The sequence below is a fragment of the Canis lupus genome, chromosome 14 (assembly GCF_003254725.2).
Source record: "Canis lupus dingo isolate Sandy chromosome 14, ASM325472v2, whole genome shotgun sequence".
Taxonomy (NCBI): domain Eukaryota; kingdom Metazoa; phylum Chordata; class Mammalia; order Carnivora; family Canidae; genus Canis; species Canis lupus.
This window is the reverse complement of record NC_064256.1, coordinates 38,612,182-38,684,270: the sequence shown is the minus strand read 5'-3', so window position 1 is coordinate 38,684,270 and position 72,089 is coordinate 38,612,182. Positions and strand designations below refer to the sequence as shown.

Here is a 72,089-nt window from a genome sequence, read left to right as displayed (position 1 = left end):
TTTTATACTTGGTCTGAGGGGGGTAACTTTCCCCGTTTACTCTATAAAATATTTGTTTGGTATTGTCGCTTATGCTCCAACATTATAATCTTGTTGTATATGACACTCCATTTCCAATAAGAGAGAATTCACCCCAAACTGTGGTGGGGTTTAAATTTGTAACAATTGCTTCAGAGCAGTTCTGAAACATTAGCTGAATGTTGTTGAAAACAGTTTAATTTTTTTAAGTTCTTGATTTATTCTGATCTGTATGACTTCATAAAATCTAGTCGTGAAAAATCATGGATCCTGATAAAATCATAGATCAGAAAATATGTGCATATTATGCTTTTCTGAACTTGCATTTCACCCAAGCCCATCAAACCCTGGGAAAGGGTGTGGAATCACTGATGAAGTAGTGCCACTAACTGGAAACTTTCAGAATGGCAGCTATAAGTTCCTTTCCCTCAGAAAGATGTGAGCTCTACACACAAACGTCATTCTTAGGGAAAAAGAAAAAGAAAAAAAAAAAAAAAAACCTGTTAGGTCTACCTAAGTGTCCTAATACTGTCCTAAATACTCAGTGTAACATTTAACCCTTTTCCTGTACTATTGTCTCTACCTAGAAAAGAGAGATTCACTCCACATTGGAGAGGATGCTTTCCTAGACCTCTGAAGAATGAATGACCCCTCGTAAATACAGAGGGGTATGGCATGAAGAAAAGCTGAACTCCAACATTGTAGACTTGCAACTTAGGCATATATATGGTTAGTGCACATGTGTGCATTCCAGGACGTTAAAATTCCTCATCTGTAAAATGAGGGTAATATGGGTATCTGCTTCGCAGAAAAATTGGAGAATAAAAGGAGATAATGCCTATAAAGTGCTGAGCACAGTGCCTGGCACATACTATCAATGAATAACGGGAGGCATTATTAAAAACAGCTACTTAACTTCTTTTAAAACATCTGAATTCACATGCATAGTGTTGGCAAAGACTGCAAGACAACGTCAGATCCAGCTCCTGTCCCACAAAGAAAGCTTCCCCACTTTTCCTTAAAATCATGAGAAAATAGGGATCTTAGTAAGGTAAACCCCTGGCCAGGTTCTCCACCTGCTGCAGTCTGGCCTCAGTCTCCCCATCCAGCACCACGGACCTCCACCTAACCTGCCACCTCAAGCTGCTAGCTTTCCTTCCAGCCTCCCAGCAGGCCATCTGCCCCCACCTGTGTCGGGTTTCCTCTTCATTCCATCTTGCTCTGTTTATTGAAGGCCCACTTTTCTTGGAGACTTAGGTTTCACCCTTTCTGTGACTCCATCACCCCCTCCCTTGCCCACCACCCATTCATCCCACACCAGGGAAGTGTTAGTACTGGTGGTTTTTCCTCCCCACCCCCCCAGCCCCGTTTTAACTTGCTTTTGCAGAGCTGCAAATTCCTGACCAGCAAGCACAAGATGCTAACCATCACAGCACCCCCCCAAAAGTCGCTGGCTTGCTTCTTTTCATGATTATTCATCACAGCGATGAAAATGCAGTTTCATACCTGCAGCTGTACAACTAAGATGATCTGCCAAAACTTTGACCCAAATTGACCATGGAGATGAAACCAAAATCCCTGACCAAAATGAATAAAGAACAACTGTTCACATTAGCAAACATGGGGGCTTAGCTCCTTGGGCCACAGCACCAGGAAGACAAGAGCAGATTTTTTGTTTTGTTTTATTATGGAGATAATAAGAGGAAAGTAACATCTCTTCTCTATGTAGAACCTTTCCTTCCCCAAGCAGCCCCTTGTGTGAGGACCTATTGGTGCGTCCTTATTCAGCCTGCCAGCATCTCTCTGAGCAGGGAGAGAAGGCACCTGGAGGCAGGTGGGGACTCTCAGCACAGGGGAAGGTTGTGCTGGTGCCAGGAGGCTCCGAGTTGGAGTCTTGCTTCTACTACTTCCTAGCTGTGTGACCCAGTGAGTTTACCTCTGTTTACCTCTCAGACAGTCACTTTCCTCCTCTCTGAGATGGTCCCAATAATCCTGCACAGGGTCGTGCCAGGAGTAGTTGATTTTCATGGTGCCATAGCACACATGCTAAGAGCCAAACAAGTGTGCCAGAAGAGAACACGGGTGTGCGGAGGTTCCTCCCACTGCATCTTTGGCCATCATTTCAGAATTCCCTAGCATTCTTTTTAAATCCGAAGGTTTAAATGCAACTTTATCCCAACATCACCAGCAGAGGTCACTCAATGACAGACTGAATCCTCCCTGACCCCGGGCCTGGAGTCTTAAAGTGAAGGGCTGCAATGGTAGCATTAAAATAGTGTTTACATTTTATGGGAATGCGTGGTGTTCATGTCATTATTCCGTATTGTTCATTAAGAGCTACACTGCAGCAATTTGATCAACGTTCTGTTTACAGAGTTTTCTTCACTTAAATTCGATGTGCAGAGGCCCAGCTGAACACCCTCTGGCTAGAGAAATAGAAGGATGCGGTGTGTAGAAGAGGGACCCGGTAATGACATCACGTTTTCAGTGACGTAGAAGAAAGAGCCTACACCGATGATCACAGCAGGCAGAGAGAGAGCTGCACCTGCATCTGCTTAAGCAGCGAAGGGTGACTAATGCGAGAGAAGTGATGGTCTCAGAGAGACTCAGGTGCGTTTCAATGCTTCTGTGGTCTGGAGATATTAGGAAAGGAAACCAGGAAGCCTCAGTCCCTCAACAAGCCCAATGTGGTCGCAGTACTAACAATAATTCTGTGTGAGTAGACTTAAGGCCCCTTAAAATGAAACACAGAAATGGTACAAATGCCACACTTTGTGGTTTGGGTTTCCTACTGATAAATAAGAGACACATCTTATAAATGCTTCACAGTTTAAAAAAAAAAAAAGCTTTCATATCCATTATGGTATGGCACCTCCAAAGTAATTCCAGGAGTGCCCATATCACAAACCCTTCTTCAGGGCATGTGCCATGTCTTATGATGTTTTTAATCTGCCCCGGGTCTTTAAACGTGACAGGAATTCTGTACATATTTGTTGAATGAGTGATCAAAACAGATCAAAGCAGAACATCAATCGCTTATTGATTATTATTTATGCATTAAATTTATTATACGTATTTATCAGCTCATTTGGCCTACATTCTAAGTGGGCTTAAGTCCAATATCTGAATGGGCTATGGTCTTAGGTACTCATCAAAATTGGTGAAATCCAGCATTCATGTTGCAACCTCCCTCAGTGAAATCTTTGAAACACTAAAAATCTTGTGATGGCTTTGATGGCTAGGAGGCTGACGATTCTGTATCAGCTGGATGTCAGGGTTTCTACAGAATGAGCCACAGGCCACAGCTCATGGATGGCCCTCTCTGTGTAGAGGTGGGGACAGGCAGGAGATGTCCTCTCCACTGTGGCACTCCAAATAAATAGAGCCGACCAATCAAATCAATGATGTGGCAGCTCTGAACAGAGTGGCTACGGAGGTAGCTGAAATTGAGCAAGTAAAAAGATCACTGGGGTTAAAGCAAGGTTTTAAAACAGATTCTAAAAGTCATACCCAAAAAGGGCAAGGCATTCCTGGTGAAGTATAGAGGAATGAATAGGAACAGTGTTGAGAACGGTCACATTGCCTGAAGGGTAACCCAACAAATTTGCTCGAGGAGCAGAGATGGAGATTACTTGTTCGATAGGTGGTGATTTAAATATAATCATTGGGAGGTTTGGACTTAACACAGGAAATCACTGAGTTAGGAAGCATAGTCCTCAAGGTTTTATTCATTTTTGTATGATCAGCGTTCAGTTGATCATATTCATTTGAATTGTATTGGACAATCGGGCAATTCTAATGGTTAGAAATATCTTCCTTTAGGTAGTTTCAAATTTTGGCTCCTTTTAGCTTCTACCTGCTGAGGATTACTCAGAACAACTATAATCTGTCTTCTAAGTGGCAGTCTTTCAAAAGCTCAAACACTGGTCCCTGCCTCACTCTCATCTTCTGTAGAATAAATCCCCCAAATTCTTTAATATATCCATGTGCCATGCTGCCAACCCTTCGCCATGCTAGCTCTTGCCATTTGGCCAATGGCCCCCTTTAAATACAAAAACATCCAAAACCAGGGCCCCTAATGAAGCCAAGCCTCATCTCATGAGCATTTCATGACTAACCAGCAAATTCGTCACCTCTCAGCAGCAGAATTTACCTGTCTCTCTGGTCTCCCTGTGATGAGATCTGGATTTGCAGCCCATTTCCTTTGCGGAATTCCAAATGCACCAACCACATAATCCATTTTCACCACATTCTCATAAGGAAGTGTTTGCTGCCATTTTCACAGATGAGCGGGGATGGAATAGAGCAGAAACTGGAGAAAAATGAAACAAAAATGTGGAAAATAATTTACCTGGCTGACACTGCTAGCCAGTGGCCAAGGAATTAATGACATACAGTCCTCCCAATTTCTTCCTCAGAAGGATTTCTTTCTCCCTTACAGGAGACCACACTGCTTGTGAAGATAGTCTAGCAACTGGGAATCAGAGGGAGAGAGCCTGACCTCCTGGGGCGGACTTGGCCTTCCTCTCAGTGCAGGGATCTCTCCACTCACCCAGCAACCACCTAGTACCCGCCTCCCAGCTGGGTCAGAGAGAGAACACCACAGCAAGGGAGATCTGGCCACCAGGTGTTTGTTTTATTTGCCAATTCCCTTTCAGCAGCAGCCAGGATGTGAGCTATGCCCTTGATGGGCATAAATGGATACGGTACATGCTATCATTCATTAGAGTAGGAAGAGGCAGCTTGTGCCTTGGGCATGGTGGGGGTTTGTCCAATGAGGGAGGATAAGGACTGTGAGCAATGAGAGGGGGCCTGAAGCTCAGACCAGACAGAGGCCAAACACCTGGCAGCGTTAGTCCACCGCCAATAATTTGATTCCAGTGTAGTCTATATAGTTCGCATCAAACTTAGGGGGCTGGGAAATGGTTCGGTTAAGAATCATGGCAGCTCACACACCAACATTATCACCAATCTCTCTCTCTCTCTCTTCTCTTTTTCTCTGTCTCTCTCACACACCCCTACATCACACACACTTTCTCTTCTCTCTCTTCTTTTTCTCTCTCTCTCCTTTTCACACACCTCTACACCACACACACACAAACACACACACACACACACACACACACACACTACACTCAATGAACCTTCCTCCTAGGAAGAAAATTGCAGTTGTCAATCTCATAGCAGCCTCCCATCCCAGAGGAACAGCACCACCCAGGAAGAATAGATGCCTTAGCAGCGGCACCATCACCACTATGGCGCCTGGATGAGTGGCCACTGTCCTCATGGCTTCTGGTGTCTGAGTGCCTCGCCTGAACCCTGAGCCTGTCAGCCACCTTTCCTAGATAATGAAGTACAGACTGCAAAGTGGGGATTTTCTAACAGAGAAGCTGAGAAAGTGGAGCTGGCTCTCAGCTGGAACTTATCCCTTGGCCTCCCCAGCCTGGCCCTCCCCGCTCCCCCAGTCACTCCCCGCTCTCTCTCAGGACAGCTTGCATTTTAGCTGAAGGTAATGAAAGAAAGTTGGCCCCAAAGGTGTCTCTGGGTGTCTCTGCCCAGAACTAGAGAGAAGTTTTGGCAGAACTTCCAAAGTACGAGCAAACTCCTAACGGGGTTCGGCAGATCACAAACAATTAGGCGACTGCGCTCCATAATCAGCCCATGGGGACGGGGAGGCCATGAGCCTGCCAGATTTCTGGTAAAATGTTGCTTTAGTTGGAACTAGGGTGCTTTTCCTTCAGCGTCCCCGGGCCTGAAGGAGGTTGGAAGGAACGCCAGGACCGCTTATTCTGGGTAAATGTGACATGTCAGTGTTTGCAGAGGAACTTCAAGCTGGCAGCCAGATAAGTCTAGAAGGTCTCATAAACCCGCATGGGCTGTCTTTTGGAAGAGAGGTTCACTCACGCTTGTAGAAAGAGAAGCCCTTTTCTGTTTGTTCCAAATGTATAGAAGCTGTGAGGCCTGATGGTTGAGCAGCTCTCCTACCATGAGGGAGAAGTGAGTGTGATGCTTTGTGGGCCTGTTGCCTGCCTCCAAATCACTGGGAATCAAGTCACAAATGGAGTGGTTTCTTCTGACTTAAGGCCATGGGAATGATCCATGGCTTCCAAGAGGGCTCGTTCCCAGCAGGGTGGAGTTGGGGGGAGGCTGTCAGCCATCTGTGAGGCAGGGTGTGCCTCAGCTGGGCTTCTCCGAGGGGCAGCCCCGCACAGGGCCCCAGAGACAAGAGCATGAAGGCCCACCTGGGTACCCTGGAATGGGGCTTGCCCTCAGCCGCCTGAGCTGTGTGCACGCACCCAGGTCTGCTGCGCAGATGTGAAAGCAACTGGATTTGCCCAGCAAGCCACAGTCGCTCCCCACACTCCCCAGACAGTGAGGAATACGGGGCTCTGGTGCTTCTCCATCCCTCATCCCCAAGTCAGACAGCAGGCAGGCTGCCCCCTTGTGGAATACAAACACTGACAAAGATGGAAGCAGTGATTCAGCTAATGGGGAGATGCTTCCAAAATGGGCTACAAGTCAGTTTACAAAAATGGAAAAGGAAAAAAAAAATCTATTAGGTTGCAATCTCTTTTTTGGGGAATGTGTTTCTAAAGGGAGTTTACATGCCATGGAAACAAATCCCTGAAGCCCAGTTTCAGCTTATTAGTGCTAAATTGGCCACAGCAAATGAGCACTACAATTGTCAGTGACCTGAGGTTTTATAAGCACACTGGGACTGTTTGCAGAGATTTTACATGCGCCCTGCAGAGCAGCAGAGGGGAAGCGATGCAACCCACTATTCCATTTCCAGAGCCCAGAATAGCAGTGAAGCCTCCCTGTTGTGCGGCTTCCTGCAGGGATCTCCTGGAGCTAGGACCATCCTTGAGATCTTTGCCCTCCAGCTTAGCTTTACTAAAAAGGGCAAGAACAGGAAGTAAAAGGCACAGTTAAAAAGTTCTCCTAGGGGAAGGAGCCTTCATCTCTAATGGATTAAGATGGATTTGAAAGGGTCCTCTCCTGGCAGAGAAGTAGTGAGGGTGGCCTATGAAAATCAGTAAGAAGCTAAAATAGATAGTGCCCACCTCCTGGCCCTGCAGGGAAACTGGCGAGGGCGCGGGGACACTGGTGAAGTGGACACAGAAATCTCCTCTTGCCATAAGTACACAGCTCTGATAGGGAGCTAGATCCAGATCTGCCTTATTTTATTTTATTTTATTTTATTTTATTTTATTTTATTTTCTGCCTTATTTTATTATTTTCTATCTTCTCTCACTAAGCTTCATCCTTCATGGAGGTCACATGCTGGGGACAGATAAAAAATATACGTAGACATGAACAAAATAATTAAAATTCTGATCAGTTCACTGAAGGAAATAAGTAGGCAGCTGAAAAGGAGAGGAAAATGGGAGCTCATGTCAGAAGGAAGAGTGGTGAGAAGAGCCTGGGTGGAGGGTGTCTCAGTGAAGCTCTCAGAATGAGAATGGGATCTCTGAGAGAAGTAGGGCCACGGGGGCTTTGCAGGCAGAGAAGCCCTGAGCACCAAATCTGTGAGCCAGGAGGGAGCTGGGATGCCGCTAGCAGTGAAAGAAAGCCAATGAGTGAAGAAGAGAGGCAGGATATTCAATTGTATGGGTGGACAGGGGCTCGAACATGCAGAGCCCTATTCCAGGGTTTACATTTTATTTTTAAAATTTTCCTTTCTTGAAATTCTTTTTCTCCACATCTGTAAAATAATAATCCCATCAGAGCAGTGCTTTTCCAAGCACTTCGGCAAAGCCTGGCTTCCTTTGCCGGCTCATCTTCTTACATGCATGCACACATACCACACAGAGCTCATCTTCCCACATGCATACACACACACATACACACAAAAGTCATCTTCCTACATACATACACACATACATATACATACATGCACACACACATACACACACTCTCAGGCTTCCTCTGGGCTGGATTCTTGGCCACTTGCTCTTTTCCCCCTCTCTCTCTGACCCACTTTTGTGGTATCCTGCAGTATAACATACCCCTATGTTAGTGACTTTCAATTCTGTCCAAACTCCTGTATTTCATTAATTGATTAATTAGTTCGGTGAACATTTATAAACACTTACTACGTGCCAAAGATTCTGTAAACTTCTGGGAATATAAAAAAAATTAAATAAAGCCCTTTCGTTGCCCTCTTAGACCTCCACTTGGGGATTAAACATTAAGGGCATCTGCAAGCATAGAAAGTAGAGAGGAGTATGTCATCCATCATAGAGGTTTAATGAGATGACGTTTGAGCTGGGTCCCCGGGGAAGAGTAGGAGATTTCCATTGAGAAGAAGGGATTGTGGGTGAAATACCAAGACAAAGAAACTGCATGTACAAGGCATAGAAGAACAAGGCATAGAAGAGGAAATGGTTATTAAGGGACCAGGAGTAACTCTTCGCATCCTCCCTGCTGGCCCCCAACCTGTCAGACAGGTGTGTCAGGGTCTCAAGAGGAACCATGAAACACCGCTGCCATGATGGCGAGCACCCAGTTTGTAAAGAAGATGTTCGGGCAGCTGGAAAGCAGTGTCTACATGAGAAAAGTGAAAAGGCTGTGAGTTTGAGCCTGGAGGAGTACCAGTGATCCCATGAGAGTTTATCAGGACAGATAAAGCACAAATGAGCAAAACTGATATATTAGAGTCATGAATTGGATGGACATCCTGCTTTTGGTAGTTAGCACTTTCCTAGAATCTCCTGGATCCGGTATGAGACTTTTGATATGAAGGGGACTGAAATATGGGGAGAATCCATCTAACACGTGATTATACAATTGGGAAATAGCACTTGTGGGGAAATAATAACAAAACTGGCAGTGTACAGTTTGGAGAAGATGGGAGAATGATTATATGACCACACTATACAAAAGCCTTTACTATGAAAAAAGAAGGCCTTTTTAAAAACATGCCTATGCTTGTATCCCTGACATAATTTATGGGTGGATTTGCCTGAAGCATGTTGAAAAGGACCAAGTGACCCTTTCTCAAGGAAGAATTTTTATTCCTTGGTTGGAGAGGTCAAACTGTCAATGAACATCCAGAATTGGTCATTTTTGCCCATGGTAGACACTTCAGATTCTCTTGCGACAAATATTTTTTACCTAAATCCTGTTTACACCTGCTCACACCCTCTTCCTTAATTCCCAATTAAAGAGAAGATGGAATTGCCAAATGGACTCCGTTCCCTCTTGCTTTCCCACTCTATTTCAGACTGAGTCAACCAAATAGCTCATTATCTTCATCTGCTGTTTGCTAGTAGCATCAAAGTCTTTTTTCCTGTTACTCCTAATAAAGCTCTGTTTATTTGTGCCTTAATTGCTAAGCCCTTATTGCCACAAGAGACAGAATTCTTGTGCAAATTATATTGTATAAATTTGTTCAATAAATAAAATTCAAGTGTTACCATGCCTTTCTGATGGAGGTTTGAGGAAGTCCAGAAGCTGAGGGCAAATGAATTATTTGCCCAGGGAGTCACTAAGAAAGAGTTCATTGTTGGATAGAAGATAGAACGCATCTATCCCTAGAACATGGAGAAATTTGAGGCCCTGTCCGAGGGGATCCAAATAACATTAAGAATCTGGGCTACAGACTAAGAGGAGTTCTTTGTATCTTTCTTTGCATACAACCACACCCCTCCCCTTTCATTCTACCCCCCCTTCACATTTCCCTGGAGGCTGCCCTCTAACAGCTTGTGTATTGGCAGAGGGCCGGCTGCCCGCCTCCCTCAACCAGAGGGCAGCCCTGACCATGATCACACCACATGCTTAGTGAATCTGAATCGGGACTCTTGCCTGAGCCAAGACTGTCAGAGTGCCAAGCACTGCAGGAAACACCAGATTCCAAGTACCATCTTGTAGGACCCACTAAATAGACCTGCCACCTTGACTATCAATCAAGCTGCAAAGCTGTCCGATGCTCTGTCGCTCTTTGTGGGAAAGCTATGGTGCCTCAGAAGCTTCCTTGTCACCAGGCTGAATAAAGCTACTAATTTGTATCTAACTTATTTTTCAAAACTCCTCCAAGCTCTCCAACTTCGATGTCAAACTATGTTAACAACGGCTGGCTTGGAAAGTCCCTGTAGGATTTGTAAGAAATTAATGTTAGCTTCCTCTCAACAGAAAGCGAGGGCTTTGCAAAACACACCATATGCTTGTCACTTTGCCAATGAATCAAGATGTTTTTGCAGTCTTCTGAGTCTAAATAATTAATGGTAATGTCTAAAGATTACCCCAAGGTTCAGGGAGTAAGGATAGGGTCTTTGCACTGTCCAAAGTTACCCAGCCTCAGTACAGTCCAATATTTCATGTGATAAATGGTCGGGCTTCATGACCACCCTCCACACACACACACCCACTCATCACTAGTGTTCATTCTTTCATACTTTCTTCTTCTTTCTTCCATAATGAGGTTCTCTGGGTTGCTTTAAGTGAGGGCTGCTGCTTCTCCTCAATCCTCAAATAATAGGCTTCCACCCAGGTTCCTCCAGTTTCCCTTAATGGATAAGAGTGTGTGTCTAATATTTTATCTGTTAACATTAGCACTGTTCTTATCAAGAGATTAATCTCCTTTCAATACACAATCACCAACTAATTAATCCAAACCAATAAATCAAACTAAATAAATCAATAGCCCCACGAATTTAGATGATTGTAGGGATTATAGGTTTTGCTAAGATTTTTTAAAAGAGTAGATTCTGAGCTCTTGCTTTATAAAATATAAATAGAGGGGCAGCCAGGGTGGCTCAGTGGTTTAGCGCTCCCTTCAGCCCAGGGCGTGATCCTGGGGACCCAGGATCAAGTCCCATGTCGGGCTCTCTGCATGGAACCTGCTTCTCCCTCTGCCTGTGTCTCTGACCGCCTCCCCCCGCCCCCGTCTCTCATGAAAAAATAAATAAATCTTTGGAAAAAGATATGCCTTCATGAGCTTCTAAAATATTTCCTCTTAATCAGCAGAACCCTTCTTTAATTCTGTGATACTTCAGGGGGTGAGAGGGAATGAACTTAGTACTTATTTTTGATGCATCTCATCTCTCATGTCAGCTTGTCAAAATGAAGTGCTGTTCAGCCCTCCCCAGAATGGGCCATCATGGTATTTTAATTGAATAAGCAGAAAAGTCTCATTCATTGTAGGAGACGATAGTAATAAGAGTTCATTGTAATAGACTATTTCCTGTGTGCCAGATGTTATGCTGAGAGTTTTACAATCATTATTTCATTTGATTCTCAAAAAAACTCATTTCTAGATGAGGAGACTGAAGCTTGAAATAGTTTCAAAACTTTTGTCCCAAGTCATACAATCATTAAATAAAAGAGCTAGAGTTTGGACTGGAATGTTCTGTAGAACATCCTTCTCCTTGGATTCACTTCTCACTGAAGGCTGAACCTAGCACAGCCTTCCAGGACAGAATGTCATAGATGGTGGGGGTAAAGAGATCCTTGCTACTAATAAGGAAGCCTTGATATAGCCTCCAGACTAGGATTCAGCTGAAGCTGCCTTCCAAAGGACCCATTTGTTAATTTACTTCAAATAAATTAGCAAGAAGTTTGCTGACAAAGGCTTTAAGATGTACCATCAATTCCTATAAGAGAAAATACCTTTACTCTAAGTCCAGGCTATTTTATTCATGAAATCATCATTATCATTACTTATGCATGTTTCATGGTAGTTCATATTCCTATTTTTCTCTCTTAAATTGTATGGATCTTCAGAAATATTAACTGGAAATGATGAAAGTCAGCATGGTAGAATGACTGAGTTCATTATCTATATTTTGAAATAATTATGAAAAGAACAGTGTATTGCCCAAAGCAAGAGTCAGTCTTCCAAGAATTCAGCAACCTTTCAGATACATTTTAGTATTAGTTCAGCATAACTGTGAATTAAACCCAGAATTATGCTTAATGTCTTATTTCATACAGAATGGCACTGGGCAGAAGAAAGACAGAGTCATCCTGGCTTCAGAAGTGTTGCCACCTAGACCAAGTAAGTCTGTAACCAGTGGGTGAGTACAGTGGCCATTAGAATGGGCATAGGACTGGGTAATCAGGAGTCTAGGATTCTGGGCCCAGAGCCCTTAACCTGCTGGGTGATGTTAATGTGCTTTCAGTTGGCTCTCTGAGCCCACATTTATTCACCTGTAAAGTAAAAGTGTTAGAATAGTTGACCTCCAGGAACCATTGCTAAGTCTAGGATTCTAAGATTCTGGTGACAACAACAAAAATCATATTATTTGTGATTTAAAAAATATTGGTTCTCTAAAATATGAGCAGAAAGATTATTGAAAAATTATAAATGCATAGCTGTCAAGATTGAGCTAAAATTTCCTATTACTTTCCAGTAATAGGAAAATATAGATTTCATCACTGAATTACTAAGTACAGCTTTTACTAAGTATGACTGACTACTAATCCCCAAAGGAATAGGGTGTACAGAATCTTCGTCAAGTAAAAATAAAGGTCATCCGATAATATTTTAAAGAAGTTTTCTTTTGTATTCCATCTTATTTTGAAGGACAGACAATAGGACAACTGCACACATATTCAGAATCTAGACATTCTTTGGGACAAATGACTGTTTCTTGAACAAACAATAGCATTTGAAAGAGAAAAGGGGTTGACACAGATTAAGAGAAATCTGAGACATACTAAATGCAAGGTATGGACCTTGTTTAGATCCAAACTGTAAGACAAGCAAGCATGATCTTGTTATTCATTATTGTTAAATCTGTTAGGTGTCATAATGGCCTTGCAGTTTTTTCGTAAGTACCTGCTTATTAGATTCGAGAGTCATACGGAATTGTTTGTGGGTTATTTGATTGTGTCCTTTGTTCATGGTCCTGCATTACCATCTTACATATTTGTTTTTCTAGGAGGGAACTTCCCTGGGATGCCTGGGTGGCTCAGTGGTTGAGTGTCTGACTTTGGCTCAGGGTGGGATCCTACAATCTGGGATGGAGTCCTGCATTGGGCTCCCTGCATGGAGCCTGCTTCTTCCTCTGCCTGTGTCTCTGCCTGTCTCTCTCTGTGTCTCTCATGAATACATAAATACATCTTTTTTTTTAAAAAAAGGAAGCACTTCCCTTAGTGTGAATATGGTCATCCATAGATTATCTAAATGTGAATTAGCCACTCTGATAACATTCTGGGACAAAATTCTAATCCAAAGTGTTGTTTGTTTGTTTGTTTCTTTGTTTGTTTGTTTTTGTCACCAAGTACATATGGCTAGGTAATATCAGTGTATTTTTATATTGGCCTAGGAAAAATATCACCAATTCCAGAACCAAGATCAAATGGACTTTGTTTCAATTTATCTCCCCACCACTCCTCTCAACTTTCATATCCTTGCTTAGGCTCCTCAGAAAGTAAAGCCTGGAACTAAGGCATACGTGTGAGCATTTGATTGATACAATCTTTGGGAACAAAAATGAAGGGCAAGAGGAGAGATGAAGGAAAGAAGAAATACCAGTACAAGAACGTATCATAGGAGTAAATGGTGACTTGGTCCTCCAGAACCAAATAACCAGCCACAGGATTATAGATGGTGTATCTGAACCACCCATTCAAGGGGAACATAGGGAAGAATTGATGCTTCAGCTCCCACCCTCCATGAGGCAGGAGTTTGTCCCAGGGGACGTTAATTACTCTGCACTGCTAGTTAAGCATGTGTAAGCCCTGAGTAGTTCCATAGTGACTCCATTGAGAAAGAGAGTGCAAGGGTACAAAGGAAGTAGGTTGAAACCCATGCAGATACATCTAAGAGGCTGTCTGATATGCATAAATGTTGAGAATTGACTATTAAATGATAAACTTTTGGATGTGTTAATGCAGAAAAGAAAATTGAGGCCAAAAAAATAAAATAAAGAACACCTTTCACTTAAGATCCCTATATTTGGAGCTAAAGAAAAGTTTTGGAAGCATGAGTTACCTAATTTCCTCAGTTCTCAATTTCACCTTGGGTATATAGTATTAGTAGTAATATACCATATTGTTCTATATATTATTATTATTGCATTAGGAAAAGTGGAGAAAAGGGACTCTTGAAGCATAATAAAAATTGAGAAGTGATTCATTATTACCATTTTTTTCATAATGAAAGGGTAGATATAATCCAGTTAAGTTTCTGTAAGGAGTTATTTCTAAAATTCATTTTCATTTTGAAACTCTACTCTTGGTAAAAAACAACAACAACAACAACAAAACACTTCCATTCTTTGTTATTTGTGACTATTAACCAGAGAAAAATGTTAATTTTAAAGTACAAAAACATCAAACTACTGTGAATTATATTCACCGGAGTTCTTGAGGTTGAATGAGTAGAAACTATGTAATTTAACTCAGTCAATAGTGATACATTACCTGCTAGGTCATCACCCATCAGGTACTTTCTATAGTTGATACAAATTAAAAAGATATCTTCCATCCCTGTGGTATCTATAATCTGGTTAGACAAACACACATACAAAGCCCTTATATAAAGCAGAAAGTAAGTGCTTTAACGGAAGTAATAAGATCCAAGGGAGAATGAGGTTTGGGGGCACTGTGGGGAGTAGTAGCAGTGGTTTCTGTGGGGGTGATCTCCACAAAAAAAAAATAGTTTAGGGGGATTTAGATTCCCACAAGAGGAAAACTGAGCCCTCTGTTGAAACCAAATGAATATTATCAGATACTTGGGCTGTAAGCAAGATAATTTCTCCAGGGAATTCTACTTGTAATGTTGTTTGATCACTTTTTAAAAAAATATTTATTTATTTTAGAGAGAGTGATGGGGGGTGTGGCGCAGAGGGAGAGAGAGAATCCTCAAGCAGACCTCTCTCTGAGTGCAGATCCCGACCTTGATGCAGGGCTCCATCATAGGACCCTGAGATCATGACCTGAGCTGAAACCGAGTTAGACACTCAACCGACTGAGCCACCCAGGTGGCCCTCTGTCTATTTGCTTTTATGTCACTAAATTATATATATACACGAGTGGCATAATAGTTTTGAGGCTTACTCTAGGACTATAAAACAGTCTTCAGCAGACATACGAGATGTTTCTCTTCCTCAAAAGTTTGTTCCCAAACTAGGAGACCTCCATATTATCCTTAAGGAAATGACAACTTTATTCACTGAGAGCAGGTTCCATGATGCTGGGTGAGATTAATGAGAAGGGAGCATGTTCATGGAATTCCATCATAAGTGGATCTTCTGAATCCTGGGAGCCCAATCTCTCAAGCAGGTTTTCTCCAAGTGAGTCCATAGTTGAACCACCTCTATGTTAAAAATGCAGACAATCGGGCTTCAACTCAGACTCACTGAATTAAACCATCTACAATTGAGGCCAGGAATCTATACATATATACATTTTTAAAATTTCTCCAGATTATTTTTGTGCATGCAGAAGGTTGCAACCTGTACTCCAGAAAGGAGTTGATCTGAAGGGGTAGAGAGGCAGCTGTTTCACATTATCTAATCTGACTCTTTTGCTGATGTCATTCTCCCCAAATTTCCTTGAAAAGGTAACTACAAAGGATATTGAGCTCCTCTCAGGGAGTTGGGTTGTGAAGGGAGCCAAGGGTCTGTACAAGCTCTAAGAACTTTGGGGACCAAAAAAGGAGCCTCCTGACATATGGCTGGATTTGTATTTAACTTTGGTTTTTCCCTCTTTGTTCCATTCACGTTAGCTATTTAAGAGTTGAAAGAAAAAAATATGGCTCATGACTCCAGACAGAAAAAATGTATTTATTTTTTAAATGGCAGTAAAACAAACAACTCCAAACCCATAGATTTTTCCTTTTCACCCTTGTGAACTTCTGTTCAGGATGTGAACATTTCTAGCTGTTCCTAGCTGTCCTTCTGGGGATATCCCTTCACTGTCATCCTTGCAATTATCTTTCCGTCTCCTGTATGTAACCCCTTTTTCTTGGATTGTGTGTTGTCTTCTTTCTTAGTTTACCTCCTCAACATGGTAGAGCACATCATACAATAGTCTTCTCAGAAATGGTGCATGTGAAGCAAACTCCTTGAGCTTTTCTAAGAGGAAAAGGATAATTTGTCTAAGACTGATATCCTACAAACTGACCTCCCAGGAAGTGCTGACTTCCTTCAAAGCTCAGTTAAAACAGAGTAAGCCTAGTGCTTCGGGCAATCAATGCTGATCCTCAATAATATTTAGAGAAGGGCTGGTACTTTACTACCATGAACACTGATGACATAAGGCCCACCACTACTTGCCTCTTCATACAGCTGCAACCTCAAGGCTTGATCCTAGCACCCTGATCATTCCAACAGAGGGGTTGATGCTATCTCCACTTAAAAATAGTGTCTTGGCAGAAGAGGGCTGGAAATAAGTTTCTGCCAAGTACTATTACCATTATATCCTGACCTCTAATTACACAAAGGATGTACTGATGCTTCCTTAATCATGCAGTTTAAAAGCCCCGAAGCCCAAGCCACTGAGTACCTTCTCCAGTCTGACATTTAGCTCAGAATGTGCTCTTTCTCCAAGTGTGGTGGGCAGAGGGAGAACTTTACACCTGCTACTGATGCTGTTACCATGAATTTCCCCAGCAAACGTCTCTTCAGCAGCCCTGGAGTATATGCTCTCTAGACATTAGTCACTGTTGGGACAGTATCTTTAATATATGAAAAATCTCCACTTTCCTGCCCTCACCTCACCCCTACCACCTTTAGCACTCACATCACCCCTACCACTATCTAAGTGATAGTTTGGCTGGGCAAAAAATCCTGGGGTGAAATAAGTTTCCTCTTATAATGAATAAACACATTAATCCATGGTTTACTCATTTATATTGTTCAAGAGTTCAATTCCACTCTGATTTCCAGTGTTTTGTATATGATTTCCAGTTTGTTTGGATTTTTTAATTTTTTAAATTTTTTTATTTTGTTTTTTTATTTTTTTGGATTTTTTTTTTTTTGGCTCTATCTTCCTTTCCTCCTCTCCCTCCCCTCCCTTCTCCTCTCCTTTCCTCTCCTCTCCTCTCCTCTCCTCTCCTCTCCTCTCCTCTCCTCTCCTCTCCTCTCCTCTCTTTTCCTTTCCTTTTTATTGAAACTTAGGATCTTCCCTCTGACCCAGTAGTCTGAAATTTTATACTTATAAACCTTGGCATTGGTATTGTTTTAATCTATTAAAAAAAAAAAAAACATATCAAAGGCCAGAGTTGTCGAGCCCATTCTACCTGGAAATTCACATTCTTTGGGTCTGGAAATTTTTCCTTGAATTCTTTCTTTGATAATGTCCTCTATTTAATCCAGGTCTCTTTTATTCAAATGTTGACTCTCCTGGACTAATCCTCACTATTTTTTGGTTCCCTGTTTTCCATTTCTTTGTCCTTTTTCAACTTTCTCAAGATTTCCTTGTCTTGAAAGTCTTGTGAATTTTTCATGTCTGCTCAGAATTTTAATGCCCAAGAGCTCCTTTTTGTCTTTTAAACATTCCTTTTATACAGTCGCCAGTTCCTTGTTTCATGAAATATCTTCTTAGTTCTCTGCGTATACTAATGAGTTATGTATTGTTGTTGTTTCTTTTTTTTTCTTTTTACTTTTCCCTGCATTATTGTCTCTATTCTTTATTTTTATTTCTTTCATTTTTTTATTTTTATTTATTTTATTTTATTTTATTTTATTTTATTTTATTTTATTTTATTTTATTTTATTTTATTTATTTATGATAGGCACACAGTGAGAGAGAGAGAGGCAGAGACATAGGCAGAGGGAGAAGCAGGCTCCATGCACCGGGAGCCCGACGTGGGATTCGATACCGGGTCTCCAGGATCGCGCCCTAGGCCAAAGGCAGGCACGAAACTGCTGCGCCACCCAGGGATCCCTATTTCTGTCTTTCATGTTAGGATTTATCCTCAATTGTCTGTTGATCCCTAATGGAACAGTCATGTTTAAAGGTGGAGCCATAAAGACCTGACAGCTTAAGAGAAGTTAACTCTTCACATGGAGAGTTAATTAATTGGTTTGTAATATGAAAGAGATTATAATAAAAAAACTCCTCTAAAAATGTGCACCTAAAAATAATTCTATATGCATGTTTGTGAGGTTCACAGATTAAGAACTCCTTAGTTCAAGTAAAATGTTCATTGCTGTTTTTACACCTTAAAACTAGTTAATGTACAAATACTCTTCTAGCCTTTGCTTGAACACCTTGAATGAGGTGAGCCCACCATTAGCCAAATTAGTCCATTATCTTGGAACAGTTCCATCATCAAAAACTATTCTTTGTTTGATACAAAATATGTCTCTCGGTAACTCCTATCCTTTTGTCTTACTTATACTAATTGGATATATTAAAATCCAATCAATGGCTTTTTCCCCCATACTTGGAGCTTTTTAACATAATCAATATTAATCCTACATTAATTCAACCTTTCTAGACTATTGCTATAAAACTAATACCTCTCTTTTCCTGAAAACAACTATAAAAAAATAGAAAATAGTGTATCTCCCACTCAGCTTTTCAAGAACAATCTTGGATTACTGAGTACTTAGGTTTGGGTTCTGCTTAAGATGCAGAGTTGCCAACTGGAGTAGTCAGAGAGAATAGATTCATTTATATTGGGAAGAGTTAACTATTGGGAGTCAGTGGCAGGTCAAGACAAGATCTGGTTAACCTGGTAGCCAGGGAAGAGCCTGAATCAGCAACATTTTAGGAGTCTTGAGAGAGAGAGAGAGAGAGGGAGAGAGAGAGAGAAATCCAAACTGGTTAGACCCTTATTCTCAAATCTCCAGTGACACCAGTAAACTCTTTGGCTTCTGACGTTTTATAATAGCTTAGTACATGACTTTATTCCCTATCTCCCCTACACTAACAGTGTTAATGAGATCAAGCCTATTTCTCAACTACACAAATCCTGGAGTACAGTCCTTATGCAACAGGGTGGCCAAGAAACTTGAAAAATCTTTCTCAGGCAACAAAAGCCGTTTATTTCTCCTACACACAGCCAAAGAAGAGCAAATAGCAAACATCCACCAATACACAGGGGCATGTTGCCTTGGCAGAGACCAAAATTGCAACTTTCAAAAAACTATTCTTGAAGTTACCATCTTATTCCTTTAAAAGCCAGTCATTCCAGAGCTTACTTCAGAATGGAATCAAGACTCCTTTAGGTTTTCCATCTCACATTCTCTCCCTTAGCTTTAATATCACAAAGGTGGACAAACTTCCAGTCTCTAACATGGCTCCACCCCAGCACCTGGCTCTCTTGCCTTTAAATGAGGACCAGCCAAGAATGAACTCAGCTGGAGAAAATGTGCAGAAAGGGTGGGAGCCAGAAAGCCAGGGGCAGAGCAAACCCTCCCTCCCGAGGTGATGGGCTCCACAGCTGTCCCAGGCCTCAGAACCCTACAGTGCCAGTCAGGGGGCTGGCTCTGCCTGTCTCCTCCTCTACATTCCTGGCAAGGGGTCTTTTTGTTGTTATTCCCCCTCCTACTCTCCTGATTCCAGGCCCAGTGTTTGCTTGTCTTGCAGCCAAAGATAAACTCCAGGCATTCAGAAGGCTACTCTTTAGATAACCAAATAGAGCACTGCCTAAGGGAAAGGAACAATTTGTCTTAGGTACTGCTCTCCCGTTTGTTTTTTCCTTTGTAGCTCATTTTGACAAGGCAACACAGTGTACATAGATTCAGAAAAACTCAGGATTGAATAGTAACATAAAATGCATTGAGGCTAACCCTATGTAATCCTTAAAGCCCATGTTCACACAATTCCAGATCTATCTTCCATCGACACCAAATTTACTGCCTCCCTAAAAAGTGCCCATATTTGCAGACAGTGCTATTCGAATTCTCTTCTTTCACTGCATTTACTGAAGGCAGGACATTTGAAAAGAAAAAAGTCAAATTTGTGGATATGTACTATGGACAGAAACTCTGTCCCTGTTTTTGGAGTTTGTGTTCAAATCAAGAAATCACACAGCTTGGGAAGTCTTTCTTTGGCTGCTGGTATATTAAAAAATTTAAAGCATATTAAAACTCTTTAGAGGACTAGGACTAAAAACTAAGTGCTAAAGGACATTGTTGTGTTTTAGACCTGTGTTCAGTTTTGGAGAGTCCAGCAGAGACAGTGGGAGACAAGAAGGCTAATCATTGCCTTCTGGAGAGGGCAGCTGATCTATAGTCCACTCCTGCTCAGTAAGAAGCCTTGTGTGTTCTGTGGCTTATTAAATGCAAAACGTGTACACTCTTTACTGAATAATAAATAGATGAAGCAAACAGCCCCTGAGGCCAACTAGGAAGAAAGACAACAGGGACAGTGGACACGGACACAGGCTAAAAAGAAAACATGGTGCAAAGCCAGAGGTGCCTGTTGGCTGTCCAAATCTAGGGCTCCACACAAAGGTGACCTCCTGACAAGTTGAGCAAAGGAGGCTCATGGGGGCACACCAGGGGTGTACTTGGAAGTCAAACCACACTTGCAAGATAAGGAAAAGCATGATTTGTTATTGTCTGCAAATAAGTGGATCTCTACTACACTGAAAATGAATGTAAAATAGGGATAGTCTCTGCTGCCCAGGCATTCAGCATGCCAATTAGAAAACCAGGGGCAGGGGCAACATGAGGAGGTGCCATGTAGTTTTATGAATGTTCCCCTGTCTCTGGGCAGACACTTGTGGGCCCTAGTGAGGACATAATGGATGGTGAGTGAGCTTCATGCCCTCCTCCGCACAGGAGGTGATGCCCATGAAGCCAAGGGCCAGAAGCGCTTGGAGGATTAGAAAATGGACATTTTCCTTCTGTTCTTAAACCATTCCGTGAACAGCTGGGTACCGAGAAAATGAGCAGGTGATTTCAGATTTACGAAGCTGCATCCTGACCCCCTAGGCAGAGCCTTTGAGAAGAGAAGGTGGGAGGCTGACAGAGATAGGTAGATGTGGGCATCTGAACCCAAAACAGTAGCTCTGATTACATATGGACCCTTGAACCAGCTGCTAGAAAGGGCTGCCATGGTGCCAGGAAACTGTCCCTCTCTCAGCGTGGAGAAGCCAGGTAAGGATCATCATTTATTGAAGATTTCTGTTGAATAGGTTAATTCTTGAATTGAGAATATAATTGAAATTTTCTTCTGGTCATATTTCTATGCTTTGGGTTTACTTCTAAAAACTTCTAAAATTTTCCCGTAGATCCTGTTGTCATTTATTGGTAACAAATTCATCTTCACTGGTGGAAGTATCTCCAACCCATCCCCCACCATTCCCTTCCTATGGCAATGAGAACAAAGATGGGAAGAATCAAAGGCAGGAGATGTGTAAAAATTCTCACATCAAGAAAGCAACATCACGTTAATTTTATAACAATTCTAATACTTGCAAAGGAGTGTAGAACATTAAACTAGCTCAGTGGCATAAGTAGTATTGTTCACAGATATTTGCCTGTGAGGATTATGTTTCTTGCCCATTGATATTAAACTTTGCCATTCATTTGTTTTCCAAAATGAAATGAAGGTCCTGTGTCACTTCCATGCAGAAGCTTAAGGGCCAGTGCATGATCTGTCATTTTCTCTTTTCTCTCTGCTAGCTGATTGTTCTAAACAGAGGCTGCTCCTTCACCTTGGTCCTTGGAATGAAGATAATATGAAGCAAAGCTGGAGCTGATAGGCAAGGGATGTGTAGCATGAATGAGAAATACACTTTTGATATTATAAGCCACTGAGACTTGAGGATCTTTTGTTATAGTAGCAGAACCTGGCCTATACTAATTAATACAAAGTATCCTTAAAGTACTTCAATTTTGTTTTTAAGTGTAATACTTGTATATTAATTTAAAAGATTGGTAAGAACCAGAGCAAAATAATAGCGATTATTTTCTGGGTAGGGGATTATGATTTTTTTCTACTCTGTGTTCTTCTATAATTCCTTAGTCTTCTACAGTCAAAAAAATACTACATTCATTATTAAAGAAAACATACATGTTATGTTCTGTAAAAGGCAAAATATGCCTAGGCTGCAAGTTCCATTGTGAGTTTCACAACATTTTCACAACATTTTTAAATGTCCCTAAGATCTGCATCACTAACTCCAGCTAGCCTCCTGTGTCACTTCTTCCTTGCTTCCCCTCAACCCATAGTCTTGCATTTACTCTCTCAAGCTGGGACTTAACTGTAGTGTCCTGGAGTCCGCATCAGCAGTGTGGTGGTCCACAAAACTAACATTCGCTTAGCACAGAAGAACCTCAATCATTCTTGGGAGCTCTGTGAACATGTCCTTCTTTTGTTTCTCCATCTGATCTCTGACCATCATAATCAGAGGAATTCTTTTCTAAAGCCTGTTCTTTCACCATCAAAATTCAAAAAAGGTATCTATTTGAGGGATTGGGAGTAGAGGAAATACCTCCTTCTTCCAGATTTCTCAGGAAATTAACAGTATATCCAAAAATTAAAACATCTTGGAACCCCTACTTGAAAAAAACAAGAATGAAGCCATGGCCTTCTGACCGTGGTGGGTATTCTGATTCATCCTGATTCCATTTTAAAATCCTTAAAAGTTGTGCTATGTTATTATGTTAAGTTATTAAGTTCCTTCAGGAATCAGGACAAGAAACACTATGCGCTATAACAATCCAAAAACCTTGGTAACTTATCCCCATGAAGGTTTTCTTCTCATTTATGTCAGACTGATGTGGGTTAAGAGGTAGCTCTCCTTAAAACAATGTCCCAAAATCCAGATTCTTTTTGTCTCAAGAGAGGAACATTTTCAACAGCAACACAATGGTTGCCATAAGAAGGGGAAAGAACAAATGATTGATTATTTAGGGATTTTTATGCAATAGATGGAATTGATATCATTTCACATCATTTCAACCCACATTCCAGGAACATTTTCAACAGCAACACAATGGTTGCCATAAGAAGGGGAAAGAACGAATGATTGATTATTTAGGGATTTTTATGCAATAGATGGAATTGATATCATTTCACATCATTTCAACCCACATTCCACTATCTAGAAACCAATCAGATGTACCAACCAAACTGAATAGGAAACCAGAAACTAGAATTTCTCTTAACTGAAAATATAAAACAAAATGAAATAAAATCACTAAGCATATGGCAGACTCCTCCCTTAGTTCTAGCTTCTAGTCACCAAATAGCCATTTCATTCTTTCTCCAATACATACAACTCACACTCACTTCTCCCAAGAGGGGCAATTCAAGTCCTATCCACTCACGGAGTCCAAAGTTGGGGTACTGAACCTCTGAGAGATGTGCAGACTTCTCTATCAGATCTAAACAAGACCACTCTAGACCTAAAAGGCTATGAACTAAAAGGAAAAGCTGCCTGCTTCACCCGCTGGCCCATCACCACCACATACATCCCACAGTGGGTAGTAAACACATTGAGAACAGCACTAATGAACCTTCTCATTTGGAAGAGGAAGAAGGAAAGTCTCATGTCAATCACTGAACTGTAAGGATTCTGAGGTCCCATGGAGCGAATATTCTAAAGGACCCCCAACACTAGAGTGGGCAAAGTGCCTTGACTAGTAGTCTAGGTTCTGCTCTCTGGAATGAAGTCCTCAGCCCACTGTTCTCCAGGGCCTTTGGCCCCACCCGTGAGTGCTCTTCCTGGTTCATTGTTGCCCTTGACCACATCTGAGGATGGCCTCCTGGAAATGAAACAACATTTGGAAGCTGTCTCTTTCCAGCTCCTGGTATCAACTTCCTTGCTACCCACTTACAATACCCCCCAACCATGCCACTTCCCTTAAAGAAATCAATTTCTGAAACTACAAGGCTTCAATCCAGAAAACAGAAACTGCTTTTGACATTCTGAGTAGGATGATGTTTAACACAGGGAATCAGAGGATATGCAGCTATTAGACAGTGAAGAGAAGACTAGTTCAGGAAGGCCACTTTTAGAAAATCCAGAAATATGGTATTGCTGGGAAGCCATCACCAGTGGTCTCCACTTCTACAGCACGAACATAATTGATTCTCAGAAAGACGTGCAATGCAGTTAGAAGTCCTTGCCAATTACCTTAGCTGCCTACAGTGTAGAAGAGAATGATTCTTAGGAAGATTTTCTAAACCAAGCCATGGCCACCAGCAAAATCCCACATCAGCTGTCTGCTCATGCTTATAAGAGGATAATAGCTTCTCCTTTCCTTCTGCCTTCCAAATCTCTGAGGAATGTGCCCTTGGGTGGGATGTAACTGAAACCCCCCCACCCACCCCAGAAGGGGAGTCTGGGAAATACAGTTGCCATGATTTGTCACCCTGCAGTTCAGAGAAGACTGTTTAGGAGTGTGGTGATGATATTTAAAAAATCAGAAATAATATTTTTCACACTGAAGTTCATAGAAATTGTTAGAAGTCGCAGCCATTTACCATTTTCCTTTTCCTGCCCATCTTAGCCTACTCTGTGTATCTTGCTTAGTATGTTCACAGTGCATGTGAGCACAAGACAAATTATTCTGGGACAATACCATGAGAAAAATAGTTTCCTTTAGGGTCTAAAATTGTGTGACTCTGATCCAAGAACATCCAATAAATCTGGCCTTTGATAAACATCATTGCAAAGCAGTAAAATGATACAATGGGGAATGAGCCCAGTGGGGTCCAGTCTAGAGTTCGCTACTAGTATTCCACTTGAAAGAAAGTTATATGCCTTCTCTAGGCCTCATTTTTTTTTCCTCACTTGGGATAAAGGGTTAGACTAGATATTAGACTAAATGCGTCATTTCCAGGCTTTCATGTAGCTATGGAGTCATTCTTCAAAAGAAATCTTACAAGGAGTTATAATAACTAAAATTGGTTAGGTAGGAGTTGCTTCTCTGTAGTAGCATGGAGTTCTCCAAGGCAGCTCCAGATAATTCATCTGGTTTCATGGGGCACAGTTTAAAAACTCCCTGGATGAGACTGCCTGAAAAATGCCCATCAACTTCCAAAGTAGTATGATGTAATCAACATTTCCAAGCCTTGACTCTGTTGGAAGTAATGCCAAATGCTCATCAAAAAATATATATTCAGAAAAACTCTAAGGCTAATTTGTATTTGCACTCAATAAAGAAGGGAGGGGATTAGAAGTCTGTTAAAGTGGAAAAATTTTAACATTTTGAAAGTACAATATTTGTGCCCCCAAACTCAGATTCCAAATGCTTTGAGACTTACTTAAAGATTTTATACATTATTCATATGGTACTCTGATAGCTGGAATAGTGTCACGGAAGAGTAACCATAAGCACTGTAAAAGAAAAATCAACAGGTACCACATAGGGGACAGGGGAGACAGCAATTAGATTTAACCAGAATCTATTGATTTTGTTCATATGGAAATAAAGCTAACATTGTTTCCAAGGGGGGGGGAAGGATTCCATAGCATTCACCAGAACTTCTCAGCTATATTAAGTGTAAGACCAGCCATGGTTAGGGTCCATTTGGAGTAATTTAAACTGTAGTAGATGCAAGAAGGGACAAAAATGTATGATTACTAGAGTTTTCTTGACAATTCTTTCTTTTTGCCCATTTTCCAATTGAGTTTCCATGTCTTTATTTTTCACCGTATGACCTTATTATTTGAGACACTCCATAGCCAGATCATGAACTCTGCCACAGAGAGCTCAAGTAGAAGTAGCCTGTTGTGACAACAACAGAGAGCCCAAGGATATCTATAATTTTATTATTGTCTTAGTCTGTTTAAGCTACTACAGCAAAAACACTAATAGGCTAGATGGCTTATAAAAAACAGGAATTTATTTCTCACAGTTCTAAGGCTGGGAAGCCCAAGATCAAGGCTCCAGGAGATTCTGTGTGTAGTGAGAGTCTGTATCCTGGTTCAAGATAGCCATTTTTTCTTTTTTTTTTTTTTTTTTTTTTTTTTTTTTTGCTGTGTCCTCACATGGAAGAAGTGACAAGGGAGCTCTCTGTGTCTTTTTGTAAGGGTACTGATCCCATGACCTAATCACCTCCCAAAGGCCTCACCTCCAAATACCAGCACATTAAGGATTAGGTTTCAACACTGGGATTTGGTGGGGACAAAGAGAGGAATAAACATTCAGTCTATAGCAGCCGCATCCTGAGAACCATGAATTTGTACTGGCTATGACGTGTCCCCTGAATGTCTGGACTTAGCCCTTCTACTTACCTCTCTGATCTCTCTCAGAGATCACTGTGTGGCCAGAGATCTGCAAAGCACCAGAAGTAGTGTGGCTCTTTTGTTTAATCATAATTCCAAAAGCACCTCTAGATCATCTATTTCTTCAAAAATCAGCTCAAACCCCACATCTTGTTTGATTCTGCCCCTGACCATCAAACCATGATGACCTTATCATCTCTGTGACTTCATTAGGACCTGTTAAGGATTGTTAGTTATAACTCTCTCAGGTTACACCTTTCCTCTCAGCAGAACAAAATGGAGAGCTCACAGACTTTGATATCATAGCATACCAGGGTTTGAATCTAGACTCTGCCCCTCACTATCTAATGACCCTCATGTCATCACGAACCTCAGCTTTCTCATGTGTAAAAGGAATAGGATGATACCTCACAGCGCAGTTGCAAAATGCTCAGAATAATGCTTAGCATGTAGAAGTTACTCAATACTAGTTACCTTCCTCTCCCTCCCCTCTTCCCTGACAAATTCCATGTATTTGTCTGGGAAGATAAATAAATACACTACTCTTAATCTTTTTCCTCCTCCTTTAATATTGAAGATCCCATGGGCCTCCTCTGATAGGATCCTGACTAAACGATCATAGATGTTGTAGAAATCACCTATTATCCAAAGCCTCTGTTTGACTTGGCCTACACTTACAGTGAATTGGTGACCTGACCATTATCAGTGAACAATCTAAATATAGACAAACTACAAGTGACTAGTGCAGGGCTTTTGTTAATGATTACCTACAATATTGCCTCAAATTTCTAAGTCTCTGCCCTATTTCTATTGTGTTGGTGAAATATGAGTTTTTTTAAATCTAAGTAACACCTTGACAAAATTAGAGCATGAATCAGAATTCCCATCAACTAAACTCATTTTCCTCTGGGGAAAGAACCACACTAGTCATCCAGGACCCCAGTGCCCCATGGATGTCTAAAGATGTCTCTAAGCAAACTGTTTTAGTTATCAAATAAGGCTGAAAAAAATCATTTTTTGCCCATGGCCTCCCTCTAAGAAGATTCCTGATCGAACAATCATAGAAGTCACATATCTTTAAAGACCTCTCAGACTTGGTCTACACTTACTCATGGGGCTCTCGGTATTCTTCTTTAATTTAGCTCTACAGAGTTGTTTGTTCCATTGGGTTTTGGTTGCTCCAGAAGAGCTATTAACATATTGTAGACATTGGTGTCTACTGTAACACAATCTGGGAAAAGTTCATCTGGTCAAAACCCCTCATTTTAGAGGTGAGGTCATGAGACCCAGAGATGTTGTCTATCTCATGACAGAAAACCCAAATTTCTAGATCTTTCTCCTTGTCTCCCACAATCTCCTTGGCTGGATGTCGATCTCATCAGACTCTGCTCCTTTCCCTTGCTATCTTTCTGTTGGATTATTCTGTATGTGCGTGCACGCACATGTCACAAAACAGAAAAACGTCCTCTTGAGAAATGTTGGCTCTCAAATGTTGGACAATAATTCATGCATTCATTCCCCAGAACGAGAAACAGATGATAACGGGAGGGGTGCTGTGATGGCAGTTTGATCAGTGGACAGGATGCCTGACTCCACTCAGGAGCCGGGTTGTGATGATTCACTCACTCACTACTCATTTGTTCCCCAAAAGTTTCCTGGGCCCCAAACTGTGCTAGCTGCTGTGGATACAAAAATCCAGTAGGACGCAGCCAGGGCCTTCAAGCCGCTTACAGTCTAGTGTGAGATGCAGGTCTGCAACAGCCAAGTGTAAGCAAGTGATGAAGCTTCTATGAGAGAAGCTAGTTTCTACCCGAGACCTAGGAAATCAGGGAATGGGGTTTCAGGCAATAAAATCTTGAGCGCTCCTAAGAGTTGCATATTGACTTGGTTCCCTAAAGCTTTTGGGAGATCTCTTGGGAGCGGGAAGCGCAGCGCGTGTCAATTGCTCAAATCAATCAGAGGGCAGCACAGATAACACACAACGGGGACCAAGAAGAAGCCAATGCTCTGCTGTCGCATGTGTCATAGGACTCCCCCCCACCCCACCCCGCTGCCCGCAGCAGCAGCTTGCCTTGCTAATTGTGTTTTCTTAAAGCAAATGCTAACACTGGTTTATATCCCTCGAGCACACACCAGCTGGATAGTAGGAGGAAGCCGGTTCAGCATTAAAAATTGACCGCCCATAATTTACGGGGCCGACAAGCCACAGGCAGGTAAGAGGGACCGTGTCTTGCGTAACTGGCACCCCGCGAGGTACCGCGGCCAAGGGGGGTGCTGGTCCCCTTACCAGTCTTCCCGACCCTTGGCAGGCACCTATCAGTCAACAGGCTCATGGGCAATGTCGGGAACGTTGATGAGACCTATGTGAATTTAGACAGCTCGGAATGCGGTTGTTAGATCGTTTTCAAGTGAATAAAACCTGAAATGTGCTTTTCACTTTGCAAATCATCTCACCAGCTACTGTCCACTGCGAAGTACTCTCCCAAGCCCTGAAGGCAACGGGCCTATAAAGGATGTTGCATGGCATAACTGAATCAAATTAAACGGCTGTTTACTTGTGCCTTGGAAGCTCTGACAAATAAAATGGAAGATGCCGTTGCCGTTTTCATCGACTAAAACAAATCTTTACAGGGGAGAAAAAGAAGAGAAAGAAACTAAAATGTCAGTTGCTGACACTGTCATTCCCTGCCAGTCAGTAAATAAACATAACATCTATTAGTTGTCATGGAAACGTTCCGCCCGATGCCGAGCATCAAAGCTCAACAATAAAGAAACCCTGATATTTGTGGCTGGGCACAAACAACTCTTTTGGCATTTCTCATGAGCTCACTAGCGTTAAGAGCTAACATTTTCCCTGTTTGTTTTCTTTCTCAGGCATGAATGCATTTGCTTTGGAAAAAGACACATGTATCTTAGAAACCTATCAAAAATATGTGAATCCAGCTACCTTGCCAATCTCAGCTTTCCACACTCCCCCTGGCCCACCTCTCTTTTAACCTTTGCCTGAGAAGAATTTAAATGGCATATTTAGTCACTACATATTGTGCTTCCTGTACCCGATGCTGCACAAAAGGGATTGATTTAAATCATTTACAGTAACCGTGTGGAGGAGGAGGGTCCGGTTTTCTGCACCAAATGCTCTTGGATCCTTAATGAGCAGCCAAAATTACAGACAACAAATGAATACACTTGTATTTGTCTCTTCTTGGGTAAAGAATTATTCTTTAGTGAAAACTTATTGCATATTTACAGCATTCAACAAAAATGCAGCTCAGATATGTGAGCAGAGATAAAGGATGCTTAACCCTCCATCTCCCAGGAAACGAGTCTCTGGCTTTAAAAAGTCAGAGAATGTTCCTATTATAATTTTTTTTTAATCATGGAATTTATAACACCTCACAAAGCAGGAATGGACCAAGTCTAAAGGTTACAGCTGAGAGCCACTAAAGCTTTAGGAGCAACCATTGTTAATAATAATCAGCTGAAAGCAGAACACAGCTCACCCTTCAGAGCTTCACTCAAACATTTAGCATTTCTAAAGCTCTAGAGCCTTTGACAAGGTAGGCATAAATCAGGGGGGGATTTAAATTCCTGATTTTCTGGCATTTTCAAGCTATAAATCCCACACGTTCCTAAAACCACATCATCCCATAATCAGAGCTGAGGCCCAGAGTGAGGTCTGACTGCAACTCAAGTCAAATTGGAATAAGGGGCTCCTGCTTCGGCTCTGGGCCTTAAAACAATTCTCGCTGAAGGACAGTTAAAGATTTTTTTTTTAAGCCTTCTGAAGTGAAGCCAAGAGGGGATTACATTTATCCCAACACTCTACCAGACCTTTCTCATCTTTGAATATAGCCACCTCTGGATTTTTCTAGAAGATCCTTTTAATCCATGTCTACATACTCCAAATGGTTTGCATAGTCAGAGGTAAGGGAACAATTGAAAAGGGCCTGTAATTGAATGAAGTCAATTCATAGTTTCTCAAAGTGGGCTCAAGGACCACTGGCATTGGAAATTCAGAATCACCTGTGATGTTGAGATTCAGATTTTCCAGCCCAACTGAGACATACATACTAAGTCAGAGCTCCCAGGGGACAGAGGACTTAATCAATTTAGCAAATGTCACCAGCTGATCCTTTTTGTCTGGAAAACTGTGCATTAAACCTTAATCTGGAAAAGCAGAGCCCAGAAATCTGCATTTTTAACCAGAGGGCCAGGCCCAAGTATAGATCCGTGAATGCTTGCTGTGTTAAATTGAATGTACCCATTACCTGTTATATTCATTTCTCCAGAGAAAAAGTCATGGTCCACACTTCCATTTTCTTTTTTCTTTTCTTTTTTTTTTTTTAATATTTTTCAGAAAAGCTCTTCCCTCATGTGACAGTGTTGTCTCTCCCTGCCTGGGAGCCTTTGCCCCAGGATCTCTGTTCACCCTGGTGGCAGCTAACATCACAGCAGGAGCACAGGGATGGGACCCAGAAGACCTCTGGGGCCTTGATTAACTCCTGCTGCTCTGAGCACCAGTCTCCTCATAACTTGAGCTTGTCAAACTCCAATTTTCCTGGCTCATGGTCTAGCTTCTCTAACACTGGCTAGTAAGGAAGTAAGGAAGCAGAAGAGGGAGAAAGGGGAAAGTCTGTATAGTATTCTTGGCCAGTTAACACTTTTTTTTTTTTTTTAATAGTTGGGGAAAATGGAACCAGGGCTTCCAACTCTAGTAGTGCCTTGTCTCCCTTAAGGTAAAGTTCCCTGCTCTTTAAAACATGGGAGTCATTACCATGAAAACCCCTGTGTGGGCTCACTATAGGCAATGTGATTCCAGAAGAGCCTTTGGTATGAGAAAGGTAAGGACAGGTCCCAAGTGTACTAAGAATAATTGAACTGTTGATGGACTGACTTTTTTTATCCACTTCTTTCTCTTGAAAGGACCAGGGCAAATATATTTGTATGGTTTCTTGCCTTTTTGTCCATTTTGAAGAGACTACAGAAAGGAGGTAATCAAAGGGCTTAACAACACATTATGTTTTCACTCAATAGTTATAAATCTATCCCATAAAACTAGAAATAGAGGAAGTAGAGAGCTGGGGGCAGGGGAAGTATGCATCACTGGAGCAAAGGAGAGGAAGAAAATAGTTGACCCGCGTTGTAGGTATGTGGCGGGTATGTCAACAGCAACACCAGCCCAGGAGGATCCATCTCAAAGCCCCCAATTCCTCTTCAGCTTTGCTTGCCTTAGGACCTGCCTTTCGATGCCTCTAGCATGCAGGCCTCTATAGATTCCCCAAGATTCGTCTCTAGCCTGCCAAGGTATGGGGATACTCTGTTTCCTCTCAGTGCTGGGAAGGCAGTGTTTGACTTTTCCAAAGGGAGTTTTCCTAGCAAACTAAGGAAAAAAACAAAATCAATTTTCTATAAACACATAGAAGCATGATAAATCCATAATTCTAGATCTGCTCAGCTAACGTTAACTTACTTTCAACCAGGTTTGGTTTCCCTGGCACATATCCTGGAGAACCAGCTCCAGGATCTTCTCTTCATCCTCTTCTGGCTGAACTGGGTGCTAAACAAACATCCTCCAACTCTTAGCCAGAATTCAACTTGGATTTGTCTCACTTTTAGGCCTGGCAGGAATCCTAATGCTTTCCTGAACATCATTCCCCATGCCTTCTTGGAGGGAATTGTGAATGGAAGAGGGCTTTTGAGATAAGTAGTCAGGGTCCAAGTTCCCAGCTGTCAGTGGCAGGCTGTGTGACCTTACATGAGCTGTTTGGCATGTCTCACCTTACCATTTCCTCCTGTTAAAATGAGGTAACAATGCTGACCCCATGAATTGCTGACACATGAAATGCAAAAACATAGGACATCCTTTTCCCTTAAATCATATGGTACAAGTCCCCAGATCCGCCTATCCTCATGGTTCCTCAGCATGTATCTCCTCCATATTCTCCCTTCTGGGTATCCAGCCCTGATCCATGACTTTAGCACAGAGGAGGTATCCAGGGTGAAGGGAAGAGAGAACAGAGCAGAGTCAGGATGCCTTGCTAGGAAGCAGTAAGTCCAAATCAGGGGAAATGAGGACACAAACTGAAGGACAACACTGAAAATGGAGGATGAACATGAACAATTTAATGAAGGCAGGATCTCACTGGATGTGCATGATGAAAGCAGAAGAGTAGATCAGGCATGGCAGGGAGGGAAGAGCACTGCACTTAGAACCAGGAGACCTGGTTTCAAGGTCTTCATTCTACCATTTACCAGTTTCATAAACCCTGTGAAGCCATTCATCTCTGAGTCTCATTTTCATCTTTTGTAAAACAAAGCTGAAAATAGCTACAGATTCAATAGAAACTGCATAAAATGCCTGAAACATGATGGAATGGAACCATCATTCCATAATGGTCATTTTTAATCTTCTTATGACCTTGAAGTCACTTAGCTCTCCTGTGCCTCAGTTTCTCCATTTGTAAAGGGTGGACCTAAGTGAACCCTATAGGCCCTTACAACTGTAACATGTTTGCATCTATCAAGAAATGATGAGTTTGGTTTGTACATGTCAGATGCAGGCTGGTATTCCCATGGAAAGTTTCCTGGTCTACTGGCTAACCCAGATCAAGACTCTAGAGAAGTAGTTCTTAAAGGGTCACTCCAGCCCCTAGGGGGTATTGAAAAAATTTCTAGGCATTTATGGTTGTCACAATGATGGCAAGGCACTACTGACATTAGAGGACAGGAACCAGAGATACCATGATGTGTACAATGCGTACAGTACAAACACAATAGTGAATTGTCCTGTGTGACTTTCACATGTTTTCCTGGATATCCATGTAGGACAATAGTTCTCAGAGTACAGTCTGGGGACCCCAGGAGATCCCCTAGACCATTATAGGGATAATCAAGGTCTAAACCATTTTCATAGTCATACATCATATTATTTGCCTGTTTTTCTGAGTTGACATGTGCAATGATGAGACAAAAAGGAATGATGGATAAAAATGTTGGTGTCTTGCACACATCAAGGCAATAGCATCAACCTGTATTGCACTAATGATCACTGCATTCTTTATCACCATGCACTTGCAGTTAAACAAACAAAAACAATAACACCCTCTATTTTCACTTTAGAATGTTCTTGAAGCAATAAAATTGATCAACTTCATTAAATCTCAATTCTTGAGTATATACCTTTTAACTACTTTGACAAAATGCTACATATCAAAATACAATTTGAGTTGCCGTGTCTTTCATGGAATGTCAGTTTTACTTGAAAAAACAACAGGCAGACAAATTATGATTATTCGGATAAGTATCTTGCAGACCATTTTCTCAAAAATAAACAATTTTTTCATTTTCAAGGAAACAACTAAAAAGTACAGTTGTTATCTGTGATAACAGATAACAGTTGAGCATTCAAGCAAGAATTAGAATTGTGGGAAATTTGCACCTGCCACCATGAGCTTGCTAACTTTTCAAACTTAAAGCCCTTCCTGATGAGATTGGTGGCAATATTAATGAATGTGATTTTTTGATTTTGTATGATAAAATGTGTCAACATTTGGATATCTGTGTAACTCGGTGAACCAATACTTTACAAATGATCAATGTACAATGTTACAAAATCAAAAAAATTCATTCAAAATGCAAGATAGATCAATGGGGTTTAATATAACAGAGTTTAAAAGAATCATTGATAGGATTTCAGGTCTCATTTTGAATAGCCCTTAAGAAACCATCATTTGGGAGTACTTGGGTGGCTCAGTTGGTTATGCATCTGCCTTTGATTCAGGCCAGGATCCCAGGGTCCTAAGACCTAGCCTGAGTCCGCTCCCAGCTCAGCAGGGACTCAGCTTCTCCCTCTCCCTCTGCCTCTCCTTCTGTTCTTGCTTTCTCTCCCTTGCTTGCTCACTCTCTCAGATAATAAATCTTATTTTAAAAAAAAGAAACCACAGCTTGCTAAATAAATAAAAGAAACTATAGCTTGTTGAGCTTTGTGTCTTATCAAAGAAAAATATCCACAAATACCTGAAAAGTCTACTACCAAACTTCTGCCTTTTCCAACTACATATCTGAATAAGGCTTGGTTTTCTTCAAAAACTTCAAGCAAAATATCATATTGTAATAGATTGAATACAGAAGCAGATAAGGGAGTCTAGCTGTGTTTGATAAGCCAGATATTACAGAGATTTGCAAAATTGTCAAACACACCATTCTTCACACCAAATTGTCTTTTGTCTGGGGAGATATAGTTACTTCTAATAAAATGTTATTTATCTTAACATGTAATTGTCTTATTGCTATTTTAGAATAAATAATAAATACTGTTAAAATTTATGTTTTAATTTCTAATAGAGTAAATATCAATAGATATAACCCACATGAGCAAATGCTCCTGGGGTCCTCAATAATGATTAAGAATGTAAAGAGATTCTGAGACCAAAAAGTTTGAGAACCACTGACATAGGACAAAATTCAATTATCTAAGCCTAGAATCTAATTCTGTTTTATATATAAATTAAAAGTACTTTTATATCTCCTAATGTACACCAACTTCCTGGCATGCAGCTGTCATGTGAATCAGTGGTAGACTGTACATTGCTTGGCTTAAAACTTGACCAAGATCTATGGACCATTTCATAAAGTCATACCACCAATGGCAACACTAGTCATGATATTAGAGTTGCTGATAATAGTACACCCATATATTCTGGCTTCGTAATTGTGTCATCCCTGATTTTTTGGTAAGGCACAGACTTCTGGCACTTTATTTTGTCTTCTGGTATAATTTCATGCAAGGATTTGCATGCAGAAATACATACTGTATTATTAATTTTCCTTTACTTTTTATACTAGAGTTATGTATTTTAAAATTATGTATATAGGTAATTTATGTTATTTGTGAATTTCATAATAATAAAAAGGACATTATAAAATATTTGTTATGAAAGGGGCATTGGGGGGCACCTGGGTGGCTCAGTGGTTGAGCATCTGCCTTTGGCTCAAGTCATGATCCCAGGGTCCTGGGATCGAGTTCTGCATCAGGTTCCCCATGAGAAGCCTGCTTCTCTCTCTCCCTATGTCTCTGTCTCTGTCTGTGTCTCTCATGAATAAATAAATAAAATATTTTTAAAAGGGGGGGGGAAGGTATTGGGTCTGATATGGTTAAGAATCACTGCTCTAGGAGGTAGAGGCTGATATGAGAAATTTGAGAATTATCTACACAGAGGTAATAGCTGAAGCCACAGGAAAGAGTCATCTTATGAGAGGTCTCATTCAGAGTGTCAAGCCTTTTAAAAGTGATGGAGGAATAACCACTGGGTAGAGGATGTCCCAAAAGAATGCTGCTTGTGAAAGTTGGCTCAGAGTTCCCCAGCAACATGCTACCTCATTGTCAATCTCTTGACTCTAATTTCCCATTTGCCTACCAACTCTCGTTCATATGCTTTTCCTCCTTGGACTTACCTTGTCTCCTTACTTGAATCAATAGATGTCAGACCCTACCTCTAAACCCGTTCTATGAGCCACACCTTGGACAATTGACCTGAGCTCACCTCACCCTGGGATAGCTACTGTTGCTGGACTTTAACCCCAGAAAACTACCACAGAAAGGACAGTGATGAAACGGGCAAGTATAAAAAAAGGAAATGTGAAAAAATGAAATTCTTTGATAAGATGAGAGGTTAAGTTCTTGCTACAAAGAGCCTCTCAGTCTCAGCTATGCCTGTTCTCTCTCTCCCGTGAATTCTGAAATTCATTCAATTTCACATTTTTATAAAATGGCAAAATGTCTCAGTCTCTTAGCTCATGATTAAAACCCAGTTGTTTATTTATAGGGCCATTTGTTGCTGAAACCTCTCCTTAAAAAAAAATAATAATTGCTTCTTAAGATGGTTTTCCTCTATCTGCCAGAAGATGTCATTTTGGGATGAGGCCATTCAAACTTGCTCAAATCTGAGCGATAACTCAGCTAAAATGAGGTCAATGTAAATGACTACCCACAACGGGGGGAAAAATCTGTTAAATTAAATCCAGAGTAAGTACCAACATATCATGTGGTGAGAGTTACATGTGTCAAATGAAGGAGTGTTATGAGGATTAATGAGTCCGTTATTAAAAAACGCTTTGGGATTCTTGGATGAATGGCATTATTGAAAGTGGGGGTAGGACTGGCATTTACAGATTGTAGTTATATCAAGGCCTTGTAACGGACTCTGGGGAAACATGGAGAAAGTAATGGAAGAACTTAAAACAGATTTTTTTTTTATTGATTGTTGTATTTTATATTACATTTAGCAGTCCAAATACTTCATTTGACAAAATATGTGGATAGATGCAGGTGTCTACTTTGCAAAGTTCTACAAAAAGTAATGTAAGCTCATCTGAGAATCTCAACATTGTGTTGTAGCGTATGAAAGAAACACTGGGACAATAGTAAGAATCAACTCAGAACAAACTTACCTTACCTCCCCATAGTGGTGTGTGCAATAGGCAAATGTCAAAGTTGGAGAATGTTAAGGAATTCTCTGTTGGGTAAAGTACAGACTAAACCAGAGCCAACCCTAACATGATTCCCGGCTGTTTCCCTACAAGTTTGATGTTGTCATGGATAGTGGAAAATGCAGTCAATCTCCTGGTTGTTTCTAAATGCCTGAAAGTCTCAGGCTTCCAGATGACTGTTTTTTTTTTTTTTTTCTTTTTCACTTGAAGTTTTCACATCATAAAATGTGTGACTGAGATTGTATCCTTTGAAAACTATAAAATTGTCCCAAGTCTCCTATCGCCCTTCCTGCAGAGCCTGACACCCTACGTAGCTCTCTGTGACTTCCCAGGGACTGAATCTTCATGGTCTCTTTTGGCTGTGAGCTCCTGTTGTACCCTGATCCTCCCTCAGTCTCCTGCTACTGTGTTGCCCACCCATACTCCCCAATCTAGTCATGGAGTCCAGGCCTTTGCCCAGATTTCACCAAAGCCTGCTGACATAAAGCACTTGGTGTGTAGCAGCACACTTTACCAGACAACTGGAAAAGCAAATGGCATTTAACTGACAGAAACAAAGACAATTTGAAGTTACAGTAATAAATATTCCTGTTCTCAGGGGTCCTCCAATCAACCCAGCATCAAGAATTGCCCATTGGCCCGTTTTCTCCTTAAGTTTCAGTCTCCTGTAGTGCCAGTGCCACTTGGCTCCAGGATCCCTCTCTGCCTTCCTCTGCCTCCCTTTTCCCCTACTCTTTCCTACTTCTGAGCTCCTATTCATTTTCTAGACAGAGCTGATTAGATACTTCTTTGTGATCTCCTTCTAATCCATGCCCTCAGAACATCATCGTCCATCCCTGATGCGGTTATCAAGGTATTTTCCTGATTAATACTATCTGTTCAGGAAAGGAATGAAAACAATTCTTCTCCCTAAGAAGGTTCTGTTGCCTTCCATGCAGAAGCTTTGGTCACACTGCAACCACTTAGGGCCTTTGGGAGGAGACTTAGGCATCAACTGCATTGCAGAATCCTTCATTTCCCTCCCACTTCCAGGTGAGAATCTTCCCCTTCCATGAACCAGTGCCTGCTTGTCATTTATGGTGTCCAGCAGAAATGCCATCATCCATGCTGAACTCAATCCAAATTATACTGTATGCAGTCCTGTTTAACATTGATACACTTTTAAATGTTCCAACAGTAAAAGAGGTCTCTCACAGCAGAAAATAACAGATTCCAATATGAAATACCACTTTGCCTGCTTGAAGAGGAAGGAAGAAATTTCTAGGTTGAAGAGATCAAAAGGATTGTTTATTTATGGATTTTTTTTTAAGTCAGAACTTTTACAGCTGAATTGAATGTATTATTTTGAACAGATAATATATGCACGAAGTGTAAATTTCAGAAGGTAAAAAGAGTGTAGAATGAAAAGTAACATTTCTCTGTCTTGTCCCATAATTGCCCAGCCTCCCTTCCCAGAGACAGCTACAGGTAACAGCTTCTTCTGCAACCTCCCAAAGATTTTCTGTACATTTACAAACGTACATATTATTTATTTTTCCTTAGACAGCTTGTGACCACTCTACATATTCTTCTGCCCTTTACTTTTCCATTTCACAATAGATCTTAGAGATCATTCCTCATTAGTAGATACAGAGATTTTCATTATTTCTATTGACTCTGTCATTTTGTGTTGTATGTATACACCATAATTTAGTCAATCACTGATGGACATTTAGATGGTTTTTCAGTATCTTCCTAGTACAAACACTCCTGCAATGAATTCCCTTGTGGATAGGTATTTGAACCCTGTACAATATATTTATAGGATAAATAATTGGGGATGAAACTCTTAGACCAAATTGTATGTGCATTTTAATTTTATTAGATATTGCCCAATTGCTTTCTATAGAGATTCACTAATTTGCCCTCCAGCAATGTGTTAAAGAAACACAAATTTACCTGCACTTAAAGAGATGGGTAAGAGTTGGAATGACATATAAAAGAGTGAGCAGAAATCTGCTAAGAAGAAGTGTCACACTCCTGGTGTATAAGCACCTTGAAGGCAAAACTATGCTGTTTATCATCATATCATCCGGCCTTTTAGCACAATGTCTGGCATTCATAAAAACGCAGATACTTTTGATAAGTGAATGGCATCATAACAGTTTAGAAGTGAGAACTAAACTTAGGCTGTCTGGAGGAGACAGAGTAGTTCAAATGACCTAAGGTGTATGTATAATGGGAGAAGAGGCCAAAAAAAAAGTTGAAAATGTGAATTGTTCCTTTTATGTCATCACCTAGGAAACAATTTTTATAGTCAGAATGAAGGGAGAAAATATGGTAAAATGTACCTTGGATACTATAAACTTCCATGAGAAAAAAATATTGATCATATCATCCTAGAAAGTACATGGACTATGCTATTTTTCCAAGTAGAGATCATTAGTTTTGTCAATATGTAGCCATTGGATCAGGATGTTTTAAGTCCAGACTAATGGTCTTAGCTGCCCCTTAAGGTCAGGCCAATTGCTTGGGTTGCCTCACTGGCCAGCAATCCATCCTGACCACCACATTGGGAGATATAATCAGATGAGCTTTTCTGTGGCCAGTCACTCTGAATGTGCAGAGCCAACTGAAGATTATAAAGGGAATAGAATTCATGAATCCAGCTACTGGCCTAGTAATTCCATAAAATCAAGGGTTTGTTATGAAGTGGGTACATTGATGATATAGAGATTACAGAAAGATTTTATACACACACATACATACAGAGAAAGGTATAAATATACCCCCATTGTCCCTACATTGTTGCTAAGTTTCACAGCTCTAGGTTACAGTATTATTGCCCCATTCTAGATATAAATAAACTGGTCTAAATAGGTGAATTGACTCTCTTGTAATCATTTAGCTGTAAAGTGAAGAAGTGAGAATTCCGACCTAAGTATACGAGGCTCTAAACTCAAATTTCTACTACATTGTTAGACTTGAATTACAAGCATGAACTAATACCATGGGCCATTCACCATTCAGGCCACTATTACACATTTTTTTTTCGGGCTGTTTCACTGAGTCAGTGACATGGCAACATTTACAACACACAGTTAAATCTCAGTCTTACTCACATGCAGGCCAATTTTTCTAAGTAACCGGTGTTCTATCCTTTCCACACACACACACACACACACACACACACACACACACAAAGAAGAAGGCTTAGATCTAGTAATGGCACATTTGTAGTGCATGACTTTCTTTCCAGAACACATCTGATCATGCTGGGCATTGGGGATATTTCAGCATTTATACTCTACATTTATCACAATATGTTGCCTGCAATGCTCTCTCTCTCTCTCTCTCTCTCTCTCTCTCTTTTTTCTCCCGGTACCTGGCTCATTAAAGAGACCACTAGTCATTTTAAAACCAAATTGAGTTTAAATACATTTCCTTGACACATCTGTTTTGTTAAATGTATCCCACGAAACCAACATTAAAAGCCAATGCCATTAAGAGGGCATAAGGTAAGCTCATTTAGTTGACCAAATTGTATAACACAATGAATTAATATGGTAATATGCCTTTGGAGACTAGCAGCAGATAATGGAGGTGAACAGAGGAGCTCGAGCCTGGTTTTGGAAAAGCAAAAGCAATTCATCATTATGCTGTAACAATATAGGAGAACATTTCTCATTTCCCACTCGCCTGCCCCCATTTCGAAAACCTTTTGGTTGTACTTTTTCAACACCAACTTCGACCAGTATGACTTTGCTCAGTTAGATTGCTGCATTTTGGCTACCCCAAGAATTCTCTCATTTGTGTTTTGAACCAGTAGCAAATAAGCAAAGATTTCAGTTATAAGTAAGAGTTGGTGGGACATCAATCGATGAAAACCATGCCCTTGTCACTCTGCAGAACAACTAGCAAAATATTCTCCAAATAGAAGGCAAAATCAAGGAGCAGAGAGGAGCAGGTAGGTCAGAAATACTATCAAAGATTCTAGCCATCCTTACTTCAGAATTAAGCTTTAGAAATAATGTACTACATAAATTGATAGTCATTTCTTGAACTTAGTCCTTCTCTCAGTAGCTTGGATTTCTGTTTCTATCCTGCCAGAAAAAAACTAATTAAAGCTTATTGTGTCGAGTCAGCAAGAATGTATCCTCTAGCTGCTAAAAAAAAAAAAACAAAAAACAAAAAACAAAAAACCTTTCTAAATAATGTTACCCTTCAATTATAAAATTAGATATGTCAAAAAAATTAGATATGTCCATATTATAGAAAATACAGAAAAAGCATAAAGAAGAAAGTGCAAAATCGTTTATAACCTCCATGCTCAGATACCACTATAAATATTTTAGTATATTTATATCTATTTCACATTCCATTGAATAGCCTTCAAAGACAGGATTTTAACTGCTATGTAAAATGATTTTAAAAGACTCCTGAGGTTGAACATTTAGGTTTTTCATTTTTCTTTTCCATTACAAACAAAGCTATATAACAAACACTTATACGTAAACGTTTCATCCAGTTTCAGTTTCAATTAGGAGGACATATTCCTAGAGTGGGATTTCTGGGTGTGAATACTTTTAGAGTTCTTATGTTAAATCCATTACCTTTCAATCCCTTTCTTGGCTTCTCTGTAACTTCCGATACCCCTGACCACTACTCCTTTCCTCAATCTCTTCTCCTCTGTGACACCAAGTTTTCTCAATTCCCTCTTATCTCTCTTTCACAATCCCTTTCTGGGTCCCCTCTGTCTCAACAATCAATGTTGAAATTCCTTAGCTTTCCATCCTAGGCCCTCTCTTCCTCAGGATCTCTACTTTCTCTGAGTGATCCCTGAAATCTCTCAGGATTTCACTAACAGTTTCTATCTCTAAAATCCCCAATTTAAAAATCTGTCCCAGCTCCCTTTCCAACCTCTAAAATGCATATCCTCGATTCTTGGACTTCTTCCACTTCAGTGCTCACCGGCACTTCAAACTCACGATCTCATCACACCAATCCTTTTGCCTGTTTTAGAAGAAGGATAAGTAATAGGAATAGTGTGTCATTTTCTTGTTCCTGATTTTAATGGGAATGTCTCCTACATAGCACATTTAGCAAGATATTGCTTGTTGGTCTGAGATAGAAATTTTGATCATGTGAAACTCTACAAAGGAAGACTTTCCCTCCTGATATATGGACTCAACCATAGGCCTGCAGTATGTTAATCCTACCATGCAGCCTGACCCTGGGCCTTTTTATTCTATCAGTGATCTTAGCTTTGGATGCTAAAATTAACCAGTGCATAATGAATAACATAAGCTTGACAAAGGCCAAAACTGCACAGTAAAATAGACCAAAATAGTAAACAGTCACATCTTTTTAAACACTCAGAAAATTAAATAAATGAAGACAAAAAGAGTCTATAAAAATATTAAAAACAAAATCAAAATCAGTAAATGCTAAAGTGCATGAGACAAGACTAGTATGGATTTAAACTGATAGAGGAATTAAATTTCCTCCCCAGAATTAGGATCTGCAAAATTTGACACATGAAACTGGAATTGGAAAAAATAATGGCCACAAAAGAAAACTCACAAAGGCAGAAATTATCTGTAAGAATTGATATACGCCAAAAGGGAAAGGGGAACTCAGCTAAATAATGAATCAAAACTTTACTGAGCTCAAAGAAACTCATTTCAAAAAAATAAAAATGGAAATGGGAAAAAAGTGGGATCGGTTTAACCACGCTATGAAAAATTAAGGAATTAGGTCTTACCAGTGGATTCTTCATGAGACAAAGGATAAATTATTTCCTCTGAGTATGTCTCTACAGGCAAGGGAAATATAAACAAAAATAAACTACTGGAACTACACTAAAATAAAAAGTTTTTACACAGCAAAGGGAATCATCAACAAAACAAAAGGACAACCTAATGAATGGAAAAAGATATTTGCATATTATATATCTGATTAAGGGGGTTAATATCCAAAATATATAAAGTGCTTATATAACTTGGAAAAAAAATATATATATAACTTGATAAAAATACCCCAAACAATCTAATTAAAAGATGAGCAGAAGACTTGAATAGATATTTTTCTGAAGAAGACATACAAATGGCCAATAAATACATGAAAAGATGTCAATACTCATCATCAGGAAAATGCAAATCAAAACCACAATGATATATCACCAGTCAGAATGGCTAGTATCAAAAAAACAAGAAATAACAAGTGTTGGTGAGGATGGAGAGAAAAGGGAGCCCTTGTGCACTGTTGGGGGAATGTAACTTGATGCAACCTCTGTGGAAAACAATGTGAAGTTTCCTCAAAACGTTAAAAATAGAAATACCATATGATCCAGTAAATTTCACTACTGGGTACTTATCCAAAGAAAATGAAAACACTTATTTGAAAAGACATATACACTCCATCCCTATGTTTATTGCAGCATTATTTACAATAACCAACATATGGAAGCAACCTAAGCACCCATCAATAGATGAATGAAATGAAAATGCTACTAAATTAATCCTACTGTTTTCTCATTCTGTGTCTTTTCAGTCAACAGATTCTAAATGCTCAAGAATTATCATGTGGGAGTTCATGACATCTTTTTAAGAGTAAATGAAATCTTCAAAGCCGAAATAGATCAAGTCCAATCTCTTCATTTTATAGATGAAGATTGGGTAAGTTAAGTTACTTACTCAGGGTCACCTATTTTTTTTCAGGGTCACTTATCGAATGAATAAAGGCTGGATCTAAATCTTTGTGATCCTGATTACACATCAAGGCCTCTTTCTACTAGATTCCTTTCTAAGGAAGGTCAAACTCACACCATGGCTTTATGTTTTCAAATTTGCTTCATGTGAGTTTTTGTTTTGTTGTCTGGTGTGTGTGTGTGTCTCTGTGTGTGTGTATGTGGGTGTAATTAGTGGTGGCTAAGCTCAAATATCCTAGAGAAACTGGAAAAACAGATGATCATGCTGATCTTCAGAACATAATTATTGTAAGATTTTCTTAAAATAATTATCATGGGGAAAAAAAGAAGCCTTTTTTTCTTTCTAAGCCACCTTAGAATAATGGCAACAAAGTCTCCATAATTGTTTCCTACTGTTCTCTCTTGCAGGCATATACTCATTTGGGTAGAGATCACATTTTCCAGCCTCCTTTGTGGTCAGGTGTATCTATGGAATGAAAGTGACTAAGTACTGGTCAGAAGAATGTGAAACAAAGGTGATGTGGGCTTTGTATGCCTCACTTGGTTGGAAGGAAATTTCTTGCCTTGGATATTTTTCTGATTTTTCTCCGTCCCATTAGCTGGAATATAAACATCTATGACATGGCTTTGGTTTAGTAGACAAAGTTAATGCCCCCACATTCTGACAGAGTAAAAATAAGACAGGCACTAAAATAAATGTCTGAGTGGCTGCATGGAGCATAACTGCCCATCAGCCCAGATCATAAAAGCTTTGGTCCAGGTCACTCGCTGCACTTTGGGGACTCCTGGTTATAGTTACTTTCCCTGAACCCTAACTTATATAATTAGCAAATATTTTTTGCCCTTTGTTGGCATTGAGAACAAAAAATAAGCTCATCAGCCTGTCACATTGGCCAAGATATATTCAATTCTAGATTAGCCTGTACAGTATCTGACTGAGGGGAAAAATGCCAACTCTGTGTTTTTGGATCAAAAGGGTGGGTCTGGTTCATGTTATAAAAGTAATCCATAGATGTCTAACCCATGTTTTAGGGATCTCTAGCACCTAACAAATGCAAAAAAAAAAAAATTCTCCTCCTGTTTTCATAATTCCTAGTGAAAGAATTATGTGAGCAGGCAGAGAGGAAAACATGAGAACTATGCTGTGCATTTCATTGAAAAAATATTTATACTTCTGAAATCTTGATAGGACATTAATTTAAATCATATTTGACATCATTAAAATATTTTCATGTTGATTTTTTAACCACTCTTGCCACTCTCTCTTTTAAACTAAGGTAGCTTTGTAATGGGCCTTATGGCAAGGAGATCGGACTTTTAGGTCCCTTTCCCCTTTTGCCACATCCTTGGATGCCTACTCTGACATTGTATCTGAACTCATATCCAGCCACAGCTGAATTGGAAGAGCAAGGCCTGTAAGTTTGGGTGTCTGGGTCTTCCCGAGAAATAAAGTGTTTCCTGGTGACCCCCTTTTTTCAAGGTTGCAAGAGCCTGAAAGCAATGCTATTAATGCCCCTGGCAGCCACCAACAGAGGTGAGTATTGGAAGCTCTATGGAGCCCACACACAGAGAAAAAGGATGTTCACCTTTCTTTCCTCTCTCTCACCATCTTGCAAAACAAAACGAAGGTCCACGCCTGTCCTGGAAAGTACCACTCTTCCCCACTGGGCATCTTCCAGGGATAATGGATTAAATGAAGCTTCTTATTACTTCCTGGTCTAAAAAGCTCATAATTCCATTATTTCTAATTGGATGTTTTTCTCTCCAATGGGGAGAAAAGTACTGTTCCCCTCATCTGCTATGTCTATCTGAATCTTTCTTTCTCAGCCTATTTACAACTCCCATTGTTCCCCAGAGAACCGAAGGTGATTGAGTGCTCTTTGACTCAGAGTACATCTTTTTGTCCTTGACTGACCATTCAAGTAATATCCTGTTGGTAAATTAGTGATTTGAAATTAGTTGCTCTGAAATCCACAGTCTGTCATTAAAAAAAAAAAAAAAGAATTATTACAGTGAACATAGTTCCCATTCCCCCCTCCTAACATGTGAAACAGATTGAATCAGGTTGGTCTACTGCATCCATCTAAAGTGCAGAAATATGTAACAGAGTAATCCCCACCCCCACTATAACCCCAAACTATACGGAAAGGATTTCTTAGCTCTAAGTTTTTCTACTCTGATCCAGGGATGTTTAGGGGCTTTCCAATCACTATCAAAAGGAATTGCAAGTTGTTCACAAAATATAACCTTCTCTTGTTTTGAAAATTAGATGATACTGAAATTTTTTAAAGGCTGTGGTATGATAGATAATAAATACTTAATAATTTGTAATAGATTTCTGTTCACGATCTGTTCATATTCATTTAAAGGTTGAATTGACTAGCATATCTTCAAAGAAATAAATAGTAAAGATACCATTATTTTATTGCTTTGTAACAGTGAGCAAGTTCTGTAAAACTTTTTCCTCATTCTACCCTGTCTTAAAACCATTCCTTATCTAGAAACATCTTTGACGGACTTTAGTCAGGATAATTCTCCCCCCAAGTTTAATTCTTGGCTTTTGCATGATACAAGGAGCTGACTAAGCCTAAATCTCAAGTCTGACCTGAAAGTGTTAGAACTTTTGGTGGGATATTTGGCAAATGGTGTCAAAAGTCATGTAAATACAGAGTTCCAGTTAATTTATTTTTAAGCTCATTCTCTCCATCTAATCCAGACTCCAACTTAGATCATAGAAATCTCTTCCTTCCTTTTCTGGCAGAAGCAAAAGTCAACACAGCATCTCTCCCAGCTATAAAACAGACAGACCAATATATTTTTGAAGACCATATTCAGTGATAGTCAAGTTTAGAGATAATGCTTTATTGCAACCATTGATTATAAATAGTGCAATAATTCAAGCATTCACCTTCCTTCCATTGTTTGACCCCAAAATGTTAAGTATAAATATGTGATGCTCCTCTGGACAAATGAGATTTCAGGAAGCAGAATTGCTTTATGATCAAACTAAAACCTATTTAATAAAAAGCCTTTAGTAGAGCTGTGGTTTAAAGCCAGTCAAAAGCAATGACATATGATAAATGTTCTACTTCAAACGTGCACATTATAATCAAATCACAAGGATAATTCAACCCAATGCTTGAATTGTTCCTATGTTCACCATTTATATGTTGAAACTCCATATTGTGACTCAGAACTGAGGAGAAATCAACATATTTTTTTAAAGTATTGCTTTTCTGACTTCAGATGGATAGAAGCCTGGCTGTCTTTATTTACACTGTGAATACACACACACACATACACACATCACAGGTAAATATATACACTTCCCAAGTGACTTTAGGAGCTCATTTTGTATGAAAGCTTTATGAGTATTACAGAACTCATCCGTTCTTCAGGAAAAAAAACTCGGAACCCTCCATTTTTAATAGTTAAAAGATCCCTATTTCTTAAGTTAATTGTAAATATTCATGCAAGCTTCAAGTTAGATTTAAAGAGAAATATTTGCTAATTCACTGTCATAGAATGGATCAAGTTTGATCCATCTCGATGATTTGAGACCACTTAAATGATCAATGATAGTTCAAGTCCAAGATTGTAACCAACTTGTTTCCAAATTCCTTACAGATATTAGTTAGAATTCAGGATATAAAATTAGAATTGCAGGAATTCTCTGGAATTCCCCAAATCCTTTCAAAATTCCTCATACACTTGACTCATTATCATGGATATCTTAAACATTATTTAATTAATAAGAAATATTAACTTTAGCAACATTTACAAAAAACTGTAGCCTATAGAAAATATTAGAATGTTGGAAAACATCAGCAAACATTATTGGTTAGTATTTAAATAACATTCAGATCTCCTAGCAAAGTTAATAGCACTAAACAGAATCAAAGTCTATATTGCCAATTTAAGATCTCATTTTGCTTCCAAAACTCATTATTTCTTGGAACACCACTCATAAGATTTGTAGAAAGTATACTATACATATAAATTTATTAATACTTCTTTTATTTGCAAGAATGAGTCACCATTAGCAGCAGACTGGCCCATAGAGACATACTGATAATGGCCTCAGCTACAAGCAAGCCTGGCTGATTAGATTGTGACACTTCTCCTTTATGCTCCTCACCAGGCTCCTGGAAATGTCAACCTTAACCTCCAAATCACATGTTAATGTTTCCTGCTCTCACTTTCAATTTGATGTCCATGGACTCCTTCTGATCAGTAGTTGCTCTGTTGATCACCAAATTTTAACTCTCACAGGGGAATTACACTTTTTTCCCTTTTCCCCAATTTCTTGACAGTTTTTTCTTTGGATTTAGAAAAACATAAGTTTCCTGAGAAATGCTGGAGCTGAATTCCCACACGGACACACTAGGTTTGACAGGGGAAACAGATCAGTGAAATAATGCAGAGTTTCATAATAGCACTTTGCTGTATTTCCAAATGGTGCCCAGCAAAAATACAAGGAGCATGGAAAAACGATGCATCAGCCATCTTTTCTCCTAAACCTCACCACTAGCTCTCCGACCCTCACCCCCCCTTAGCCCCATACAAACAGCATCTTTCTTCCCTAATACCAAAACCTCTGGGGACTTCATTGGCATCCAGTTCATTCTGGTCACTGAGCTGATTTTGGCAAGACTGGGACTAGAACAGGGGGTCCAAATCATGTTCCACAGAACCCTCTGAACTCAGGGAACACCAGAAGAGGGCCTAGGGGTAGGACTCGTGCAGCCCCTCATCTCCACTTTCAGCCGGCAGTGCTACATCTATCAGTTTAACATAGCTGGCTTTTTCCAAGAATTTATTGTTTGTTTAAAAAGAACAGTTCCGCTACTAAAAAAGAAACAGAAAAAGTTTGACAACTGCTGACTCAGAGAGCCTTGCAAAGCTTTGGTGACCCTTGGTGGGTCAGATCTCTGGGAAACTGAAGTCAGTTTCAGGCTGGGGCCTACAAATCCAGTGCAGAATGGGACCACAGGAAAGTAGTGTCTGGGTACCAGAGACCAGCTAGAGTGATCTCCCGTCTGCTCAAACCTGGGTGATAAACAAGGAAGGACTTAGCCTTTACAAACCCAACCAAGGACTGAACCGGACCTTCTTGGTCTTTCTGGCCATGCATAGCCCATTTGAATCACCCCCAGGAGACCACGGAAAAGCTAGAAACTGAAAGTCCTGCAAACTCTCCATTTGTTTGTATTTCTAAATCTTTGTCCCCCAAAGTGAGTTTCATGTGATGTTGTAAACATTTCCATAGAGATTACAAACCAGGAAGGACTACTTATCCTCCTTCTCCTCCTCCTCCTCCTTTTCCTTGTTGCTATTGCTGCAACTGTTCCCTTTTACTAGGTAACAGAATCATTTCCTTCCTCAACTGTCATCCAAAATGCAGTCTACTTTGCCACCCAATCAGCTTAGACTCTCTCCCTTCCTCCTCAGTCCCATGACCTCGAAGCTCCAGGCCTGCTACACTAGTGTCTGGACACAAACTGCATTTTTTTCTGCCCCATACCTTTGCCCTGAGAATGGGTGTCCATCCATACAAAATCTCAACCTAGTGAAAGCCAACTGGCTCTCAAGGCTCTGCTCACACACACCTGAGCTGCCAATATTCCCCCAAAGTCATTGCCAATTCTCCTGAAAGTCGAATGATCCATTATGGCACAGAACACTGTGCCTTACATGTAACATATTTTCAACAAATATAGGGAAGAAATTAAACCAAACCCCCTCCTCCCAAAACACATATTATGCTCTTAATGTAGCAGGCTTGGAAAATAGTCTATTGACTACCCAAACAGGAGAAGATGAGGGAAACATCCCAGAATGTTTATGTTGTCTTTGGTCTTAATTTCATGGTATGCATTTTCTCATACAAAATGAAAAGAAACAAAAACATCGGGATTTTATTCAAGCAGAAAATGAATCCAGATTTTTTTCATAATTTCACAGATGTTCATTTTATAAATTTTTCAAATCTTATGCTCAGCATTGTCAGAACAAGTCTCAGCAAAAAGCTCCCTAGGTAGCAAACACATAGGGTGTGTTAGCAACAAGAACTTAGGGTGGGGACACCACACGTATCATTTGGGACTGCATGCTTTCCTCACTTGTCTTATCATCCTGGCCAGGTGACCTGGAGCACCAAATCCCCCCAGCAGCGAGGAAATGGAATATTATCTCACAGAGTACAGATTAGACTGTGGAAATGTATACACTGAATTCAAAACAAAAGCTGTCTTGTTGAATTATCTCCAACTCTGATAATAAAGGACATACAGACCAAAGAAGGACATACAGACCAATGTCCACTGCTGCCTCAACTTCCTCTTCTGTGAAATGGGAAGAACAATTATATGTAGCGCTATCAAGAAGGTTAAAAGACGTACTTTGCAAACTCTGTGAAAACAAGGATAATGTCTTATTTACAGTCCTTGCCCAGTGCCTACCAAAATGCCTGACACATAACACGCAATCAGCATATTTCTGGGGATTCGGACAAAGATATAAATGTCCCAAGAAATGTCAGAAGGAATTCTCACATGGGAATACTAAGTTTGACAGAACAGGTTGGTAAAATAATGCAGAGTTTCATAATAGCATTTTGCTGTGTTTTCCAATGAGACCCAACGAAAGTCCTATGAACACTGGAAATAGATGAATAAGTGAATAAATAAATTAACAGACCCTTAGCATGAGGCTTAGTATCTATTAAAAATTTACTGAATGGAAGCATTCAAAGTAGACTTCGTAAAGAGAATAACTCAATCAACAGAACACATGCTGTAAAGTGCTCGCTGCTCTTTGTGGCCAGATCAGGCTGAGGTTTGCATATGTGGTCTTGTACAAGGGAGAGGAAAGACCTGAGCTTGAAAGCTTTGTGGTTGCTCCTGCAACATACTTCACATTGGGCTTTTATCAACCCTAACTCTGTATTTGAAGAACTCCAAAGACCTTTCCTTGAACCTACAGAGAACTAGAACATTCTGAAGAGTGGGAGCAATCTGCCCTTTTTTCAAAGTCCCAGAGGACTATCTTCCAATTCCTCATTGCCCTACTAGGCCTCTTCTAGGGCTGTTCACCTTCCTCCCAGCATCTTCTGCCTCCTGAAAGTCAACAGAAAGACAAGGGAGGTGAAGCAGGACAATCATGGGTGATTTACTTTGTTCTTTTATCAAATATTTTTACTGAGTGCCTACTAAGTAATGCCCCTGAGAATACAATGGTCAATGAGGCATGTTGCTGCCTCAGGCAAGGAGGTGATATAGATACTGAAGTTGGATGTAAGGATAGCTGAAGCAGGAGCATGTGCTAGGCTAGGAGACAGCAATTCTATATGCTGGGTAGGGCGGGGGCAGGGTATGGTTTCTGTAGTGCGTCTTTGACATTATCTAAGGAGTATGAGGTACTCATCTGCCCCAAATACCTCCTCATTAGGTATTAGGCCCACCTAACATATGAACTATCATCATTCCATTAGAAAAGAGCACCATGAACTCTGAGGCCAGCAAGTCTGACCCTCGCTCTTTTAACAGATGTGACACTGAAGTCCACATGGGCTAAGTGACTTACTCACTCAACTTACTCAACACCATGGAGCTAATCCAGAACAATGCTAAATCCACCAGGGCAAGTCCAAACCCGGACTCAGGCCTTGTACCTTCCTTTTCGTGTTAACAAAACCACATAGGGGTCTCCCTCCTTTGAAACATAACAGTCTCCAAAAGGGAAGGGACTTGGAAGGAATCACAGCCCTTCATTACAGCACTATTAATGCACCAACTCCGGTGACTGCACACAACAAGCCAGTTATGGAGGACGTCCCTCTGTTCTCACATGCCTTGGCTGCTACTGACTGAGCCAGTCTTTCTGAGAGCCTCTTTTTAGAAACATGGCGGCTAACACATGTACAGTGCTTGCTATGTAGCAAGTAGTGATCTAAGTGCTTTTGCATGTACAAACCCATTTAATGCTCACAGCAACCCATGAAGTAGTTAGGTACTACTATTAGTGTCACTCTGCAACTGACAAACCTGAGGCACAGAGTGATAGGTAAATTGCTCAAGGCCACAGAGCAGGTTCATGACAGAGCTAGGGTTCAGACCCAGGCAAGGGGGCTTCAGAATTCCAGCCCTTAAGTGCTACTTTATACTTAATCTGTCTGTTACTTACTGCAACAGAAAAACGCTTCCAAATTTAGTGGCTTAAAATAATACAGATTGGTTTTTTTTCACCATTTTTGGATGAGAACAAGCAGAAAACAGCAGAGACAGCTCCCCACTCTTCCACAATGTCTGGGGCTTCAGCTGGGATAGTTCAAATGACTTTCCAGGGGTTAAGTGCCTGAGACTTCAGTTCTCCTTCATGTGGTCTCTTCATGAGGCTAGTGCGGGCTTCCCCACAGCATGCTGGTCTCACGGTTCCAAGAGGGAGTAAAATGTCAGTGCTTATGAAGCTTCTGCTTGGATAAGACTTGCCAAGTGGTCTATGTCAAGTTGCATGGGCCAAGTCTGGAGTCAATATGGAAGAGGAATATATAAATGGTGAGCACCAGGAGGCATGGTTCATCTGGGACCACCAGTGGAACATCTTACTGCTGAAGAAAAGTGGGACATAAAAGTGGTTGAGAGCAGCAGATCCTGGGGCAGGGTTTCTGCTTCTTCATCTTCCTATACCTTCTTTTATAAGGAACATGTCCCCTACAGGAAGAAGAAGCTCCTTCTAAAAGCCAGTGCATACTTTACGGAGTGTGGGAACAAGGCTTTCTGGCCTCAGAGACAGTTGTCATTCTTGTACACAAAGGAAGGTATCAGTTGATTCATAATCAGAATTTGTTTTCACCTCATTTGAAGAGACCTGAGTTTGATAAACCACAGGAGACCGAACAAGTTAATAGAAAATTTTCTTGACAATAATAAATTTCCAGGTGACTTCAAAATGTACTATACCAGCTGTAACTGTTACAGTTAATAAGATAAAAGAGAAGAAAAAATTTTGTCTTTACAAAATTTGAGTTTGTCACTCAGTGAGGCCTGACTAGGGAACCTATTGCAAAGAGAAAATGACAGACACCAAGAAGTATAACAGTAAATAAATTAATTAATACTAGGTTGTTAAGACATCATTTTTTTTTAATGAGCAGGTTAATAAATTTCTGAGTTACTAGGGGAAGAGCTTGAAAAAAACTACCCAACTACCCTTCCTTTTTTCGGAAAACAATAGAATCCCCCAAAATTTCAGCCCTGTGAAATATAATCCCATTTCTATTCCCCAATGATACTAGATGAATCATTTATTTCTCCACTGCTTTATTTCCACAGTTTTAACTTTCACTGGTAGAAAAAAAAAATTCCAATTTTTAATTCTAAAAGCAGTTTTGAACCCTATCCCTCACCTAAAATTGATCCAAGTTAACTATACTGTTGTAGATATTTCAATTATAATTAGACACTCAGTTCTTCTCACATAGGTACATTTTTATCAATGCCAGAAGCATCATTTTAAATATGAACTACTGATATGTGCATCTGTCCATATTGTGTATTTAGGAGCATGAACTTCCATTTATTCTACTCTGAAGTGTAACTGAAGTTGAATTAGGTAATGTGAGGCAAAGATGTGAACAGCACACAGAATGATCTGTTTGTGTTTAGAACTCACTTGCCCCAATACCATCATACAGAGATAACAGTACACACCCTTCAAAATACGGAGCACTTGAGTTCAATTATGTTTACCCTTGGGCAGTTAATTAGAAAGAATTTACTCAGTGATGTCATTATGTCACCCTTGGGACTAAATACATCAGAGGGATCAGACAAAACGTGGCAGCAAGGATTTCCAGGGCTGGAGAGAGATGTGATGGTATTTTTCAGAAAGCTTTCCCAAATCAGTGTGGAGAAACTCTTGAGTCATCTTCAACCACTAACTCTTCTAATATGAGAGCCCATTGCCAGCAAGTTCACAGAAGATCATAATTCACCGAGTTCCCTTCGGAAGCTGAGTGATCTTTTGTGATTTAAGACTCCAAAAATACAAAAGAAAAGAAACATGCAATTTTTGTAAGAGCCTTGGACTCTGTACTTCTAGAAATGGAGACATATCTGAGTTCACATTGCCAACTTTCTGGAGTTCAAGTAGAGAGGTCAAACCTATATACAGAATTTTTAAGGTTTCTCTGGTGTTCTCATATGCACCTGAGCACAGCGTTTTGAGAAGTTCTGAACCCACTGAAGTGAGAATTTTAATTCACAGCCACTAAGAAATGTGATAATCCTACTCTACCAGAACAATTTACACTTTCCAAAGTGCTACCAGTTATGTGATCTCATCTGATCCACATGTCTATGCTTGAAAGTGGGTATTAGAGTCCCCATTTTAAGGTGAAGAACGCAAGATGGGAGAATTTTTTTTAAGATTTTATTTATTCATGAAAGACACAGAGAGAGAAAGGCAGAGACATAGGCAGAGGGAGAAGCAGGCTCCAAGCAGGGAGCCTGATGTGGGACTCGATCCTGAGACCAAGGATCACACCCTGAGCCAGGGGCAGGTGCTCAACTGCTGAGCCACTCAGGCATCCCAAGATGGGAGAATTTTAAATGACTTATGACATGACCCCTTTGACCTCATGCTAGATAGTGCTCTTTCCATCATTCAGAGCCTCTCCTTGCCACCTCCTCTGTCTCCTTTTGGTTCTTAAAAGTATTCCTGAAAGATCATACCTATTGCTGAGAAACTTGATTTGCATATTTAGTCAACTCTGTGTCTCCATGGAGTAGGGATAAATATCTTTGAAAAGATTAAATCTGAAATAAGAATTTTATAATGCAATTCTTCCCCGAGGACTTCTGTTCTATAGATCAGAAAAGTAAGTTGAATTAGAGTAGCTACTCCAATGTCTTAGAGCTCTAAGATTCAGAGTCCCTAACTTCTTTGGGTAAAGATTTTCTCATCAATACAGAAGGTCTCAACTAGAAGATCTTTCAGGCCTATTCTGAGCTTAAAATTCTATGATGATAGTTATGACCCCAAAATCTTCTTTGAGTTATGATAGCTAGAACCCTCCTCCTCTATGCCAACCAGAAATAACTGCCATCAAGGTATTTTCCTCCTTGGGAAAAGCTATCCAGATAGGGACTTCACAAAAGGAAAGAGAGTTAAAATTTATGACTGCCCACCCTGCTAGCTGCCTTATATTTATCTCAATCTGACCCTCACAGAATTCTATTATTCCTATGTTAGAGAGGAGGCAAAGCAGGTGCAGAGAAACTGACTGGTTGGCACAAGGTCACAAAAACTATTATCAATAGAGTTGGGATTCAGCCTCTTTGCTTTCAAAGCCCCTGTTCTTTTCTAGAGCTATTTTGATAATGAACAAGCAAAAGATCCAGAATACAGACAAAAGGAAACATTACTCCTTAAATAACAGAAAAAGTAACATGGAAAGGTGAACTCCTCCAGTGATGAGCAGTGACAGGATTCAGAGTATAAATGTTATGGTGCCGTGTTCCCAAAATCTGTCCAATGGAAATGCTGTGAAAGCAGAAAAAGCACTTATCTGGGAGATAACAGACCAGGCTTCTGGTCCTGGCTCTTTTGATGTTCAAGCAAATACATTTTTAAATGCATGCTTTAAGTAAGTAGTAGTTCTGCCCACAGGTGGAAAATAACAATCACAGCAGCTAACATTCTCAAGATGCTTATGTTGTTCTGGGTACCATTTACAGCACTGTACCTGACATCACTTCATTTTCATCCTTACGATAACTTGGAAATATAATCCTATTTTGTGGATAAGGAAACCAAAGATAAACAAAAAGTGATGTGGCCTCTTCAACCTCTGCATGGTAAGTGGCAGAGCTGGGATGTAAAACCAACAAACCTGATTCCATTTCCCAAGTGCTTAGCCATCATGCTTAAAGTATAAGGCATGTATATATGTGGCTAGACAAGCATTTAGAAATGCAAATCCAGGGCAGCCCCGGTGACCCAGGGGTTTAACGCCGCCTTCAGCCCAAGGTGTGATCCTGGGGACCCGGGATCAAGTCCCACGTTGGGGTCGGGGTCGTTGTATGGAGCCTGCTTCTCCCTCTGCCTGTGTCTCTGCCTCTCTCTGTGTGTGTCTCTCATGAATAAATAAGTAAAATCTTTAAAAAAGAAAAGAAAAGGAAAGAAATGCAAATCCAAAAAGCAGATGAGGAGAAAAAGACTTCAATGCATAGCTAGATGCTGCACAAAGTTATTATTTACTATTTAACTTTCTTCAAGAATTGCCGCTGCTTGGTAGCCGCCCGCTGCAGTCCAGGCCATCCTGCTCGCTGGGGATCGCGTGGTTCCAAGGACATTGCAAAAGGCTTAAGCAGGAACTGCCGAGAGTGGAGGGCTAAAGACACCCCAGAGATGTAGCGAGCAGCTCGCCGGAGTGGCGGCTATTCGTGCAGTTCAAGTGGGGCAACTGGGTAGCTCAATCAGTCAACCATCTGATACGTGATTTCAGCTCAGGTCATGATCTCATGGTGGTGAGACTGAGCACTGCATCGGGCTCCACACTCAGCAGGTAGTCTGCTTGAGATTCTCTCTCCCTCTCCCTCTGCTCCTACCTGCCCCCTTTCAAAAATAAATACAAAAGTTGAAAGAAAGAAGAAAGAAAGAAAGAAAGAAAGAAAGAAAGAAAGAAAGAAAGAAAGAAAGAAAGAAAGAAAGAAAGAAACTGCCTCCTCCAGAGGCTACACTTGAGTATCTGAACATTTTGATCAGAGTACATAGTATAATCACATAAAGCTACATTCAACAGAAACCCAACAACAGTGACTTAACTGAATCAAGGTCTATTTTTCTCATGTTAACAAGCAGTCCAGGACTGCACAGCTACCGTGCTACTTGGGGACCTATCCAATGGGCTCTTCTTGCATTTTTCAGCCACTGCCCTTAAAAGTGTTGCTTTCATCTGCTTGCTTGAAGCATGAGTGCTGTACCTTCTCTATGCACCCAATATGTAGCAACTAGCCATATGTGGCTATTATTTACTAAATCAAAAATTCAGTTCCTGGGCAGCCCTGGTGGCTTAGCGGTTTAGCGCTGCCTTCAGTCCAGGGTGTGATTCTAGACACCCAGGATCAAGTTCACGTCAGCCTCCCTGTATGGAGTCTGCTTCTTCCTCTGCCTGTGTCTCTGCCTCTCTCTCTCTCTCTCTGTCTTGAATGAATAAATAAAATCTTAAAAAAAAAAATTCAGTTCCTCCCTCTTACACTATTTATGGGAATGCAAGCTGGTGCAGCCACTCTGGAAAACAGTGTGGAGGTTCCTGAAGAAGTTAAAAATAGAGCTACCCTACGACCCTGCAATTACACTACTGGGTATTTACCCCAAAGATACGGATGTAGTGAAATAACAGGATACTTGCACCTAAATATTCATAGCAGCAAAGTCTACAATAGCCAAAGTCTGGAAGGAGCCAAGATATCCTTTGACAGATAAATGAATAAAGAAGATGTGATATATGTATAGAGAGATATATATAGATATATATATGGATACACACACACACACACACACACACACAATGTAACATCACCCAATCATCAGAAAGGGTGAATACCTACATTTATATCAATGTGGATAGAACTGGAGGGTATGACACTGAATGAAAAAGTCAAGTGGAGAAAGACAATTATCATATGGTTTCACTCATATGTGGAATATAAGAAATAGTGAAAGGGACCGTAAGGGAAGGAGGGGAAACTGAGTGGGGAAAAAATAGAGAGGAAGACAAACCATGACTCTGGGAAACAAACGGGGGGTTGCCGAAGGGGAGGTGTTGGGGAGGAATGGAGTAACTGGGTGATGGGTTTTAAGGAGGGCATGTGATAGAATGAGCACTGGGTGTTATACTATATATTGGCAAACTGAATTTAAGTAAGAAAAATAATTAAACTTTTTAAGAATTTTTTTTTAAATTCAGTTCCTCAGTCACACTAGCCACATTTCAAGTGTTCAACAGCCACATGGGCAACTGTATTGACCAGAGCAGATAGAGCTCATTTCCATCATCACAGGAAGTATTACACAGCATTGCTCTAGAGATCACATCTGCAAATTTGGCAGGAAGATGAGGAGGGAGGGAAAACTGAGTGCCAACTGAGACTGTTTCCTTTTAACAAGAAAACAATAGTTTTTATGGAGTCCTTGCCCAGCAGAATTTTGCTTTCACTTCATTGATCAGAATTAGATCACTTGATTACTTCTAGATGCAAAGGGAGTTTTGTTAAGTGGCCCTATTGCTGCCCTCAACCAAAATGGGAACTGTGGCTAAGGAGGAAGACAGAATGTATGATTAGCTAAGTAAGTAGCTGTCTATGTCAGACTCAAAATCATGTGTGAGTTGTGCTTTAAATTAGGCCAATTTACCAAAACAGAATGGAAAAATCAGGCAGTAAGCATCTGTCATTTCACAGATGTGGGGCCCTGGGCATGCAAGACAGTAAGTCAGTGATTACTGCCACCTGGTAGCGGCTTGCAGGAAGGAGAGGACAATGAAGCAGGAGGTAAAAGAGTGGAGGAAGAAGATATTGATCCAGGTTCATCCATAAAAATCCCTGGTTCTTGAACCCTCAGGCCTTCACCAGTTGGGGTCCCACAAACAGAGATTGTGGTGGGCAAAGAGAGTAGCCATGCTGTAGGGGACAGGCAGCCTGTGGTCTGCCCCATGGACAGTGAAGCTGATTTAGCTAATGGCCAAGTGGGCAAGGGCCAACTTCTCTGAGGTGGCCAGATGGTTTGAAACAGACTCTGAAGTGCATCTCCTTGCAGGCTTTCTGCAGGAGATGCGCACTTTAGCTGGGCTCTGGATGTACATGGCATGGAAATGTTCACCTAATGGATCTGATGGCAGAAAGAAAGCAGTAGATAGCTTTCAGGCCACCAGCTGGCAAAGTCCTAAACTCCTTGGTAACAAATTCAAGTTTTAATGGCATAAAATTTAGAGTTAACAAACACCTGGCAGCCTGTAGAGGCATAAATGGGCTGTCTTGAGATGATACTGAGCAAGATGCGGGGGCTGTGGCTGAGAGAGGGCAGATAAACCTTGCTTCAACATCTTGTCTCTGGCTAGTCTTAGAGAAAAATGAAAACTAGTTGTATATAAATATGTAAAGACAAAAGCAATGAGCTTACATCTTTTCCCTATTGTCACTACCCCTTTGCCTGACCAGTTTTTGACAGATGCTTGTTTTTTGCTGTTGATAGAACAAAAGGATGACTTAGTTTAAAATGCATCAGGAGACAAAAAGAACGATTTGTTTGCCCCTAAGTAATTTTCCACAAGGAAAATCAACGATGACACTTGGTTATTTCATCTCTAACAGATGCAAACTCATCCTCAAAAAGACATCTGGAGGCTGAGACACCAAACTGATATGTTGCATCAATGATCATGTTAATGGCTATTTCAAAAGAAGGAGATGGCAAAGAGAAGTTTGAGAACACATTTGGAAAATAAAATCTATTGCTATCTAGGGTTTTTAGTAAATAAATAAACACCCAGCCCTGAGGTTATGAATCAGTATGGGGTGAAGGAAGGATGGAGAGAGGAAAGGGGAGGAATTCTGTCTCATATGTGCTGCAAAACTCTGAAACTTGGAGAACACGAAACACTTAGCTTTCCTTGAAGAGAGAGGAGCCCCATTGCTAATGCTTAGACCCATGACCAGAGTTACATTTACCAAAGAAGGTAGAGATTGATTCATATATCCAGATGTATTAGTTTCCTGGGCTGCCATGACAAATAACACATACTGGATGGCTTAAAGAACAGAAATGTAATGTCCCACAGGACCAGAGGCTGGAAGCACAAAACCAAAGTGTTTGTAGAGTTGGTTCCTTCTGAAGGCTGTGAACTCTTTCTCATATCTCCTCTGCTCCATGCATCTCTGTCAGCTTCTGGGGCTTTGCTGCAAATCTTTGGTGTTCCTTGGCTTGTGGAAGCAAAACTCCAATTTTCACATGGCATTTTCCATGTGTGCATATCTCTGTGTCCAATTCTCCCCTTTTTATAGGGACACAGTCATATTGGATGAAGTGCCATCCTCATGACCCCATCTTAACTTCATCAACTGCAAAGACCCTATTTCTAGATAAGGTCACATTCATAGATATTGAGGGTTAAGTCTTCAACAGTGGGTGAGGAGGGGATGCAACTCAATCCATAACACCAAGTAATCTTGGGCAGAGTTGTTTCTCTTTTTCTTCTTGTCACTGTAAAGCAGGTCATGTAAAACTAAACTTTACGGTATCACTTCTGTTCCTTGGGGAATTACTGACATTGAAAAACCAGCCCCTCTCATTTCCTGGTTGTTTGCCAGCGATGGTCCCTTTCTTTATAAAGTTCAAAACATATTGTTCCAATCTAGGATTCTGTGTTAGAAATTCCCACCAGTTTCTCTATTTCCTCATCTTCAACCCACTCCAGAGAGTCAAGACCTTGAACTTGGAATGTACTCCTGAGAGTATACTGCTTCCATAGTTTAATACCTTCCTGAATCTCATTCAAAAACTGGAAAGTTGAGGTGCCTGCGTGGCTCAGTGGTTGAGCATCTGCTTTTGGCTCAGGTTGTAATCCCGAGGTCCCGGGATCGAGTCCCCCATTCAGGCTCCCTGTATGGAGCCTGTTTCTCCCTCTGCCTGTGTCTCTGCCTCTCTCTGTGTGTCTCTCATGAATAAATAAATAAAATCTTAAAAAAAAAAACTGGAAGGTTTGGATAGTCGATTCAATTCAACCAATCTTTACTGAGAAATGTATCTGCATCAGGCATTGTGCTGGGGATTTAAATATGAACTTCATGCTTTACCCACTGAGGACTGCTGAAAGGAAAGTCCAGATGGCTGGTTCTTCCTGACCTAATCACATTCTCAGCCCTCATGAGGGGAAAGAGTGGAGGGCAAGGTGGGGAGCTCTGCTCTTAAGCAGGTTGCTGCATTTTTAAGGCAGCAATAAAAGAAATTAGGTGATTTTATTTTGAAGGCTCAGATATTCTTTGAGCCCAACCCTAACTCCATGCTAATGTTCTTTTCCTATTCTGCTACTTCAGGTCTGCTCCCAAGAGTTCTCAAATGTGGAATGGAATCACCTTCCCTTTACCTCATCCTCTACATTTCCTATTCTGCTCTCCCCCCCCAAAATAAGTGAATAAATAAGAGAAAAATATTTAAAATTGCTTCCTGTGGAAAAAAAAAAAGCCAAGAGATCATGGATCAAGTGAGTATGTAGGGGTAGTATGGATTTTTTTTTATAACCTCCCAGAAAACAGCACTTATAGACTTCATTGAACACTATTAAGTCACCCATCATCATTCTCTTTCAAAGCTAAATAATCTCAATTTCTTTAACCTTTTATCCCTGGTCCTATTTTCCAACCTTCTGATTATTTGTGTTGCTCTCCTGGACCCTGAGTTCTTTTAAATCCTAGAGTCAAACTGGATGCTATAATCAAATAAGCACTAAGGCTATGTGAAGGATACTGCAAAGAACATTGCAGTACCCATAAAAACACTATTGTAGCCTAAGACATGTGTGGGCTGGGGCAAGGAGGGGAGTGGGTGTCGAAGAAACAGCATAGGATTATAAAATGCTTGAAAAATGAAATGTGTGCCATAAATGCCAAATAGCACTGGCGCTAATTGGACAGGCATCCCCCCAGACACGTCGGCCTGTGATATAAGGCATAGGAAACGTTGGGGCTGACAATTTCTCTGTTAGGAACAGCCTTGTGTCAGCAGGGTTTGGGCTGCTTACCAGGAGGATGTCGGCAGCATGACAGGTTAGCTCACAGGCCTTTACTTACAACATAATCACATTTACTCTGTGACAGCAATTTGGCCATCGGGTTCATGGGGAGATTTGTCGGTCTTGTCAAGAGTTCTCCAACAAGCCCCTTGGAAATGTGTGGCAGTAAGGACATGTCATTGCTGATGCTGTCCTGTTGCAAACTCCTTTGGCCCTGAGATACTATCACAGCCTTAAATTATATTCAATTTGACAAAAGTTCTCTACAGTTCTCCATGTGCTACTTACTAGGAAGCTCACTGCTTCCCAGACTCACCTTTTCTTGTGCACCCTGAGCCACATGGAGACCTTTCTCCCTTTAGAACCAAGGGGATAAAGCAGGTGTACCCCTCACTACTTACTGTCTTTACTGATGCTGGCATATTTTCTTCTTCATCTATTTCCCAAGGTAGCTAATGTTATTCTAATTTCCTCCCATCCTCAATACAAAAGACTTCATGGTAAAATCATCAATTTCCAATGAGAGCTTGCCATTTATGACTTCATGAATGGACCCAAAGGGTATTATACTACTTGAAATAAATCAGAAAAAGACAAATACCATATGATTTCACTCATATGTGGAATCTAAAACACAAAGCATATGAATAAACAAACAAACAGAAAGCAGAAACAGACCCATAAACACAGAGAATAAATTGATAGTTGCCAGAGGGGAGTTGGTGGGGGAGGTGGCGATGAACAAAACGAGTGAAGGGGAGTGGGGGATTCAGGCTTCCAGTTTTGGAATAAATAAGTCAAGGGGATGAAAGATGTAGCATGGGGATTATAGTCAATGGTATTGTGACAGCATTGCATGATGACAGATGGTAGCTATGCTTGTGATGAGCACAGCACAACATACAGAATTTTCAAATCATTATGTTATACACCCGAAATGAGTGTAACATTGTGTGTCAACTATATTTTAGTTAAAAAAAAAAAGAATGCCATCCTCCAGTCTAGTTTTTATTAATGTTACCCCAACTTACTCTTCATATTTCTCCTTCTCTCCTTCTCCCCACCTTCCACTCCACACCCATTTTACACACACACACACACACACACACACACACACACACACATCCCTCCTCTCTTCATACAACCATTTAGTTCCTGATTTGGGTCCCAGATGAACAAATCTACCTTGTTTTTATCTCCTGTTGCAATCTATTCAAATCTTATCCCTTAAGCATCCAGGATTTATTTTATCACTATAATCTAGACCAGAGAATAGATTATCCAAGCACATGCACACTCTCCTTTTTAGGCTTTCAAATTCACAGGCCTCAGTGAATGAGAGGAGATGTAATCTTGGGTAATAACAAAATTTCATGGAAATCCCCAGGCCTTACAAGGAGTGTATACTCAAAACAATCAAGTACAACAACAAACAGGATTTACTGGGAGAACAAAGGTTATGGGAGAGCCTGGGCTTATTTTGCATGATACAAACAATTCTATTGACTCTAAGTTTTTCATTCCAAGACCTTCCTGTATCATTCAGCATTTGATGAAGATGAAATGTAACAGGGTCACATGTCATGTCATTTATGATAACTTAGCATTACGGTTGGTTGGGAAATAAGACCAGGCATATGAGGCTCACAGATTTCTTTGCTGTAAATTCACAGCACCTGTTTATAATGTACTTTTACTGAGAAAACAGCTCCAATAACATTATATAGCATGGTTCATGAATGCTATTAACCATCTCTATTGCATGTTACAAATTTAAAAGGTTTTTAACTTTACAGACAATCCATAGGTTTATGAATTGAAAGCCACTGAAATAAATCATCCTTAGTAATGAAAAGGGAAAAAAGGGCATGATATAATTTCTATTTGTCAAGGTATAATGATGTCACCATCCATTTATCCTCTGCACTTAAAGGTTGAAGCTATTCAACAAATCTCTCCTCAGCCAAATACATCTGGTGCCTTAATGGAGGCCATGGCACAGGTTTCTGATTAGTTCACATATCACTCACCAATTAGAACAGAAGGTAAAACTTATTTTTTCCTATCATGAGCAATTCATTAGAACAATAACCTTTAATGTAATGAATAATGGCAGGACCTTAAAAATTAAGAAAAAATGTTATCACTTTAAGATTATCTCTCTGAATAGTTTGTCAATTAAACAGATTTGCTTATGGAGATGCTATTTTTACTTCAATCACTGTTTTGACTTGTTCCTTTAACCAATAATTCTGTTAATCATTAGGAGGACAGAATGTGGGCTGAGGGGCTGCTGGTCAAGTTTAACCTCAAAGATAACATATACCCACTTACAGGGCTGCCATGAACTGTTGGGAAGGTTGTTCACTGCTCAAGGGAGCCAAGCTGAAGGGTAGTATGGACTGAAATACAGCCTTCAATTCAAAAAGCAGTCCTCATGCCCTGGCACTGGCTGCATTTTCAGAGGGAATGGGGCATATGGACATGGTGTTATACAGACTAGTGGCAGCCTTTGCACTTATGGAATACTTGATATAGGATGATCTTAGGAAAACCTGTCTCACTTCTGACTTTTTGGCTGCTCACATGCTGGGAAGTACCAGGCAGTACCAAGTCTACTAGGACTCAGTGCTGGTTGAATGTAAATTAAACACGCCAAAGAGCTCAGTGAAAGGCCTGCTTAAATTCTGTTAGGTGGTAAAAAACTTAATTTTCCAGCACAGTCCTAGACCTATCCATTCCAGGTAGAAAAATGTTTTGAGAAATTCTTGGGGTAAAAGTGGAGTCTAAGAACATGAAGTTTCAGAGAGAGGGGGATGTTACTCCACATATTAAAAGGGAAAAATGGGGTGGCAGCAGGGAGACTGTAAGAGGGAGAAAGAGAGGCTCCAAAAGGAAAAAGGGAAAAGTTTATAAAAGAGAGAAAGGGGGCACCTGGAAGGCTCAAGTGGTTGAGGGTCAGCCTTTCGGCCCAGGGCGTGATCCTGAAGACCCAGGATTGAGTCCCACATCGGGCTCCCTGTATGGAGCCTGCTTCTCCCTCTGCCTATGTCTCTGCCTCTCTCTCTCTGTTTGTCTCTCATGAATAAATAAAATTTTTAAAAAGAGAGAGAGAGAGAAAGGAACAGCAACGGTGGATGCTTCCTATTGTGCAAACATTACCCTCTCTGTAAGCACCTCCCAACCATCAATGATGTCTAGAAGAATCACAAGATAGTTCATACAGAGGGTTGCTTGCAAAAAAATATATATATATATAATATAAATAGATAAGTGATTCAACTCAGCTTCCAGATCAAAATAAACACATCTAATGAAGCTGCAGTTACCAGAAAACCACCAGAGGTGATTCTGATTTTCTTTCAGCCATGAAATCTGGGGCCTGAAGACGATCTTAGAACAGTAGGAACTCCCTATCCCAAAATCTGCATTAGACTCTTTTTCACTGGGTGATGAAGACAGACATCTGTAACATAAAAGTAGGCACAAAGTGCTCTCCATATACCATCTCATTTAATCTTCAGAGTTATTCTATTGGGCAGATGGGGTTATTCATCCCATTTTACAGCTAAAGAAATGGAAGTTTTGACACTGTTATGTCATCTGCCCAGAGTATCACAGCCCGTGAGGAATTGAGCTGGAATTGGTATCCAGCACTTTCCAAATCCAGAGGCTCTATTCTTTTTTTTTCTTTTAAGATTTTATTTATTTATTTGAAAGAGAGTGAGTGAGAGCACGAGCAGGGGGAGGGGCAGAGGGAGAAGCCGACTCCCCACTGAGCAGGGAGCCTCACAGGGAGCTAGATCCCAGGGATCATGACCTAATCTGAAAGCAGACACATAACCAACTAAGCCACGCAGGCACCCCATCCTTTTTTTTTTTAATGGTGATAAGTCCACATGACATAAAATTCATGATTTTGAACATTTTAAAGTATACAATTCAGTAGTATTTCTGGGCCTAGCAATAGTACATTCACAGGGTCATGTAACCATTTCCACTATCCAGCTCCTAGATATTGTCAGTACCCCAGAAGGAAACCATGTATCCTTTAAGCAGGCACCCTCTGGCTCTCCCCACCCTGCTAGCCCCTGGCAACCACCAATCTGCTTCGGTCTCTCTGGCTTTGCAGATGTCCTATTCTTATCTACAGGGTAATATTGTACCCTGCATCCTCTTGGTAAAATACAGAGCAGACCCGAGGATGCTCACAGCTGCCCTGAACCAGATCATGGGATTAAGATCCAGAGCTGCACAATAAAAACAGTGTGACAAACTGAGAAAGCAAGAGACTCTTCCTGTAGCTTTGCTGGATAAACAACATTTTCAGAGCCTGGGTCTCCAAACAAGATGCAGGTTAATTTAAAGACATGAAAGAAGTAGAACCTTGAAAACTTAAGTTATGGAAAGGATGAAAAGATCCCAGTGGATCCAGTTTGGCAGTGTGGTTACAAGGCAAAGAAAGGGAAGTAATCATTAAGTGAATGCAAACACATATAGAAAGACTTTTAAGGAAAGAGAGGTCCCCTCCAAGCCATGGGAAATGATTCATTAAAGTGAGCACTTTTAACAAGCAAACACAGTTTTTTTGAACTTTCAAAACATCATTTTGTCCTCAATACTATTTGACTGTTTTAAAAACCAGAATTTATTGCACTTTTGGCTGCATACAGACTATGTGCTCATATTGGGGAAGCAGGGACAAGAGTACCAGATACTCATTGGTCAACCAACTACGCAGAATGCAAAGGAGCTAGAGCCAGCCAAGTCAAACTATAGTCTTAGAATAGGTGTTCAACTTCTCTGGAAGAATATAACTCTTTCATTCGCACATCACAGAAAAAGTCCTGAGTTTCACTTTTCTTTGATTTTGTCTGTGGCTATCCATGTGCCACAAATCAGCCTAAGCCGGAAATTTTCACCTAAGAGTCAGGGAAAGGATTACTGAGGCCAATAGGGTATAGGAAGTTAGGGGAAAGAAAATACAAGGCAGTTTCTTCTCTCCTATGATTTAGGACTCAGTTCTTGCCTCTGCATAGTTAGGGGAGCGGACTGGGTATCCTTCCTCCAGTCTATTCCTGCTACATAAGCCTCCTCCTGGCACTTGGGCAGGTTCCTAGCAGGGAAGGCCTAAATGCCCATTGACAAGCCCTCCTTCCTGCCCACCCCTTCCCCCATTATTCTGGGAAGTGTGCTTAGCCACCCAAGCCTTCCTCATGGTAAGCTTGCTTTGGCTTTCACCCTTTGTTCACCAGCTCTCATATACACTTGCTGAAAGGTATAGCGCTCATCCCTTCTTCCATGAGGCCACCTGTAGCTTAATCTGGGTCCCAGGAATTTTCCCCTTTTCTCTATTTCTATAGTACATTTATAGCCTGTGCCACAAAATCTAGTATTTGAATGTAATTTAGAGCTTTGGTTCTCTCCCTGTAACTTTAGCTCATACTCATATGGATAACAGTGGCTCATCACGGGGACCTGTTTTTGAGATCAGAGGGCCTAGGTTCAAGTCTTGCCTCTGTCCATTACTGTGTGACCTTGGATAAATCCTATAACCTTTCTCTGAAAAATGAGAATAACAGCCTTTGCCCCACTCATTTACAGGATAAGCATCCAATGAGATCATGTGTGTGAAAGTGTATGGTAAATACACATGAACAATATATCATTTAAACTCTAGTTAAAGGTCAAGAGTCAAGAGTTGTTTCTTCCAATGAAGCTGTGATTTTCTTACTAGTCATCATCAAATAAATTTGAAAAATAAGGGGTGCCTGGGTGGCTCAGTGGTTGAGTGTCTGCCTTTGGCTCAGGCCGTGACCCTGGGGTCCTGGGATCAAGTCAGGCTCCTTGCAGGGAGTCTGCTTCTCTCTCTGCCTGTGTCTCTGCCTCTCTCTGTAGTCTCCCATGAGTAAATAAATAAAATCTTAAAAGTAAATAAATAAATAAAAATAAATTTTAAAAATAAAATAGCATTATCTCCTAAAACACTTTTTAAGTCAAACTATTTCCTTTCTCCTCTTACTGCAAATAAAAATTTAAAGGCTAACTTGAGCATACCAAATAATTCAATGTGGGCAATTTTTGTTAGGTTTCTGTATCTTATTAACCTTATGCTAAGAACCAAATTCAGTCTTATCAACAATACTACCTGCAGAAGTAAATGCTCCCAATGCAAAAGTTGTGAATTTAGACAAACAGGGTCAAAATTGGGATCGGTGTGCTCCAAGACATTGGGATGAGTGTATCCATTATGAGTTAAAGAGGGCTCAAGGCTGCCAGATGACTAAGTGTGCAAAGCATATTACATAAAAGATATGTATACTGCTAAAGAGAACAAACTCTGAGTCTTCCAAAAGTGCCTTTTTATATACAATTTATATGCTAATTATAAATCATTTGAATATATTAGATAAAGCAGGTTCCCTAAGGAACTAATGTTTGGTACAATTTGTCCTCGAGAAAAACAAAGAATACAATATTATAAGAGCCCAAGTCATTGCAATGGCCTCAAGAGCCTACCGAATCTGCCCCCACATGCCCTACAATTTTCTTTCTTGTTCTATCAGTTCCAGCCATGTTCGCCTCCTTGTGGTTCCTTGACTAGACCCATGTGGAGGCCTTGACCCTGGCAGCAACCTCTACTTGGAATCCTCTATTCTGATACATTCACAGGGCTGACTGCTTCCCTTCCTTCAAGTCTTTGCCCAGACATTTCCTTCTCAAACAAGCGACCCTGACTACATTAGGTGAATGGAACCCTCTAAGACTTTTTCCACACAATATATGGGTTGGGGTTTGTTTGGGGGTTTTTTTGTTTTTGGTTTTGGTTTTGGTTTTTTTTGTTTGTTTGTTTTGTTTTGTTTTGTTTCTTGATTGGGTTTTTGTTTTGTTTTGGTTTGGTTGGGTTTGGTTTTGCTCTTTTACACTGGTCAATAAGGAAGTAAGAATAGAAGTGAAAAGATCTAAAGACTTCTGGGTGGCCTGTGGATTCCTAGAGGTCAGGGGGATTTGAGTACAAGCCCAAAAGAGTCCCAGCAATGAGACAAACATAGAGAAGGAAATTCCCTCATCATCCCCATTCCAGAAGGAGTCACCTTCACCCCAAAACAGAGAAGGACAGGAAGAAGAGGAAATTGGCCAGTTCTTTAGAAGAGTCACAACATTCATGGTAAATATCTTCTGGTTGATTAAACTCTTCAGGGTAAACTAGATCCTACAGGGCTTGTGAAGAGGGTGTGTGTGTTTGGTAGAAAGAAGAAATGTGGAGAAAGGAGGCGGTGGTAAGTTTAATCTGACATTCCCTTTTATAGTTCATTCTAAATAGAACGGAATATTCTGGGACACCCGGATGGCTCAGCGGTTGGGCGTCTGCCTTTGGCTCAGGGCACGATCCTGGGTCCGGGGATCAAGTCCCACATCTGGTTTCTTGCAAGGAGCCTGCTTCTCCCTCTGTCTATGTCTCAGCCTCTCTCTCTGTGTCTCTCATGAATAAATAAATAAAATCTTTAAAAAGAAAATGAACTGGATAAAAATAAATAAATAAATAAATAAATAATAAATAAAAATAAAAAATGAACCGGATATTATCAAATTCTGTATTGGACACCTGTGCCCTTCATGAGGAGGCCTCAAAGTGATGTTTTTTAAATATATAATTCAGAATGCTCATGCCTGGTGAGCCCATCTTAGTGACATTTGATCACTTTAATTGGATCACTTTGGATCACTTTGCTCCAAAATATAAGTATAACCTTGGAAAAAAATGAGAGAATTGGGTTTCCTTACTCCAGATTGTGTATGATTCTGTCTTGGTCATTGGGATATATGTTAACTTCTTTTTTTTCTCTAGAACCCTATTTCCCAAAGTTTCCTAAGAAATTTCCCAGCCTTAGGATGGAAGAAAAGATTGAAGGAAGAAAAAAGAAGAAATATCACTTATTCTCCTGAAGTACCATCTTCCCTTTGTCAGTTTCTCCAGTGGGTACAGAGCCACCTCTGCAGCTAACTGGCCTTTGCCACACCTCAGAGCAGGTGCTTCATAAAGAATAACACACCTAATGAAATGAGGAAAGAAGAATATATATCAGCTTTATTTCTCAAATGAGAATTTAGCAAGATTCACAGCCTTGGCCTCTACTAGTTACTTAACAACTGCCCTCAGGTCAAGAATGATCCCACACTCTTGGGATATAAGACCATTTTCTGTTATAAAACATAGCAAGAGCCATGTTGGTTCCTCATTTCTCAATATTCCCCATCTCATCCTCTCCCAACAAGGTAGGCTTAATCCTGTTACACCTTCTGAAAGCAGGTTTTCAAAAGAGAATTGGGTTACTATTGACTGCCAGTTGAAGAAATTATTGCACACAATGGGTCTGTAGGCTGCCTCTTAGGGCTACTGCTCTGAGTGACATCCTGGGTACCTAAGTTCTTTCAAGAGATAGCCACACATTGTAATATAGTGGTTGAGGTTTTTATCTTTTCCTATTAGGCAGGAATTATTTCAGCACACTCTCCTTTGAAAAACTCCATGACAATCTGTCCTATACTGTTGTGAGCCTCCAGTCAAAATGACTAGAGTTTCTTTAAGCATAGACCTCCCTATAGATTAGGACATTTATCTAAAGCGCCAATGTTAAAGTTAATGCAGAAGTTCAGAGGTGCAAAATAATTTAAATGTGCCCAAGTAGTAGCAATAACATCTCTAAAAATCTCAGCAGTGAATTATGGATATGTGGAATATTAAAAATGCAAAGCTAACTCAATTTGCATTTGCAATGCCCCCTAGCTGTTACTGGGGAGGAGGAAATTGCTTTCTGCTGAATTCAAGGGCACACTACTTAGTGCTGTATTTAAGTCAAGGAGGAAAATCACTCATTTTTATTCTACCACTTAACGTGTGCTTATGTAATCTGTCTGGCACTGGAGTCAGTTGTCTGATATTATTTTCAATCACAGAAAGAGAATATATAATTCAATCATTACACCTTTATTTTCACTTGCTTGGCGATCTCTCCAAGCCTTATTACCACCAGTAAATGCCAGCCTGTCATCAATCAGTGCTCAGGACTGAGACTGCCTCTGACAAACAGCATTAGCCAAGGTATTATTATTTTTATTTTTGAGAAGGGGTATGAGGTGAGGGCAAGGTTACATTTGCCCTATCTGATGGGCAGAGAATGCAATCCTTCACCAGGGCCTCCCCGACCTCCACTCTAACTTTGCCGTCCATCCCTGGGCCATTTCTCTCCCAAGCAGGTACATTCTCAAATGCCCAACGCATACATGAAGATTAGTAGGTAACAGACTGCAAAGCAGGAGCCTGCTTTCAACTTCCTGTCTTCTCCCACCTTGCTCTTCCTCTTTTCCAACTAGTCCTCACCCAATCCCTTCTTCTCATCTTCCCTGCACACTCAGCTTCATCTGGTCCATTCTCCTCTGGGATGCTACTGGGTAAACACAGGAGGCATTCCAATCACTGCCCACTGGGTCAAGAAGATGGTGATGCCTCATCCTTCTCACAAAGGGACTCACACAGAGCAGCTCTCCAGGCAGAAGAGTAAGCAGTTGACATTTCTTAAAGTGGAAGCCCCATAAGAAAAACTATGTGAAGGGCTGAGGTCTGTTAAAGGGGAAATCACATTCTTCTGATTTACAAATAATGTAGGAATACCTGATCATAATGAAAATGAGAGACAACACAGCTGTCCCAGTCTAGAGGACACTACTTGGTGTTAGTCTATTTCTCACTAATCTCTGTTGTGTTTAATGGTCATTTTGGTCAATAAGTTGCTTTGTTTCCCTTTTCTCCATGTTTCCTTGTATTTATCACATCATCAGAAATCATTGCTTTCTTTTTCACTTACCTTGGGTAGGTTTGATAAGATTGATTGCAGTAGAGCTTAGACCCCAGTTTTATAAGTACTGTGTAGGTAATACACCCAGGAATTCTGACTCCTTAGGTATGAAGAGGAGGGTCTAAGGATCTGCATTTAATAAGAACCTCTCTCGGTGGTTCTGTGGGTAGTTCCAGACTATTTTTGTGAAAGCCACAGAAAAGAGAAAGATAATATTGTGTGGGCTAGTGTGAATGGTCTATTCCTCCTATCCCTTTCCTTCTCTCTCTCTCTCTCTCTCTCTCTCTGTCTCTCTCTCTCACACACACACACACACACATTTGGTCCATGTGACACAGGGTCAAGATTGTATCTTTGTTTCTGCCTTATAAAATCAAGAATCTTTTTGGCAGACTGACATAATAGGCTATAAACATTACCTTTACTTCCACAAAGAGGCAGAAATAACTCCCCAACATCAATGATGAGGCACACGGATCCCCAGAGGGTAGCACATGAGAAACTGAATTAGGGGTCAAGACTAGCTTCCTAAACCAATTCTCCTCTTTTTCTGACAAATAAAACATCCTTGGATTTGGTAGTTCTATATAGAGTACTCAGAAAGATGAATAATTGTAATTCAGGGGGTTATTCAAAAGCCACATAATTTCCTTATATATTTATAATGCATGTGAGCTGAAAACCAGGTGAGACAGACTAATTAGGAGTAGCTTAGACAACAGAAAGCCCATTTGGTGCTTGGAAATGTAAGCTCAGCGTCTGGTCAGATGGTATTTTAAAAATCAGAATTCAGGCTATTGTTTTGAAAAAATACATCAGATATAAATGAGAGCAGACAAATGAGAGATTTATAATCCCCATGGTACACAGTTCATAAATTGGCTGCCCTTTTATCTCTGCAGCGGGAGAAATGGGGAAATTCTGAAAACCCCAGAAGAAATAGACAGGATGTCTAAGTTAAGAATGCAAGGGGAAAAGGACTCCCTATTAAAACAAAATACTGCCCCCTTTGCCCTGCACATATCATAACTTAGCTCTTTTATTCCATCCAAGCTGGGTTTTGCTGGGTGATTTATTAGTTAGTCTGGATTTAGCGCTGGAAGGAAGGACAACTGGAAAGTGCCTCCCCACAGTGTTATTTCATGAATTTCACTT

General features: G+C 40.5%; 1 long non-coding RNA gene across 1 annotated transcript; it reads left to right on the top strand.

The window, feature by feature from the left end:
• Positions 1–20,691: 20,691 nt before the first annotated feature.
• Positions 20,692–44,995, top strand: LOC112670595 (uncharacterized). Its single transcript, XR_003143053.3, has 4 exons — positions 20,692–21,023; positions 43,130–43,254; positions 43,695–43,801; positions 44,767–44,995. It is a non-coding gene; the product is annotated as an uncharacterized LOC112670595 (long non-coding RNA).
• Positions 44,996–72,089: the final 27,094 nt, after the last annotated feature.